The 72,089-nt window shown below is 32.1% G+C and overlaps 2 protein-coding genes and 1 pseudogene across 16 annotated transcripts; 1 reads left to right on the top strand and 2 right to left on the bottom strand.

The window, feature by feature from the left end:
* The first annotated feature begins 19,051 nt into the window (after positions 1 to 19,051).
* LOC110662809 (U-box domain-containing protein 40-like) lies at positions 19,052 to 21,105 on the top strand (annotated as a pseudogene).
* Positions 21,106 to 23,970: 2,865 nt separating this feature from the next.
* LOC110662810 (nucleolar complex-associated protein 2) lies at positions 23,971 to 30,864 on the bottom strand. Its single transcript, XM_021821925.2, has 11 exons — positions 30,682 to 30,864; positions 30,440 to 30,567; positions 29,837 to 29,908; positions 29,196 to 29,741; positions 27,970 to 28,272; positions 27,297 to 27,626; positions 26,160 to 26,366; positions 25,881 to 25,967; positions 25,157 to 25,251; positions 24,934 to 25,068; positions 23,971 to 24,481 (listed from the first exon to the last, which is right to left on the bottom strand). Exons 1-11 carry the CDS (start codon positions 30,698 to 30,700, stop codon positions 24,079 to 24,081), a joined length of 2,325 nt encoding a protein of 774 aa, XP_021677617.2. The 5' UTR covers positions 30,701 to 30,864; the 3' UTR covers positions 23,971 to 24,078.
* A 5,169-nt stretch (positions 30,865 to 36,033) lies between these two features.
* LOC110662811 (uncharacterized) lies at positions 36,034 to 44,501 on the bottom strand. 15 transcript variants are annotated; one of them, XR_009146155.1, is made up of 8 exons: positions 44,239 to 44,501; positions 43,177 to 43,232; positions 40,117 to 41,307; positions 39,893 to 39,992; positions 38,251 to 38,703; positions 38,032 to 38,155; positions 37,431 to 37,915; positions 36,034 to 36,714 (listed from the first exon to the last, which is right to left on the bottom strand). XR_009146155.1 is itself a non-coding variant. In XM_058141055.1 (4 exons), the coding sequence occupies exons 1-2, from the start codon at positions 39,593 to 39,595 to the stop codon at positions 38,687 to 38,689; spliced, it is 579 nt and encodes a 192-aa protein (XP_057997038.1). In that variant the 5' UTR covers positions 39,596 to 39,886; the 3' UTR covers positions 36,034 to 36,714; positions 38,032 to 38,130; positions 38,251 to 38,686. The 15 variants fall into 15 exon arrangements, 3 of the variants coding, with proteins under 3 accessions (XP_057997038.1, XP_057997037.1, XP_057997039.1); XR_009146153.1 differs by having other exon boundaries at positions 40,075 to 41,307; XR_009146152.1 differs by having other exon boundaries at positions 37,431 to 37,532; positions 37,616 to 37,915; positions 39,893 to 41,307.
* Positions 44,502 to 72,089: the final 27,588 nt, after the last annotated feature.

Below are 72,089 nucleotides of genomic sequence, written 5' to 3' on the forward strand. Positions count from 1 at the left end.
AGAGATTTGAGACGGGTTTGAAGCCCAGCATAAGGATGCAAGTTGTGGGATTTCGACACAGCAACTTCTCAGAACTTATGTCCCAAGCACTTGAACTGGAGAGAGTTGAAGCAGAAGCAACCCCAGTGAAGGAAAAAGCTGAGAAATCAGAAAAAGACAAGGGGGAAAAATCAGTTGAGCAGAGTTCTGGTGCTACCTCCGGAAAGAAAAAGAAGTTTAGTGGACCCAGCAGGGGTCGAGGTGGCAGATTTGGCAGAGGTAGATTTTACAGTCGAGACCCCTAGGTGCAGTCGGCGATCAGCGAGTTCACATTCGCCCCTGTGAGACTTGTGGCAAGATTCATGGGGGGGAATGCTATTGGGCCACTGGAGCCTGTTTTAACTGTGGAGGCAAGGGCCATATAGCTAAAGACTGTACTAGTGCTCCGAGATATGGTCCAGCTCCTACTACTGCTGAAGGATCTATTCAGAGTCCTGCTCCCAGAGGTTCACAGTCATTTGGCAGAGGAAGAGGCAGAGGTAGAGGCACTACTTCAGTGATCGAGGCACGATTGGTCAATCAGCACAAGGAAGTGCTTCAACCAGAATCTACGCAATGAAACAGCGAGAAGAGGCTGAGACTTCTGATGTGGTAGCTGGTACATTCTCTATCTCTGGTCAAGATGTATTTGTATTGTTTGATCCGGGTTCAACCCATTCATATGTTAGTGCTAGCATAGTCAGTTCACTTACTGTTTCATGTGTGCAAATGGGTTTTGAAGTGCTAGTAACTAGTCCGTTAGGACAAGAGGTCCGGGTCAACAAAATATATAGAGACTGTCCTTTGGTGATCCAAGGACATGTTTTCCTGTCAGACTTGATTGAAATGCCCTTCAGAGAATATGATATCTTCTTGGGCATGGATTGGTTAGCCAGGCATCACGCCATGATTGACTGTAGACTGAAGATAGTCACTTTTGGTCTCCCTCTGTACGGTGATGTGGTAATACACGGGGAGAGGCATTTACTGCCATCAAACATCATTTCGGCTGCATTAACGGAAGAATGATCGAGAAAGGGTGTGAAGCATACTTGGCACATGTGATAGACACCCAAGTGGGAGTCCAAAGACTAAGGGACATCCCTACTGTATGTGATTTTCCGGATGTATTTCCTAATGAATTACCAGGATTACCTCCAGAAAGAGAGGTGCAGTTTGAGATTGATGTTATGCCTGGTGTGGACCCAATCTCCATAACACCATATAGAATGGCACCAGCAGAATTGAAAGAGTTGAAAGTGCAATTGCAAGAATTGCTTGACAAGGGCTTCATCCGCCCTAGTGTGTCACCTTGGGGAGCGCCAGTGTTGTTTGTAAAGAAGAAAGATGGCACTCTCCGCTTGTGTATTGATTATCGGCAGTTGAATAAGGTGACAATAAAGAATAGATATCCATTACCCCGCATTGATGACTTGTTTGATCAGTTGAGGGGTGCAGCTGTGTTCTCCAAAATTGACCTGAGATCAGGTTATTATCAGCTGAAGGTACAAGAGCAAAGTATTCCTAAAACTGCCTTCAGAACCCGCTATGGCCATTATGAGTTCCTAGTTATGCCATTTGGGTTAACTAATGCTCCGGCTGCTTTTATGGATCTGATGAACACTATCTTCAGACCATACCTCGACCAGTTTGTTGTGGTATTCATTGATGATATATTGGTCTACTCGAGGAATGCAGAAGAGCATGATAGACATTTGCGGATTGTACTGCAGACTTTGAGGGAGAAACAGCTATATGCCAAATTGTCGAAGTGTGAATTTTGGCTGAAGGAAATATCTTTCTTGGGGCATGTAGTATCAGAAGAGGGCATCAAGGTAGATCCAAGTAAGATTGAAGCTGTCCTTAATTGGAGGCCACCCAGAAATGTCACAGAGATTCGCAGTTTTCTGGGTTTAGCTGGATACTACCGTAGATTTGTGAAGGGATTCTCCATGTTGGCATCTCCATTGACCAAGCTGCTTAGAAAAGATGTGAAATTTCATTGGACGGATAAATGCCAGCAGAGTTTTGATGAATTGAAGAGATGTTTGACTGAAGCTCCAGTCCTAACTTTACCCACACCGGGTAAAGAATATACAGTTTACAGCGATGCTTCTCACAACGGGTTAGGTTGTGTGTTGATGCAAGATCGAAATGTCATTGCCTATGCATCACGCCAGCTAAAACCGCATGAGAGGAATTATCCGACACATGATTTGGAGCTTGCAGCCATTGTGTTTGCTCTTAAGATCTGGAGACATTATTTGTATGGGGAGAAATGTTACATCTACACAGATCATAAGAGTTTGAAGTATTTGGGCACCCAGAAAGAGCTGAATTTGAGACAGAGGAGATGGTTAGAGTTGATAAAAGACTATGATTGTCTGATAGACTATCAGCCAGGGAAAGCTAATGTTGTGGCTGATGCCTTAAGTCGCAAGACTATGGCAAGTCTACGGGTTACTCCTTTGTCTTTGGTACATGAGTTAAGATCATTGCATGCCAGCTTAGGGATTAGTGATGATGGGCAGACAGCAGTTGCATGGCATGTACAGCCAGTGTTGATTGATCAGATTAGAATGGCTGCTCAGAATGATCAGAAGTATCAGAAATTGTTGGAAGAAGTCCAGCAGGGCAAGAAACTAGAATTCTCAATCAGAGATGATGGTCTACTGCTACACCAGGGCAGAATATGTGTTCCTAATGATGTTGAATTGAGGAAGATCATTTTGAAGGAAGCACATGAGTCTCCTTTTGCCATGCATCCTGGTGGCACAAAAATGTATAGAGGGCTAAAGGAGCATTACTGGTGGATGGGTATGAAAAGGAATGTGGCAGAGTTTATATCCAAATGCCTAACTTGTCAGCAAGTAAAGGCAGAGCATCAAGTACCACTGGGTTGTTACATCCACTACGATGCAGTGGAAATGGGAGAGAATAACGATGGATTTTGTGATGGGACTTCCGAGGACACAGAAGAGTCATGATGCAGTTTGGGTCATTGTTGACAGACTGACTAAATCTGCTCATTTTCTGCCAGTCCGGATGGACTATAGTTTGGAAAGATTGGCCAAGTTATACATCGATGAGATTGTAAGACTGCATGGAGTGCCAGTATCTATTGTATCAGACAGAGATCCTAGGTTCACTTCTAGATTCTGGGGTAGTCTTCAGAGAGCCCTAGGAACTAGATTGAACTTCAGTACTGCATTCCATCCACAGACGGATGGCCAGTCTGAGAGGGTAATTCAGATCTTGGAGGATATGCTACGGGCTTGTGTGATTGAGTTTGAGGGTAGTTGGGATACACACTTGCCTTTGATTGAGTTTGCTTATAACAACAGCTACCAATCAAGCATTGGAATGCCTCCATATGAAGCTTTGTATGGCAGGAAATGTAGAACCCCGTTGTGTTGGGATGACGTGGGTGAAAGAAAGATGATCGGACCCGAAATTATTCAACAAACTGAAGAGAAAATCCGGGTGATCAGAGATCGACTTAAAGCTGCATCAGATCGTCAGAAGTCCTACATTGATCTGAAGAGAAGGGATATTGAGTATGCAGTGGGTGAGAAAGTTTTCCTCAAGGTTTCTCCTTGGAAGAGGATTATGAGATTAGTAGAAAGGGAAACTAAGTCCTCGTTTTATCGGGCCATATGAGGTTCTGGAAAGAGTGGGTCCTTTGGCATATCGGTTGGCACTACCTCCAGAGTTGGAGAAGATACATAATGTCTTCCATGTGTCCATGTTGAGGAGGTACCGATCAAACCCATCTCATGTACTACCAGTAGAAGAAATTGAAGTGAATCCAGACCTCACATATGAAGAAGAACCCATAAAGATTCTGGCTTATGAGATGAAGCAGCTACGGAATAAGCAGATACCGTTGGTAAAAGTGCTGTGGAACCATCATTCGGGCCAAGAAGCTACTTGGGAACGAGAGGAGGACATGAGAAGAAAACACCCACAGCTATTCAGAGATTGATACCAGGTAAAATTTCGAGACGAAATTTATTTAAGGGGGGGAGAATTGTAACACCCCCGTTGTATAGCCTGGTATATTTCACTGTTCCGGTGATCGGTGTCGGTCCGGACAATTAATGGGATTAGGGCCACACTTAAGACAATTTGAGAAACCATAAACACAAATAATTAGTAATGTTTAATTAGTTAACTATAAATAAGAAAAACAGAACATAAGAGGTTAAACGAGCCGAGAGTCACAGCGATGAGTGACCTCCTCGGGAATGACTGCGAAGTCGTTTTAAACTCAAATTTCGAACCGTAAAAAGTGATGTTGCGGTCCTTAGGACCCTTATGAACACAGTGGAAAAGAGAAAATCACGAAAAAGAGCTGTTAAGTCAGTCAAATAATTAGGTCAGGGAACCAGAAGAAATATTGGATTATTTGCAAACCGGGATGAACCGGCGAGGGGTGATTTGGTCAATTGACCCCGAGAGTTGACTCGACCTAATCACAAATAAAATCGGAGAAAAGAAAATTTCGGAATCGAGAATTAAATTAAAGAACTAATAGAAAAAAATAAATAGAAAAAAAAAGAAAAGAAAGAAGTTAGAAAAGTCAAAGGTGATGTCATAAAAGAATTTATTTAAATGAATTATTAAATTGTGACTTTGTGGTCTTCCATAAGCAAAATAAAAAGAAAAGAAATTGGTTTTTTTTTCTTCTTCATTTCCGTCAACCTTCATCTCCTCTCTCATCTCTCTCTTTTTCTTAACTCTCCATCTCCACAAACTCCATTAAAGCTCAATTTTGAGCTTGTATATCATAAAATTTCACCATAGAAAAATTAGCCACCATAGTTAAAGCTTATCTAGGCAACTTGAGAAGAGGATTGAGCAAGAAAGAAAGAAGGAAAATTTGAAGAAAAGGAGGAAGAAAATTGCTCAAGGTTGGTATTACAAGCCTTAATTTTTCTTTGTTTAATTAGTGTTTATATGGCATTAAGAGCTTGTAAATAACCTTAAAATGAAAAAAAAAATGTGGGGAAGAACAAACTGAATTTTGGGGCAGCTTGAGAGGAGTATGGTTTGCATGAATATGATGCAATTGAATGAGTTTAGAAACCTTACTTAGTTAAATGATTAACATTAAAATCATTAGAAGTAGTTAAATGCAAGAGTTAGTGAGATTAGGGTTTCAATGCTAGGGTTTATGAACCAAAATTTGAAGAAATGCATAAATGACATGTTGGACCTATTGTGAAGTGAAATAATGGTCAATTATGACCAAATAACTTGTGTGGGAATGATAGGAATGAAAACTAAATTCGGAGGTAAATGGTCATGCTGCTGGCAGCATGACCAAACCCACTTTGAAGGACCAAAACTCAAATTTTACAAGTCCAATTGATATGCCACCAATTGGAGATGAAAGTAGACATAAAAGAGCACAATTTTCATTAAGAAACCATAGCCAAAAACTGACCAAAACTTGGTGAAACAATTGACCAAAGTGAGTTGATAGCAGGCTGCCACTGCACTAAACTGACCAAATGAACAGTAACTGTTCATTTGGTCATAACTCGAGCTATGTAGGTCAAATTGACCTGAAATTTTACCAACAATTAGATATGATATAGACCTAAAACTTTCATGAAGAACACCAACCCAAATTAGGCCATTAACTCATTCAAATCATTGAGCAAAGTTAAATTTACTGTACTGAGATTCTGCAGAATTTTCATTGAGCAGCAATGTATGGATGGCTATAACTCTCTCTAGAAAACTCGGATTTAGGCGATTCTTGAACCGATGGAAACCTAAGACATAGTAAAACATTTCATATGAAGAAAGTGAGACCAAATTATGAACTTAACTTGATCAAATTATTAACCAAAATTGGACCAAAAATCTGCCAGCACCAAAATCTCAGTATGAACAGTACACGTGAACAGTAAACTTATTTTGGCCATAACTTGAGCTACAAAACTCCGATTGAGGTGATCCAAAAATGAGAATACACTTAAGACAATAAGGAACATTTTCTATGAAGGAAGTTTTGTCAAATTCCAACAGTAGATCGACCAATGGAACAGTGCAACTTTGGAGAACCAAAACCGAAAATTGACAATTTTGCCAAAATGACCTAAGCTTTAAACAAATGACCAAAACCAACAAGTTTGGTGACCAAAATGTGGTATGTGGGTGAAGTTGGAGTTCCCATACCCATTAAGCCTTAGAAAGTCAATAATTTGACTTGAATAGTGCAGTGAATAGTAACCCGAAACACAAAATTTCGAGAACATCGAATTTAACACGTTAGAGCTAGGTAAATGTGAAGTTAAGTTTATTTTGGATTTATTTTAAGTTTTAGTACTGAAACATTGGAAAATTTCGTGTTTCAGTGGAAAAGAATACCGGGACAGAACCCGAGGAGTCGAGTCAAGGCCAACAGGCGACTCGTTTGAGGTTTGTGCACAACATATACTTTTATAATCATCTTTTGCATAATGTTTTGAATAATGTGAAATATTGGATTATAGCATTTTTATGATGTTTGATTTAAATTGTGAAAGTTATTGTGTATATATGAAATGACAATGTTTAGCAAATTGTTAAGATAAGTTTTGAAACCACAGTGTCATGACCATATATTTGAACACCTCACTAGCACGACTAGTGGGGGCAATTAGTTTCGAATTTTGATTCCTTCTCTGGAGAAGTGTTGAGGTGTGCCAGTAGAAGAGGATGTGAATGGATATCCATATATTTGAGCTAGCTAGCCTTGTGATATGATTTCTCTTTAGCCTCTGGCTATTGAGATTCTATTTGTTTCGAATGGCGTGATCTAACTGTGAGTTTTATGAAATGTGTTTTGATACTTTGAAATAAACTTGGTTTACATGTAAAATCTTACAATGCATGATTGTATTTAATTTTCATGTTTAGTCAAATTTTTGAATGAATGTGCTTTAAGTTTTGCATAAAGATTATTTTAGTATATTGTGCACCACTGAGTCCTAGTACTCAGCGATAGCTTTATTCTTGCCGCAGATACAGAGACTAGAGGAGCAGATCGATTTCTGATGTGTGTGAAGTCATCAGCTTGAAGTCTTCGGGTATAATTTATACCCTAACTGTAAATATTTCTTTTGATGTATATATTGCACATAAATGTATGGACATGTACATGGGTCTTGAGCAGCTTGTACAAAGTTTGTATAAAAGTTGTAATAAATTTTAATTTGGACTTTTTGAATGTAAATTTTAGTATGATGAATATATAAATTATTTATCTTGAATGGAATATGAATAAATGATATTGATGGACAGTATTTTGAGAATTTTTGAACTTGTGAATTTTGAGAAATTGGTTGAGATTGAGTATGAATTTGAAGCAGTGGTTAGAAAATTATTGGAAGTGCTTTTATTTCAGGTATTTGAAGAACTGGTTTCTCAAAATACAGAGGAAACTCTGTCAAAATTTTTATAAAATTTACATAAAAATAAAATGGGCCAAAAATATTAACTAGTTTTAATTTAACTAAATGTTTTAAGTACTTATTAGATAATGCTCACCACTTGTCAAAAATAAGAAAATTGTTTTAAAATCCCTTGTAGGGTACTTAATGAGTTATCGGTAGGTGAAGTTCGGTAGTTCATTAGGTATTCTACGGGATCATGTTATGCCTTACAGAGGGGTAAGGTGTGACATTCGGCTCCTCACAGGTGAGTGTTTATATCTCTGTTTCACTAAAAGTTCTTTATTTTACGCATTCCCTTTACTTTTATGTTTGTAATCTTCGCCAAGTTTATATGGTGTAATGAAGGTTATTCCCGAAGTTTACTTTCTTTGTCAACTGGTCCATTCTTTTTGTTAAGCTTTGCTACTTCTAAATGCGAAAGTCCTCATCTCAAGTAGCGTATAAGTAGTTCGGTAAAATGTAGGTAGTCGTGTCTTAAGTGCTTCTTTAAAATAGAAGGCCTGAATAATACGTCAAGAAAATAATAGAGTTGCATCACTAGGCTAACATAGAAGGTGATTCAGTATGATATCATAAAGCAGAATGAAACTAAATTTCAGGTAAATAAACAGAACGGATTATGTATAAAAAGGTACTGGTAAGGTAACATAGGAGATCGGTAAAATTTAGTCTGGCATCCTTTGTCTGGTCACAAGGTACCAACCAGTTAAAAGAAGCCTTATTCCGACCCTTGGCATCTTTGAATGCCGAAACTCTTAGTCTCAGGTTCTTATGATGCGTAGCTGTAATTAAACCTTGAGAGATCGGAAAAGTCCTTATCCGGTCCCCATTTAAATGTTTAATAGAGGTCGGAGGAGAGTTCTTACCCGATCCTCGCCCAAAACTTCCATAAATATTTAACAGAGGTCGGAGGAGAGTTCTTATCCGATCCTCGCCCAGAGTTTCCATAAATATTTAATAGAGGTCAGAGGAGAGTTCTTATCCGATCCTCAAACTTAAAAATTTTAATAAATATTTAATGGAGATCGGAGGAGAGTTCTTATCCGATTCTCAAGCTTAAAATTTTAACAAATATTTAAAGGAGATCGGAGAAGAGTTCTTATCCGATTCTCAAGCTTAAAAATTTTTAACAAATATTTATAAGAAGGTCCGAAGAGAGTTCTTATCCGATTCTCAAGCTTAAAAATTTTAACAAATATTTAAAGGAAATAGGAGGAGAGTTCTTATCCGATTCTCAAGTTTAAGAATTTTAATAAATATTTAAAAAAAAGGAGATCGGACGAGAGTTCTTATCCGACCCTCAAACTTAAAAATTTTAATAAATATTTAAAGGAGATTGGAGAAGAGTTCTTATCCGATTCCCAAATTAAATTTTAACAAATATGTAAAATGATTCTCCCTGGAATAAAGTTAATACACAACCGCAATTCACCAAGGTCATCTCATTTACTTATGTATCTGGGTAATCCGGATTAGTGAAAAATCAAACATTCCTTTCGGTCAAAAGGATTAACATTTCCATTCAAGCCCTCCTAACTATGAAGAACGTGAAATTAAATCTGCTTACCCTCGTTGAGGGACGAGGTGGGGTGTCTAACACCTTTCCCACCCGTTCATGGACCCTGAACCTAGAATCTCTGTTTTTGAAGTGGTTTTAGTGTAACTTACTTTCACAAATGGTTTTCTTTAATTTCCCTTAAAATTAAAGTGGCGACTCCTCACTTTTCCCACTTCGGTGAGTGTTCGTCCAGGCGACCGCAAAATACCTTGTGACACAACCAATTAATATCAAACAAATATGTGACTGAACCAAGAGGTGATACCTAAATAATTGAGTATTATGACTAACTCTTGTAGTGCCTTGCAATTTAAATTCAATCCATTTAAAAGCTGAACAGACAAGAAACGATATATAAGGAAACTCTATGGCATTTTATATTAGTTAAAAGTACGCCAACCCTTCTACTAACATAATGCATTAGGTTGTATGGATTGTCCCCGAATCCAAACCCGATTAACATTCTGTTCAAGCATACAAGTTAAAATCAAGTAATAAAATTAGAAATTTATTTCAAGCATACAAGTAGGCAAATCATTGGAAATTCACAACCACAAGTTTTGACATGGGTTATATTTATCTTTGATAATTGACACCCATTTGATGAAGTAGTGGAAATAAATAAAAAAAATGCATGTTTTCATTAATGAACAGTGTAATATAGCAACTGAACCAAAAAAAAAAAAAGAAAAGAATTGTCAACCTGTTATCATTAATTTTATTGTAAATACAATATGCCAAAAAGGGTTTTCATAACTCCTAAGCAATTAAGTTGAAGAATAAACAAAAGCTTTAAACTCATCAAAGCTAATAACTGTGAATGCAGTAGGCAAATTCGGCTCCATGAATACGGCATACCATATATAAATACTAAGCTGTGCATGGTTCTCATGTCTGAACCGAATCAAAAAACCATATTAAACTAAAGTTATTTTGATACCTTAGATTAATTTCAATTTTTTATTAAAAAATCGAATTGAAATTATTTCATAAAAAATCGGCATTACTTGGTGGTATTGTTATTTTGATGTCTTAATATGTTTTTAGCAATTCCTGTTATATTCGGCAATAACAAATTATTATGTTCTCATCCTCTTGAGGTTTAAATAGCCATTTCCCCCTTTTCTTAAAATGACCTTATGATAATAAAATAATATATTGAAACACAACCTTACTATGATATGGGGTTTAAGGGAGAGTTTTTTCCTTGAACCCTCTCTCAATGTTTATTTATAAAATGTGTAAACTTTTTTTTTTTTTTTTGTATCAATAGGTTCGCAGGAAAGGTCAAGGGAGAGTCCTTCCTTGGATTTTCTCTAATTTTATTTTTTAAAAATTGTAACGTGTCCTTTGGTCAAGGAAAAGTCTTTCTTTGGACCTATACCAATTTTTTAAATACAACATTCTTCTATACCTTTTATGTTTCTAGATTCAAAGGAGAATCCTTCTTTGAATTCTTAAAGCCCTTTTATTTAAACTAACCTTCATAGGTACAAAGGAGAGTACTTCTTTAAACCCTTCCCAATACTTTATTTTTATACTCTAATTTAAGGGAGAGTCCTTCCTTAAATTTGTTAATCTAAAATATCCCCTCGTTGTTTTGTTCATCTTTTCGTGTTCATCTTTTCGTAATTAATTTATATTTTTGCTTTCTACAAAAAAAAATACCTCTAATCAAATGTACAAATGGGATAATAATTAGTTTAGTAAAGTATGAAATGCTTATTTGCTTGAAGTCTTTTTAGAATTTAAAAATTAGTTAGAACCTTTTCTAGCTAGTAGAATGAAATACATGTATAGCTGTGCAGGTCAAAAAGGCATTTTATACAAGTTGTCTCAAAAACGGTCCTCTATAAATTTGTTAGTTATAAATATATCAATAATTTAAATTGAGCCAATATGGGCGAAGAATAACAGTCGATTATACTGATGATGGGACTTTAATTCATTGATCAAGAGTACTCATTAATGATTTAAATTCTCTAGGTTTTAATCAACATATTCCTTTTTGAATTGAAGTCTCAATTGGAGGGAGTGAAGATCGAAACCCATCTTAATTCAATTTATCGTTTCCTTTAATATGAACATCATGTTTTCATAAAATATTCACTTCACATATAACACCCTCTATCATTTGGACATTGATGATGAGATTAATAATGGGTAAGTTGAGAATCCTCATTACTCATTATAAATCTCTAGGAACCAAAATGATACCTCTTTAAAATTAGAGTCCTAGTTTTGGAGAGGTAGGAATTTGATAAAATAATAAATGGAGTCAAAATTCACTTTAGGGTCATTCCACTTACTTTTGTATTTGGTTTACTCTAATAGCGAGACGTTAAGTGTTCCTATGTTTATGCATACCATCCTTTATATAGCAAATACAAGGATCCAATATCATAATTTAAACTCTAATAAAATTATCGGCAATGAATTATAGAGATCACATTCTTAAATCTACCTACCCCTATTGAGAGACGATGTGAGATGCCTAACACCTTCCCCACACGTATACGGATCCCGAACCTTGAATCTCTAGACTGGAAGTGGAAAACATTCTTTTCTATTTTTTTTTAAATAATAATAATAATAATAAAGAGGTTTTCTTTAATTTTTCTAAAAAATTAAAGTGACGATTCCTCACTTTCCACTTCAATGAGAATTGTCTGTCGACCGCAAAACCCTTGCAACAAATGAAATGGATTGATTACAAATTCAGTTTTTCTGCGGAAGTTGGTATTGCAATTCCACAACCCAGAAAATGAAAACTGAAAAATAAAAAGATAACAAACAAATCCAAAAAATTACTGCAAACAAATGAGACCTCATGCATATGAGTCTTGCCCTTCAAAACCAAACAAACAGCTTCATATGTACAGAATGGCTCTTCATTGGTTGAGTTTTGGTGTAATCTGATTGAGCTGGTCATAAACTTGCAAATCTTAGTCAACTAATTAATATCAAACAAATATGCGACTGAACCAAGAGGTGATACCTAAATAATTGAGTATTATGACTAACTCTTGCAGTGCCTTGCAATTTAAATTCAATCCATTTAAGAGCTGAACAGACAAGAAACGATATATAAGGAAACTCTATGGCATTTTATATTAGGTAAAAGTACGCCAACCCTTCTACTAACAGAATGCATTAGGTTGTATGGATTGTCCCGAATTCAAACCCGATTAACATTCTGTTTCAAGCATACAAGTTAAAATCAAGTAATAAAATTAGAAATTTATTTCAAGCATACAAGTAGGCAAATCATTGGAAATTCACAACCACAAGTTTTGACATGGGTCATATTTATCTTTGATAATTGATACCCATTTGATGATGAAGTGGAAAAAAAAAAGCATGTTTTCATTAATGAACAGTGTAATACAGAAACTGAACCAAAAAAAAAAGAATTGTCAACCTGTTATCATTAATTTTATTGTAAATACAATATGCCAAAAAGGGTTTTCATAACTCCTAAGCAATTAAGTTGAAGAATAAACAAAAGCTTTAAACTCATCAAAGCTAATAACTGTGAATGCAGTAGGCAAATTCGGCTCCATGAATCCGGCATACCATATATAAATACTAAGCTGTGCATGGTTCTCATGTCTGAACCGAATGAAAAAATCATATCAAACTAAAGTTATTTTGATACTTTAGATTAATTTCGATTTTTTACTAAAAAATCGAATTGAAATTATTTCAAAATGAAATCAAACCTTACTAAGAATCGAATTTATATATATGTTTTTAAATGTATTGTATACTTTCAATATAATTATATATATTTATATGAATATATAATTATAAACTAAATACAATATAATATTGTATTTCATTTCTCTATATTTTCTTAATAATTTTAATTATAAATACTTTAAATTATCTTATAATTCTTAATTATAAATGTATTTTTATAATATGTATATTAATTCATAATTATATTTATATCTTATAGTTAAATATCACATAATTAACAAATAGTTAAAATATATATCATATGATATAATTATTATATTATATAATATATTTAATATTAAATTATGTACCTTATAGTTAAAGAATATATAATTTAGAAATAACTAAAAAATATATTATATAATATATTACTTATTAATAGCTCAATTTAAAACTTAAATGTTAATTCAAGTATGATTTTTTAAAGAAATAATTATATAAAATTATTTCAAAAATCGAGAAACGAATTAAATCGAAATCATATAAGACTGAAAATCATACCGAAGTAAAATCAAAACAATGAAAAATTAAACTGTAATAGTACTAAAAATTTGGTTCGATTCTAATTTCTATATAGACCCTAAACCGAATCGAAATCACACATTATCACCTAACTACTTGTGGGTCTAATCCTTATGTTGGCCTAGCCATAATTTTTTTTTTTAATAAGAAATTTGAGAGTAGAGACTCGAATCTAAATTTACTAAATGAGTGACATACTCTCACTCATTAGACCAAACTAAACTAGGTGGTGGCCATAACATCAGGCTATATTTCATATATATGAATTTTAAATAAGAAAGTGTTTAAATTTAATATTATATTGTAATTTCATGATTTTTTTATTTAAAATAAAAATTCAGATTTACATCAATTTTAAATACAAAGTTATGAAAATGAATGTCAATTAACTTTAATTCAATTCATATGGCAATATTTCTAAGGAATCCAATAATTCCCTTATCCATCACAAGCAAAATTTTGGGTAAAAGCAAATGTCATTAGTCTAATAGTTCAATAATTGAGTGGCTTAACTACCACTTATTCCAAAATTAATTGCATTTAAAGAAATAAGGACAATAAGTACTCCTTTTTTAAAAACTCAATTACAAAGAGAATAAAAGCAAATTACCATTCTATAATTTCAATTGAATTTCTTCATTTGGGAATCCAAATTTGATGAAAAGAGAACCAAAATTGTAGAGTATAAACACAAACTAGTTCATTGCTCCATTATGCTTAGCATATTCCCCTTTCTTTTTGACAACTTTGGAAAAGAAGAAATTGGAAGGTGAGAATGGTAAAACTTTCTCTATAGGGCTCTCTTTTCATGATTAGTTATTTGTTAACTTAATTTAGAAACTTTTTTAGAGCTAATTGAGAGTTGCTGAACACAAATAGACAACTAATTTATGAGATTTCATGCATTAAACTACTCATCACTTTTGCTTTTACCAAATTATATATATGCATTAAACTACTCATGATTGTAAATTAACAAACTACTCATCACTTTTGCTTTTTGTTAAAATTATATATATGAAGTTAATTATTTGGTAAATATAAGTTTACAATCTCTACATCTATTAATGAAGGGAGAGAATTTTTGGAGCCCATAAACACATTACATGGTATTGCTATAAATGATACTCCATCTGTTCCATCTCAATAATTTTTTAAAGTTTTTATATAATAATTAAGAAAATAATGGATTGCATTATTGAAATGTAGAAAGGTGTTAAGAAAGATAGATATATGGAGAATAATAATAAAATGTAAAATTAAAAAAAAATTAATATTTTCTTTATTTTTTAAAATAATAAAAACAGTGGAACAAAAAAGTCTTCTAAATCATCTATTATAATGGAGTAGAGGGAGTAATTCTAAAAGCCTATAATTATTTCAAGATTATTTATTTAAAATATAAAAATAAATTCACATTCCTCAATAGTGAATTTAATGAAACAAATAGTAAGATTTTTTTTATTGATTTATCATATAATCAAGACATAATCATATATTAATTTACTGTAGGCTTGCTTGTAAAGATTTCCTTTTGCGATCTTATACTTTTCTTTTTTTTAATTTCTTTTAATTTAATATATAAATTTCACATGATGATTGTATTTTAAATTTATAATGAATTAAATTTAGATAAAATTTTTTTTAATATGTTAGCATTAATTCAGTGTGCGTTTTAAAAACCTACACTGCCATCATGCAAAATCTTATTAAAAACCTCACTATTTTTAATGAGATTTAAAGATTAAAAACAAAATCAATCAGCTTTGAGATATTTTTAGGGCCATAAAATGTCCAATTTAACTATTAATAGGACCTAAATATAAAAATAAAATAAAATAAAATTATTAAATAATAATATGATTAAACAAAGCGAGAGAGGTAAGTGAGTTTGTGTTGGCCCGGCCCCGCCCCCCCGCCACGTTGGAAAATTAATCCACGAAATTATGATTCAATTCGCGCAATTTTATAAAATTAATTATTTTACTTATAAATTTTAAAAAATATATTAATTAATCAATATATTTTATTTTTATAAAACTATTTAATTTTTATTAATAATATTAATTAAATTATTATTTATTTTATTTATTTTAATAAAATTAATTAATTAATTTTTATATTTTAAAAAATACGTTAATTAATTCTATTGATTCTATTAAATAATTAATTTTATAATTATTTTTATATTTAAATTAGTATAATCTTTTCCTCTTACCCTTCCTTATATTTTCATATGTTTCTTCTCAGTATCTATAATTTTCTCTCACACTTTTTCTTTTTATTTTTAATAAAAAATAATATAATTTATGTATATAAAAAAATGATATCTAAAAAATTTAATAAAAAAAATTTGAACACTAAAATAATATAAATTTAGGTTTAATCTCCGTGCAATAAAATTTTTATATTTATAAAAAATAAATAATTAATTTTATTAAAATAATAAAAATAAATAATAATATTTTTTAAAATATAATAATTAATTAATTAAATTTTTTAAAATAAATAAAATTAAATAATAACTTAATTGATATCAATTAAAAAAAATAAATAATTTAAAAAAAATAAAATATATGAAATGAATTTTTAAATTAAATTATTAATTCCATTCCAACAGAGACTAAAATTATTAAACACAAACTAGTTCATTGCTCCATTATGCTTAGCATATTCCCCTTTCTTTTTGACAACTTTGGAAAAGAAGAAATTGGAAGGTGAGAATGGTAAAACTTTCTCTATAGGGCTCTCTTTTCATGATTAGTTATTTGTTAACTTAATTTAGAAACTTTTTTAGAGCTAATTGAGAGTTGCTGAACACAAATAGACAACTAATTTATGAGATTTCATGCATTAAACTAATAATAATTAAATATATGTTTCAATGTACTTTTTAAAGAAAATGGCATTATATTAATATTTTATATATTACAAGACAGTGACAAATTTAAAAATACTCTCATCTATGTCGAGACTAAAAATTATAATATTTTTATGAATAGGGTTAATTGAATATAAATATATCACTATACTAAGAGATAAGTAGTAAAATTTGAACTCAATACTTCTCAGGCTAAATGAATTTCGCTTACAATTTAAATTAATTATTTGATGATAAAATTATTTATGATATAAATGAAATAAATAAATTAAATGAAAACCCATGTGGTTTGAGAGAGATTAAAGGAATAAATGGCTTTTGATAAAGAGAAAGAAATGGAGATTTGTATATATATATATATATATGGAAAACAATTGAATTAATGTTGTTCAAATTAATATAGACTTAGCAATTAAGTATTGAATTATGACACACAGTGATGTTGTAGGTGGTAGTATATTATATAGTTGGTTCTCTCCATGCAAAGAAGTCAGAGGCTTTTGCTTTTGAAAACAAATAAAAATAACTTTATTTTAAGAGAAAGGGAAAGAGACCCATGTTTTTTCTTTCACCTTTATTAAAAGCATGTAGCACCTTGGAGTTGTCTGCAACACACAGCCAATGAAAAGCCACATTTGAATTTTTTAGCATACAAAAGCTGATAATGCCAATAAACCATCAATTATTGCATTTGCGTGCTTATATCATCTTATCTTTGTCTTCCTTTTGCAATTGCCAGACTAAGCCAACATACATGTACATGCTTCTTCGTTTTTCTTTGTAAATTAACAAACTACTCATCACTTTTGCTTTTTGTTAAAATTATATATATGAAGTTAATTATTTGGTAAGTTTAATTCTTTTGTATATGTATTAATATTATAAATATGCTATGCTTCTTCGTTTTTCTTTGTAAATTAACAAACTACTCATCACTTTTGCTTTTTGTTAAAATTATATATATGAAGTTAATTATTTGGTAAGTTTAATTCTTTTGTATATGTATTAATATTATAAATATGCTATGCTTCTTCGTTTTTCTTTGTAAATTAACAAACTACTCATCACTTTTGCTTTTTGTTAAAATTATATATATGAAGTTAATTATTTGGTAAGCTTAATTCTTTTGTATATGTATTAATATTATAAATATTTTTTTAAACATTTTAAGAATGCATTTCTCACTTTAATTTGATGATAAATATAAGTTTACAATCTCTACATCTATTAATGAAGGGAGAGAATTTTTGGAGCCCATAAACACATGACATGGTATTGCTATAAATGATACTCCATCTGTTCCATCTCAATAATTTTCTAAAGTTTTTATATAATAATTAAGAAAATAATGGATAGCATTATTGAAATGTAGAAAGGTGTTAAGACGAGATAGATATATGGAGAATAATAATAATAATAATAATAATAATAATAATAATAATAATAATAATAATAATAAAATGTAAAATTTAAAAAAAAATTATTAATATTTTCTTTATTTTTTAAAATAATAAATACAGTGAACAAAAAAGTCTTCTAAATCATCTATTATAAGAAATAGAGGGAGTAATTCTAAAAGCCCATAATTATTTCAAGATGATTTATTTAAAAATAAAAATTCACATTCCTCAATAGTGAATTTAACGAAGTGAGATTTTTCTTACTGATTTATCATATAATCAAGACGTAATCATATATTAATTTACTATAGACTTACTTGTAAAGTTTTCCTTTTGTGGATCTTATACTTCTCTTTTTTTTAATTTTTTTTAATTTAATATATAAATTTCATATGATTGTATTTTAAATTTATAATAGATTAAATTTAGATAAAAAAATTTTTAATACATTAGCATTAATTCAGTGCGTTTTAAAAACGTACACTGCCATCATGCAAAATCTTATTAAAAACCTCACTATTTTTAATGAGATTTAAAGATTAAAAACAAAATCAATCAGCTTTGAGATATTTTTAGGGCCATAAAATGTCAAATTTAAGTATTAATAGGACCTAAATATAAAAATTAAATTAAATTAAATTATTAAATAATAATATGATTAAACAAAGTGAGAGAGTTGCTCTCCAAACCCCCCCCCCCCCCCCCCCCCTCCCTTAGATTCTGTAGTGTTCAAAGCAGCCGATCAATGAAGCCACGTTGGAAAATTAATCCCCGAAATTATTATTCAATTCGTGCAATTTTATAAAATTAATTATTTTATTTTTATATTTTAAAAAATATATTAATTAATTAATATATTTTATTTTTATAAAACTATTTAGTCTTTTATTAATTTTTATTAATAATATTAATTAAATTATTATTTAATTTATTTATTTTAATAAAATTAATTAATTAATTTTTATATTTTAAAAAATATATTAATTAATTCTTTTGATTCTATTAACTAATTAATTTCAGAATTATTTTTATATTTAAACAACTATAATCTCCTCCTCTTTTTTTCTTTATTACTCTTCCTTACATTTTTCTACATACGTTTCTTCTTCTCTATCCACAATTTTTTCTCTCCTATTTTCTCTTTATTTTTCATTTTTTAATAAAAAATAATATAAATTATGTATATGAAAAAATGATATTTAAAAAATTTAATAAAAATGTTTGAACATTAAAACAATATAAATTTAAATTTAATCTCTACGTAATAAAATTTTTATATTTATAAAAAATAAATAATTAATTTCATCTAAATAATAAAAATAAAAGATAATAATTTTTAAAATATAATAATTAATTAATTTTTTTAAATATAATAATTAATTAAATAATAACTTAATTAATATTAATTAAAAAAATTAAATAATTAAAAAAAATAAAATATAAGAACTAAATGATGAATTTTTAAATTAAATTATTAATTCCATTCCAGCAAAGACTAAATAACAATTTTATCGATCTTCCGAAAGCGAGGGAATCAGATACCCCAGAAGCAACATCAAAGCATCGCATATGCTCTCCCAAACCCTAACAAACTCTCTTCCTCTTCCCTGGACTTGGTCTTCACTAATCTAAAGCAAACTATGCTTCCCGTTTTTGGCTCAAGCATCTGATTTTGAAGCCATGGATTCGCAACGTCTCTCGCATTATTTCTATGTTATATCCAATCTATAGTACTAAAGAAGAAGAAGAAAAGTCCCTGCCATGGAGTTTCAGGAAGCTCTTATGAGGCTGATCATACACAAGCCTGTAAAGAAAGGATTTTTTGTTGAAACCCACAAACAAAGTGAAAAGCAGAAATGGAAAGTCTTCTCCTTTCGCAGATTATCAAAGCAAGAAATCCCCAGAGAGTTTCTTTGTCCCATTTGTGAATATCTAATGAATGACCCTGTTATTGTCTCCTCCGGTCACTCCTTTGAGCGTTCTTGTGTCCAAGCCTGTAATTCCCTTGCTTTTATTCCCACTCTAATGGATGGTACCATTCCTGATTTCTCTACTGTTATTCCCAATCTTGCTCTCAAGTCTGCCATTCTCAACTGGTGCAACAAGAACTCTGTAAAGCCGCCACAAGCTCTTGATTTCTTCTCTGCAGAGAAGCTCGTCCGTGCAAAAATGGACGCCCAACAAGAAGAGAAGGGTTTGATTCAGAGGATTAAACAGTGCCCTTCAGTAAATTTCATGAATCAAGCAGCAATTGAATTGACGCTTCCTCCATCCCATTTGTCCTCCAGCTCTGAGGAATCAGTGGACACCACCGCTTCGACCCCTCCGCTGCAGTTCACGACTCGGCCTGGTTTCTGCCCATCTTCTTCTTCCTCCTCAGAAATGGAAACATTAAACCTCAACTCCAACCCGGAAGTAGAAGAGCTCATCACAAAACTCAAAAGCCCACAAGTTTTTGAGATTGAAGAAGCTGTCATTTCACTGAGAAAGATCACAAGAACCAAAGAAGATACAAGAGTGGAGCTCTGTACTCCTCGATTATTGTCAGTGCTGCGATCTTTGATCAATTCAAGATACACTAATATTCAAGTGAACTCAACTGCTTGTTTGGTTAATCTTTCTCTAGAGAAAGTGAACAAAGTTAAGATCGTAAGATCAGGGATTGTTCCTGCGCTGATCGATGTGTTGAAGGGAGGATTTCCAGAGGCCAAAGAGCATGCCTGTGGTTCAATCTTCAGTTTAGCCCTCGAAGACCATAACAAGACTGCAATTGGGGTTCTGGGTGCTTTGCCTCCACTCCTGCACTTGCTCCGATCCGAGAGTGAGTGGACTCGTCATGACTCAGCCTTGGCTTTATATCATCTCTCACTAGTTCAAAGCAATCGGACTAAGCTCATTAAACTCGGTGCCGTGCCAATTCTTTTGGGTTTGATCAAATCGGGTCACATGAGAAATCGGGTTTTGCTCATATTATGTAGCTTGGCTTCGTGTCTGGACGGGCAGGCCGCAATGCTGGATTCGGGTGGGGTGGACTGTTTGCTGGCTTTGTTGAGGGATAATGAGTTAGAATCTGAGTCAACTCGGGAAAGCTGTGTGTCTGTGTTGTTCGCACTGAGTCACTGTGGTTTGAGATTCACAGGGCTGGCGAAGGCGGCCGGAGCAGTAGAGGTATTCTCACAATTGGAGAATTCAGGAAGAGAACAAACCAAGGAAAAGGCAAGGAGATTGTTGGAAATGATGAAATCGAAAGAGGAAGAGGAGAAAGAACAGGTGAATTGGGAGGAACTGCTCGACTCAGGATAAACATCTAGAACTCGGAATCAACACAGTGGTGGGAAGGACGAGTCAATTGAAAACTCCTCCGAGTTATGAATGAACTGTTTTTTTTTTTTTTTTTAGGGTTTTGGTGGATATTTTCATTTTCATTTTCATCTTGGGTTTGTTACGAACACTTTTACTCTTTTTTAATTCTTAAAAGATATTTGTTGTAGTTATTGCTTTTTAAAAAAAAATAAAAATAAAAATAATTTATTTTAATATTATTTATGATTTAAAATAATATCTAACATGTATTTGAAAATAGAATTCAATTGAATCAAATATCTAAAAATACTTAATTCATTTACATTCTAATTGAAAGGAAACATTATGAGAATAATTTGAATATATTAGTCTACATTTTAAAATTACTTGGATGATATTATGTAATATTTTTTAATAATTAAATTTATTTTCTATTGTAATAACATAATTATAAAAGTTTTATTAATGGTAAAATTTTTAATTAATTATAATTTTATTTGAAGTGTTAATAAATAAATAAGTTAATTAATAAATTATTTTTTTATTATTTTTTTAAAGTTAAATGATAAAAAAAATTAAAATTTTTATGTCAATTATCAATGTTAGCTAAACTTTTTTAATTTTATTAATTTAAACATAAACTTTTCATATTGTTTTTAATTTTAGCAATAAATTTAATTAAAACAATTAAACTCAATCATTAAATAAATTATTCAAATCTTTTTATTCATATATTATCAATTTTAGTTAATTTATTTAATTTTATTAATTTATCTAATAATTTAAATATTTTCATTAATTTTAACAGACTTCTTATATTGATAAAAAAAATTATAATAATTAACATATCTAATATTGTTATCTTAATTTTATTTTATTTTTTCTCTCTTTCTATTATACTATTAATTCATACCGTTCTTATCATTTTGTTTTGAATTTAAAACCTAATAAATAAAAAAATTAAATGTTATACATAAAATATTAATAAATAATATAACTAAAATAAATCTAATTATAGCCTCCAAAGTAGTAAGTATATTTGATTTAGTAAAATAATATTTTTATTTAATTTATTTGTGAATAATTAATAAAATGATTGACTAATATTAATGATATTGTTAAATACTTGAATTATTTTTATCAATTAAATTATCTAATTAAGCTGATTACTAGATTTAAAATTAACGTGAAAATTTTGAACTAAATTAATAAAATTAAAAGATTTTGCTAAGATTGAAAAAACTTATAAAGATTTGGATTTTTTTAAATATTTAATTTTTTTTTTAAATTAGTTTGTATGTACTAATAAAATGATAAAAAAAAATACATATGAAATGAGATGATTTTTAAAGCATCATTATTAAAATTTTTATATTTTAAATATAAGTAATTTTTTAAAAAATATATTTTAAATTTTTATAAATAATTTTTTGTTGAATAATTATTTATATATGTGTATGTGTTAAGAAAATAATTAACCGAGCATAGTTTTATAATGTCTAAAATTATAAATTTATAAAATATATAGTAAAAAGGAATTTTAAATAATTATTATTTTTTTATAAAATAAAAATTTAATATTTGAAATTTAAATAATCAGTTTTTTAACACTCTTTTAAGTGACAAAATTTTATAAAATTTCAGCTTTAATATATATATATATATATATATATATTAGTTATTTTTAGCCATTATTTTATATATATTCACATCCACCTTTGACATGTTTATTTCTATTTCGCTATTAAAGTTGTAGCCACCTAAAATGAGCTTCCCAGAAGCTACTTGTACCACTGTGTTCATCATTTCAATTAAAACCTGGTTTCTTAAAAAATTACTGTTTAGCTCCCCTAAAAATCCAAAATTAAGAATTTATCTATAAATTTTACTGTTTTTAATTATTATTTCCGTCAAAATGAAGACAAATATCTCTATTTTGACTTCTATATAAATTTCAATCATATTTTTTTATATTATTAATTTTAATCTCTTAATATTTTATATTTTTATTTTAATTTTATCAAGATTTAATTTTTTTTATATATTTAATTTTGACCCTAAATTGTAAATTTTTTTATTGAAGCAAAGTAATTCTATTTTATTTTAAATAATATATATATTTTTTTTCAATTGGGACATAATGAGTTGAATAATAACTAATATATTATACCATAAGACTTTGAAGGTGAGATGATCAGCAACCATTTTTCTTTTTACTAATAATAATAATGTTTATTTCATCTTTAAGAAAGAATATTTTTAAATTGATGTACATTAATATAAATATCTCATTTTAGAATTTTCATAAAAGATTATTTTTCTTTCTTGTTTTGAAATTAATCACGTAATTTTAATTCTTTAAATATTAGATAATTTAATATTTCTTGACTATTGGATTTAATAAAAACGAACCAAAACCAAGAAGCCACTCAATTCGATTTTGATGCTCTTAACCCTAAAATCAAAATCAGACTATAACAAATAATATTGATAGAAATGAACAGTAAAATCCCTACTCCAAAATTCCTCAGCATAAGGTGTGGCCTAAGATGATATCAAGATTTATTATTTGCAAGGGCATTCATTCAAAAAATTTAATTAAGAGGGTAAGCGGGTTTATAAACTAATTTAAATTTATAAGAGTTACATGTTTAATTAAAATATTTATAAATAACTTATAAATAGTTAATGTATTTAATTAAAAATAGCTTATAACCACATTGATCATTAAAATGACTTAAAATCATATTAAATGAGATTTATTATGAAATTTTAAAAAATAGATAAGAATAAGTAAAATATTTGATTAAATTAATTTATAAGCACTAAAATAAAAAATCAAGACCCATAATTTTTTTTTTAATTTATAAATTTAACTTATAAATTAAAAAATTATTATAAACAAACAGGTAAGCATATTTTTAAAATTTTTAAACTAATTTAATCGGTTTATAAGCTTAGATAAATATTCTTTTTAAGTTGATTGTTATCACTATGTTTTTAAGATTTTGATGGGAATTTTAAATTTCTTTTATTAGTACAGAATATTTTGATACCATTGCATTCCTAAGTTCAGGATCTAAAATTACCAATATGATGTAATTTAAAATTCATATTTTATGGCAATTTATAGTGCTTAATATTAATGCCAAAACAAATCATATCCTCAATATTAATGATAAAAATCTTTTCAACTTTGCTAAACAATTAATTAGTTCTTTTCCTCTTCTTTGTCTGAGATTGTACATTCTTCTTTGACAAGATTCCAGAAGGTTTCGGCTTCTTGCTGTGCTGTTTAGGAGGCACTGGTTTTGCTTTATCACCTTTACCATCAGAAGAGGTATGGCATGCAGAATTTTTCTTCTTTGACTTCTTTGGACGAGATTTCTTCTTTGGAAAATTTTTAGAAGGTTTCCGCTGCTTACACTGCCGTTTAGGAGACGCCAATTTCTCATCATCATCTTCAGAAGAAGCAACGGAGTCATTCAGAGATCCATCTTCATCAGAACTAAGTACCAGGTCCTCCACAACATCTTCATCCAGAGTTGCTGCTTCTTGCTGCCTCCCTGTTCTCTTCTTCGTTTTCTTTTTCTCCTTAGAAGCCTTGATCCTATAAACCAAACAGGTAAAGTTATCTGGGTTGTCACAAGGGTACTAAAGACAAAATAGATCCATGAACAAGGGCGTTCCAAGTTTTGCAAGGATAGGGGGAAGGTCATGTATCATACATTTCTTGTTCCCTGCTTTATGCAAAGAGAATCTGCAACTCAAATTTTTGACCTCCAAGTCACAAAGGAGTAATCTTACTATTGCATCAAGGGTCACCCTCACATAATGACAAACACAATAATATTCTCAAGGAATTGAAAGTACAAGTCCGTATTAATAAACTCTAGATTCTAATGAATGTGTACATGTGTTCGTGTGGAAAGGGAGGGGGAGATGGAAGGAGAGCAGAGAGAGAGAGAGAGTCGAGATTATTATGGATGTATCATGCATGTGCCTATGCATGTGCAAAGACAATGGGGAGAAAGAGAGAAAGAAGGGAGGAGCGGACTGTACCTGGATTCACCTCCTGGTAACCAAGAGGAGCTAAAGATGGCTGCACCTTTCTCATTTTCAGCATCATCATCTTCATCTTCTATCATTTCGGACGCCTTATTCCCAAAGACAAAAGAGTGTTCACCTACAAGGACACTGAAATTTACACAAATGTCACATATTGGCTGTCTGAACAATGGGAAGATTACTATCATAAACAATTAGAAAGAAACTGATAATAAACCTGGATTCCTCCAATGACTCATATCGTTGTTGTGCTCTCTGTCGCAGAGTTGCAACATACCGTGACAGAGGGCTGGCCCCTGACTTTTTCTCGTCCTGTATCAAAACATAGGACTTGTTAATCAGCATTTTGAATTATCCAGGAGACCTAAAAAGAAGGCATGCAAATATCATTTTTCTGCTCATAGGACTTGATCAACAGCAATTTAAGTCATGATAAGCCCTTGTCCCAGAATAAAAGCAACTTAACATTACCCAGAAACCCCTACAGCCAACATCAGTAGGAACTAGGACGTTACCAGTTAATGACTTGAAAGAAATACATACAATAAAACATTAAAAGGTCCAGAACCACCTCCAACCCCCTTGTGATATGAAAAAAGAATATCCTCTAAATTGTTGGCAAAGTTGTAATTATCCAGCTTTTGGTCTCATTCTCCCGATTTGAAGCATATATAACTAAATATTCAGACAATTAATGTACAAATAATGGAACACCATTGTAAAAGGAATTTAAAAAAAAAAAAAAAAAAAAAAGAGGCCAGCCAAAGCATGATCTCTGTATACAACTCAATTCAAGTAAGCCTTAATCCTGAACTACTTGGGACAGTTATATGAATTCATCTCCCCCAATAAAGTTACACCCAGTTTAGGACTATAAAGTCTCTCCATATAACAGTCAGAAATTTAGCACAGGAAAGGGAAGGAAGCATGGATTTGCAGACCTCAAGAAAAGCTGTAGCTGCTGGATCATTTGGTAGAAAATTTATTGACATACGCTTTTCATTCGTAAACTTGGAATTAGCCTCAACCTGAGACATTGAAGAGCAAAAACTTTACTAGTGTGACCAACAAGATTAGCTAAATTCAAATGCATTTATTTATAAACAACACAGTCTAATGGAAGGAACAATGGACTACACTGCCACCTCCACGCTCTGATACACTTTGAGAAAAGGCTCACTCAGGTGTACCACAACTAATAACTGCTTTAAGGGATTTACCTGATGAATAAGCTCACGTATTTCTTTTCTGAACCTTTCAACTTTGGTACTTTTGTAAAAATTACGTAACCGCACAGATGGAACAAAAGACAGTTCAAAGAAAGCAACAGAATAGCTCCATTGAGCTAAATGTTCAGCAAGCTCTTCTATCACAGAAAATACGCATGCTTCCTGATATGCTCGTGTCTTTAGGGTAGGTTTGCTCACCTGAATTCAAATTTCTCCAAATTCATATAAAAAAATAAAATGAAACTGTAAAATTGAAGAAAAGGCAAACAAACCAAAGTTGTCCAAAAACTTTAATCCTCAATTTTAGCCTCAACTTTCAACTCTGTAAATTATAACCTGAAATTTGAGGTGTAATTGTTGATCCATCTTCAGTTTGATTAACCCTAACTTGAATAGGATTTGCATGCCACTATTCTCTATCTATTACCCTATATTATGTTCTATACTTTTTTATTCTCTAACCATAAAGAAGCAGAGAGCACACACTTCATTTTTATCATTAATAAGAAACTAAAACGCGCGGAGATGCATAATTTTGAGCTTTATTGATATTTATATTGCCTTTTGTTTAAGTTTTAAATATCAATCTACACAGAAAAATTGCAATCAGTTTTATTGGACAATTGAATGTGACATGTAAGACCATCATCATACACCTAAATGGAAGGTCTAACTAAAGACAGCTATAATTGATACTATCACCTAGACCTGTTCATGGAACTAACCCAGCTCAACAAGTATAAAATTAACAAGCTTGAATCAGGCCAACCCAACTTAGGCTTGTTAATTAGGCTTGCTAATACACACTGAGTCAGGCTTAGAAAAGCACTTTCCTCGGCCCTTTTGATCCAGCCCACCTGAATAATAATAATAATAATAATAAATTTTATATGATTTTATTAACTTGTGGCAGTCTAAGTAAAAAGGTTAGGGCCAATTTGTTGGGCTGATCCAGGCCTAGGCAATAAAATCTCAGCCTAGCCTGGCCCAAAAAATGAGCAGGTCTATCATCATCCAAAGTTCATACTATACTTAACAAAGTTGAAAGAAATGGCTAAATCAAACAAGTACTAAAGAGTTGGATTTTCTCAGCGATTTGGAGTAAAGAAAATAGTGAGTCAAATATACCTTCAGCATGGTACGCAAATCAATAGCTTTCCCAACACCTCCAGTAGGGCGCCTATTCAATTCTTTCATCTCCAGCATGTCCAAAAGCAGTGTAGAAACAGGTATGAAAGTACCAGCAGAAGCAGCAATCCGATTGAGCATTCTAACACACCTCAATCTAAGGGGGAAATATCGAGCAGTTGGAACTAGGCGAGCAACTCCGGAAATTATTTGGGTCAATGGATAAGCAAGAGGCCTAAAATCAGCTTCTGAACTATAGGCACAGATAGCTCCAGTCCAAAGCTCAAGGCAATTTATGAACTTCCATTCATAAACCTTGCGAAATGATTCCTATAGAAACAGTCAAGCAGACAAAAGGAACATGACAAATTTGGCCTTAAGTAACCAACTAGCAAATGTTCAAACTAAGGTACAAAGATAACATAGCTAGTTTGCAGCCTCATGGGAAAAGGCTTAAATCAAACTTTATAGAACCAATAGAAAAAACAGGGCAACAATTCAAAAACGATTTTGCATACAAAATATTTTTCAGGGAAAATCTTTAATTTGAAAAGAGCAGAATGAGAAATGCCTAGACTATTGCAATGTCACATTAATTAGATACATTAAATTCAGATCCATATGTACACATTGCATAATTAGCTCCTTCGTTAAAAAAGAAACAAGAAAATACCTTAGTTTTCATAGTAATAGCATCCCGCAAAATCATCGCCAATTGTCTGATGAAAACAAAGGCATGTTGATAAGCAGTTGGAAGATCCACCCCAAGAAGTTCTATGACACAATTCCCAAGAAACTGTATATGCTGTAGCTTAGCAGCATTTATGAACTGACAATTCAAAACATAAGCTTTGTATATGCCTTTGAAGCATTCATCTACACAGTCAGATCCAAGTCGAATACATAAATCTCTCAGAAAAAGAAAACAGACAACAGGGAGTGCACCTCCTCCTGTACCCCAAAAGTGAAGGACAACCTGAAATCAATCAGGAAAACAAATAATTTCTTGCTCACCAGGTGATGACCATATGCCTCTAGTATCATAGAAATGAAGAGCAATAACAGGTATCACAATGAACATCTGAATTGCATGAAAGAACTCAAAAAGAACAAGGCATATTCACCTAAAGTAAAAGAGTTAATATATAATCTTTTAATTACATATTGACACCTGAAAAAGAAATTACATCGTATATACTATATAGACAAAATCTATTCATCGTATATACTATTTCAGGCATGGGTTTGGTACATTAACTAGAGGACCGACTGGTGACAGACATAATCTGTATATGCCTTTTGAAAATTGAAGCCAAGTTATTCTTATAGATTGTTAGTAACTAAATCTGCCATCACTTTTAAGTTTTTTATAATTCATCTCTCTCACCATTGCAAATCTCAACTGAAAAATAATTTCATCCTTGCAACTCAAATATATCAATCACAAAGGAAATATTTTGAAATTATTCATTCTTACCAAGTAATAAAATGTATTCTAATAATTCAAGAATTTGATTACCAATAGAGGGAAAAATTAAAGTACTTAACTATGAAAAACCTATTAACCAAAAAGTTGCAAAGAACTCCACAATAACACGTTAGTTGGATGGACCATCTCACAAGGATTCACAAGTGGCATGTGGAGGGGCAAAGTGGGTTTCACTATCAAGAGTTTCAACATATGAAATGCAAGTACAAAATAAAAAGAAATTCCAATATTTAGGGGGATAGTAGCCACCCTCCAGCCCCTCCTTCCTGTCTGCCGCTAGGACAACCAAGGATCATGAACTCCAACAGAATGGCATCACATTCACAAGTAAAAGTAATAAAGACTAGTAATACAAAAACATCAAATAAAACTATAAACTTAAAGAAAACGGTGTCTAGAGCTTTGCATACCTTGGTATACTTCCGTAATAGATTTGGAAAAGCAGCCAAGAGTACAGCTGAATATTTGAGATGCCGTAATGTAAAAGATATCATGTCTGTGTCAGTCATTTGGTTTAAAACATGTAGAGCATTTCCCAAATACGACTTCACCAGGTGGTTATAGTTCTTCCATTTTCTTGTGATCATCAAATCATTTATAGTTTCTTTCTTACCACCAGAAGCAGGTAGCCCCAACAATTTACGAAGAATTCCATCCATTTCACCGAGTACAAATGACATTATCTTATTAAAGACACTGCTGGACATGATAGTAAACTTCATTGAAGAGTCATCCGCACCATCATCACCATAGTGGCATGCAATTCTAAAAGCTTTTATAAGAGAACGAAGAGCACCTATTTTTCCGTCTTCTCGAACTGAATTACACCAAGAGTCAACCATTGCACTAGTAATAACATTTTTAGATGGTTTCTCTTCCTTTTCAGCAATATCATGACCACTAATTTCCTCATCCACTTGCATTTTCGCCTCCTCTGCATCAGTATCAACATCTTCCTGCACAAATTGCAAAAGTGTGATTTGGCCATATAATTTAGCTTAATCCTCACTGATATCGAAGAATGAGATAATTGAAAGTACTCTGCAATCACCTCAATATCCTCATCATCAAATTGTAGAAGCTCCTCATCATGCTCTTGTAAGAATTGATAGAATTCAGGGTCCTGCAAAAAAAATTGTAAAAATGAACAAAAAAAAAATTAATAACTTTGTGATAATCACAATAGTGGCAAGGAATGCAAAACCTTATTAGTTATGAAGCAACTTCGCACTTGATGATCACAAGCATAATGATTGCTTGATATTTAAATTTTTTGTTTATCCAAATATAAAGATGTGTATGCTCATAAGGGTTATGAACAAACCCAAACTTGATTACTCTTGCAGCCAGCAAGCTAATATCTTAAATTTTCATTACATTTCCTAAATATTCATGGCATCATCCACAACAGAAGTGCCAAAATGGAAGTGATAAATACTTGAAAAAGATAAACAATCACAAATGTTTAATACAAAGATCCATTAGATAAAAGAAGATTTGACTCTTCACTCTGGATATCAAGAAAATCAACTATAAGCAACAAATTGTCCACACCCCATTAACAAAAAAAAAAAAAAAAGAAAAAAAAAAGAATAAAATAAAATAAAGCTATAAGAAATTATTCAAAATAGCAAAATAGAAAGAAAAACCAAACCTTTTCTTTAAGTTTTTGCAACTGATCTTTATGCTCCCCAGCTAATTTTTTCCGAGATTTTGAAATGCTTCTGTTTCCTTCTTCTTCTTCTTCCTCCTCTTCGCTTACATCATTGTCAAGGCCCTTAACTGAGAGTTAAAAACAAATGAGGGAAAAGCTCAAAAATGAATTCCATTCCGCGAAATCACGTAAAAAAAAATTAAATAAAAAAAAAAAAACTGCAATTCATTCAGAAGAAAAACCTGGGTATTCCACCTCCATGTTGAAAAATCGCTAGTGTCTTCCTCCTTGGATCAAATTTTGAAAATAGAGAAGAGCAGATTATATTTTAGGATAGGATATGAGTAAAAGGGGTAGTTCACTGCTCCTAAGACAGTACAGCAAAGACTCTAAACCCCATTTTTAGGGTTTTGACTTGGTATTCCTAAAAAAACAAAATGAAAAAGAAAAAGAAAAATGGGCTCTCTCAATCTTCTTAATTATGGGCCCATTGATTTGGGTCAAAATAGAAATTAGATTAGGATTAAACCCTAGTATGTAAAGTAGTATTTAGTCTAAATAAATTTCACAAAATTTTATAAAAATTATTTATAAATTTAAAATTTTAATAATTAATTTAAATAAAAATATATTTAAAATTTTTAATAATTAATTTTATAAAATTTAATATAATTAAATTAAGTTCTATAAAAATGAGTAGAATTTATAAATAAATTCTAAATTTAAAATTATATATATTTTAAATCATAAAATTATTCTCTTATTATATATTATTTTATTTTATTTTAAATATAAAATTATTTTATTTAAAATAAATTTTATATTTAATATAAAATATACTAAAAAAATTCATTTACAAATAAATTCTGTCGCAAAATTTATTTATAAATGAAATAAATTTTCTTATATAATTTAACTAAACATAGCATTGTTAAAAGATTATTTTTTTTAATTTTATTTAAAATAAATTATACTAATAAAATTAAAAAAAAAAATTAATAACTCGGGTCAATAGGCCATCTCATGCACCTAATCTTGATGGAGCCAAAAAAGTTTTCTTCAATGGGCCAATGTAATAATAGAACTACATGTTATTGTATGTAATAAATTAATGAATTTTTAAAATATATAAAATATTTTTAATAATCTTTAATAAATTCTCATCAAAATTAAATCAATTTTATATTTAAATATATATAATTCAAGCAACTATGTAATTTAATTTTCTGAAAAAAGCTATATCATTTATTTATAAAATTTTAATGTTAATATTTTAAATTATAAAATGTTTTATGTTCAAATTTTATTACATAGTATAAATAAGAAGAAAAATCTCTCAATTTGTAATCATTATTTTAATTAATTATATGTATATATATAAAAATCTATCATATTAGATTTTGATTAGTTGAGTACTCATAAAAATTTAACCATTTATCACACCTACCCGTTGATCCAATAACTAATTGACTTGGCCTAATTAGAATTTTATAATTTGAAAATTTTTTAAAATATCAAATATATTAATATTTTAATATTAAAATTTAAATTTATAATAGAATATTTTTTAGCTAGTATTCTTTTATTTATAATAATATAAAAAATTTATTAAAATAATATTTTTATTTTTTATTTTTAATATATAATTAATATTTCGCAAATATTAAGAAGATAATTATTTAATTATAACAAATATTTTATTTTATACATTAACTATAAATGTTAAGAATAAAAATTTTTAAATTTTAAATATTTTTAATATTTTCATGTAAATTTTAATAATATTATTAAGATATATATAAATATAATTTATTAAATGTTGAAATATTAATTTTAAAATAAAACTTAATTGATTAAAATTATTTTACTATATTAATAAATGTAATATTTAATAAATTTTTAATGAAATATTGGTTGAACCGTTGACCCACCGATTGAACCAATAACCTATTGACTCGGTTTCTTAACGTGGTCAATTTCCAGACCAAGTTTTAATAACTATGGATGAAAATTTATTTATGTGTGTTTGAAAACTCATTTTTTTATATTATCTTAAATTAAAGAATTTAATTTTAATAATTAAAAAAATCACCATTCTCCTTTTTAATTTAAGAAATTGAAAGATAAAAATAATATAATTATTTTATTAAAAACTAGATGCTAAATTTCATACATGCTTATTGAGTTACACGCATTAATTCTTAAATATTTTTATGCCACCATGCTCTCTCTCTCTCTCTTTATATATATATATATATATATATATATATATATATATATATATATATATATATATATATATATATATATGCATTATCCATACTCATATTCCCCTGATTTGAAATTAAAATTTTATAAAAATTTAATTTAATTAATTATTTTATTAATTCTCATATTTAAAATGAAAAAAATTAATTTTTAATTTAAAAAAAATTAGATATAATCATATCAGGATTCAATTAATTTTTTTTCCATAAATAATTTATTTTAAATAAATTATTTAAATTTCTATTATGTCATTTTTTTTTGGGTAAAACTTTATTGCATACAAGAACAATGCTACATGAGGACTAAAGAACCATTTTCACAGACAAAAGGTGATTGGCCTTCGTAAATTTTTTAATTAAAAAATTTTGAAATTATATTTAATATATAAATATTTCTATGATACAAAAAACCTATTTAGTGATAACTACAAATCAAATTAGTAACTATAAATCACTAGTAGTTAATTTAATTAATAAACATTTCCTTTATTCATGATTATTCTTAATTTAAAATTAAAATACCTAATTTTATTTATTTTTACTTTATTTTAAAATATAACTTACTAATTTTTAAAAATAATAATTCAGCAATTTTAATTATTATTTTTTAAGTGTAATAATTTAGAATCGCACTAAGTAATATAAAGGTGGCCACGGTTCAGAAACTACCAGTTACGGTTCTTGAACCGCCAGTTTAAGTTCAGAGAAATATTGAACCTAAACCAAACTGCTAAGGGACGGTTTGGCGGGCGATTCGTGAACCGCCAGTTCCAATATGAGCCCCAGTTTGAAACGATTTAATAAACGGTTTAGAGATGGGCGGTTTGGGGAGGTTCAAGGGCTGTTTAAAGCAGTTCGGGGGACGGTTTAGGGCGGTTTGATCAAAAAAATGGAAAAAAAATTAGTAAAATAAATATTTCAAATAAAATAAGAAAGGAAGAAAATGACATTATTTGTGTTTATAATAAAAATTAATAAGAAATGTGTAGACTTAATTTAAAAAATTATAAAAAAGAAAAGATATTAAATTAATTTTAGTTAAAAAAAAAAAGGAAGAAGGGTTTAAACTTAATTTTGTATAAATTAAGTTGCCTACGTATCCTCTTGGGGTTTAGAGGAATCAAAGCCCACGTAGTTCTCTTACCTTCTATTTAGAGTTAGATAACCCTCTTACCCTAATCGCTTCCACAACTATTTGATCCCATTGTTGTTGCATCGGTTCCTATATCATATAAATCTTTATTTCCTTCGCGTGTGATCTCTTATTTCCTTAAGGTTACCCTAATCTAATCATTCAAACACGTTTGAGCTTCTAATGATTCAAGGAGCATATTGGATCGTGTCTTATCTAATATTCTACCCCCTGCACTAAAAGCTTATTCACCTGCAACTATGGAGATTGGTGCTGCTAAAAATTGTTTAGCAATTAGTGCAAAGCTGAGTAAAGTATTTGTGTGTCGATATCACCAATCAAGTACTGGAAATTCTTTACCTGCATTACTATCACCAAACTCGGAAATAGTAGTTAAATAAATGTCAAATTCAGAATTATTACCAAGAGATCCTCTATGCCTTTTTTGCCTTTGCAATAAGGCACGATCACCCATGCTTATTCTGGAGGATGACTCATTCTGAACCTGACTAGAAGGCTGAGATTAAGAAACTAATTGTTAGCTAGAAGAACAAAATTCACTATATAAATCTAAAATTAATTTTCTAATTTCAACAATTATTGCATGAACGTCAAAATCAATCTCATCATCAAGATTTAAACATAAATAATAAAGATACAAATAATCATTTAAACCATCTAATTTATATCTAGGATCAAAAATATAAGCAACAAGATAAAGTGAAAGAATATTTTTGAAATAATTCAACCATTTTTTCTTCATATTAGAAATGCAATCTTTTAAATCAACATCATTTTCATAGTCTTGCAATGCACCAATAATATTAAGACATTCAATCATAAATAAATGAGATGTAGGATAATAAATATCACTCAATGTATATATAGCATTATTAAAAACTTTTAAAATATTCAAAAATTTTGTACAGGTGTCCCAATTTTGTGGATATAGTTGAACTTGTGACACATTATTTCTAATAAATATGCACAATAAATCTCTATATCTAAATGACTCGTTTAGCAATTTATATGATGAATTCCAATGAGTGGGAATATTTATTGAAAATCTTTTTAATCTTTTATTATTTATTTGATAAAATTTAGCCCATTCTTTCATAATTTGGGGATGTCCCATAAAAATGAAATTGCTTTTTCGATAGGAGAAATAAATTCGTTAAGGGTTCTTAAACTATTTTGTACACACAAATTTAAAAATGACATGCACACCTAATATAAAAAACTTTTCTCCCAAGATTGGGTTGGCAAATGTTTTTAAGGTCACTAATTGATACAGAATTTACAACAGTATTATCAAAACCAATTGAAAAAAATTTATAAACTAATCTATATTCTTCTAAAATATTTTTAATCATACTATAAATATTATCGACAGTATATCTCTCATCAAAAACACGAAATGCAATTATTCTTTTTCGTATGATGCAATTATTACTAATTCAATAACATGTCACTACAAGAAAACTGTCATTTAGCTAGGGAAAAATCCCTAGCTAATTTGCAAAAATTTCTAGCTAAAAATAATTTAACTAGGGAATTATCCCTAGCTAAAGTCCGTCTCTACATTGTTGGACGCTAAATTCTAGCTACGGAAGGCTGTCATCCCTAGCTACATTTATCTTGGAATTTAGCTAGGGATGTATTCCTTAGCTAATGTTAGCTAGGGATTTCCATAGCTATACTCCTAGCTAAATTTGCCAAAGCAATTCAGTTCTTTTTGAAATTACCTAGGAAATTCCCAAGCTAAGACCCCTAGCTAATTTTAGCTAGGGATTTCACTGTAGCTAAACTCCTAGGTAAATCTGTAAAGGATTCTAGGTTAAAATCCCTTGCTAATTTTAGCTAGGGATGTTCCTTGCTATATTCCTAGCTAAATTTGCAAGGAATTTAGTTTTTTTTTTTTTTTTTTAAATTAGCTAGGACATCCCTAGCTAACATCCCTAGCCAAATTTAATTTTAGCTAGGGATGGCCCTAGCTAAATTCCATCCCTAGCTAAAATTGGCTAGGCACAATCAATAGCTAATTTCCTAGCTTGCATATAAGAAAGTAGTAATTTGAATTTCCTGTATAATTTGAAATGCAATCAAATCGATAATTGAAAACATTCAAATTCCAATATATATATATATATATATATATATATATATATATATATATAAAATCAACCATTCAAATATCAACAAAATACTCATACACATACTTTGCAAAAAGTAATACTGTCTTCCAAAGACGAAAGCTAATGATAATAACATAGAGCCAAAACATATTTTACACTTCAAAAGCCATAGCATAAACTCTAAATATGTAGGGGTGGTTATGAGGAAGAACAAGAGCCATTTCCTGGTGGTTGTGGAAAGAGACCAAACATGCGGCTCATGACAGCATGGACTGCTACTTCTACTTCCTCACGAAAATGTGCCTGCATAAGCTCCATTCGCTGATCCATTCACTGATTTACCTGATCATCCACCCGCTGATCCACCACTTGATTAACTGCTTGCTCAAACTCAGGTGTTTAAATAACTTGTTGGGGAGAGACAGTTGAAGGAGTTGGAGCATTAGAGTGGACAGAACTAATATGGGTTAATTCTCCTAGAACTGAAGTCTCTAAGCCAAGTCCATACACTCTTCCTTTCTTTGCTCCACCAATTGCGTCAATCCAAGTATTCAACACTTGCTCCTTTGGGATATTCTGTAGCAAAGTCAAGATATTATTGTCTTCATTGCATTCTTGTGCCTCACTTTCCTCTGTTGCCCTGTTTAATCCCACATCTCTTTCCTGTACTTCAGAACCATCTTCATTTCTTGTGGTTGATGTCTCACCCACTATCTGCTAAATATTTCTTGTGAATGTATTCTGAAAAGAAAAAAAATTAATTAGCTATTATCAGACATCACAATATTTATCAACAAGAGATCTTATTTATGTTTCAATGAGGGTAGAGGAATAGAGATTTTGCATTGATAACATAAGAGTTAACTAATGAAATGTTGAGTGCAACTCAGTATTTCCAATTACATAGCAATGGATTTAAGTGTAATGTGTCAATAAGAGTCGACTAATGAAATATTGGTAGCATTTTTCCATGGAAATTGCCCAACTAAAATTGAAAAGTTCAACAAAGATCATATGCAGCATATAAATGCTTAAAATCCAACACATAAGTCTTGTTTATCTCAAAATGCAAGGAATTATCAATCGTAGCATATCATATGTAAGGAAGTATCATATGCATCATATCATATGCAGCATATCATATGCAAGGAATTATCACAAAATCACAAAATGCATAGCTAAAATTTAAAAATTCAACAAAGAACATATGCAACATATAAAATGCAAGGAATATCACAACATATCAAAGGATATGTTATTACTTGTGGAAACAAGCAAGTATTCTCTCAGGACAAAAAACAAACACCTAGAAAAAATAATCAAACCAAAGTAGATAAAAAAAAAAAAAACAAGACATAATTGTAAAAAGGTATGTAAAAGAATAACAAACCTATCTACTAAGACAAGGAACAAAAGCTAAAGTAAGAAAACTAATAAATAAGGAGATAAAAACTTACCCAGACTCTTTTTGACTTCCCACAAACCCACTTATCATCTTTTGTCCTGTGAGTCTTCAGGTATAATTCATCTTCCCTAACTACTTGATTAGTCGTCTCTCTCTATAATCATGAAACAGATAATCAATGTTAATTTAAGGAAAACTAAATTATGATAAGTATGTTTAAAACTTATAAACACCTACATATCTTCTTCTATATTCATCAAATGCAACTGATCCTCCAGTATGTAAGGATGGACCTTCTCCATTATTGCTCGACTTTCTATTCTTTGAGTTGATGGATGATATTTTCTTAAAATTTATTGTATTCCAATACTTCATTAAATCATCCCAATGATTTTGACTGATCCACTTTGGTATTTTCTTCGTTTTTTAAAATGCTTTTTTGGCCTTTCCTAAAGTGTCACTCAACCTTCCACTCCCCACACGCTCAAATGTATTCCGAATCATATCTTTATGCTCGTCTTTAATGGAATAATTTCTCTACAACAAGCACGAAGAAAAAAAAAACATGTTTGTTTAATTTATGTATGAAATTAAAACATAAACTTTCAATAAACAAGATTAGTTAGTTATATATTACAATTAAGTATTTAAACCTGAAAATGATTGAACCATTGGTCCTGAATATGAGCTGGAACCTTGCACCAACAAGGCCATGAGCCATGGAAGTTCTTTTTAAATGCTTCAGTGACATCCTGAACAGCATCATGTGGGTGAAACCTACAAAATGAATAAAAAGCACTTTCATGTGTTGAATAATCTCATGATTTATGTATACATTACTTAATTTTAAGCAACCAGTATGTATTACTTACGTATCACCATTTACAGTCAATGGTCTTATGCCACGAACAATGCATTATCTTGGCTGTGACTGAGTAACCTCATGAGTTGTAGGTGTTTGTTGTTGAGTACCAATAACTTGAGAAGTAGGTGCAGGCTGTTCAGCTCCACTCTCATGAGATGAAGGGGCTAATGGTCGATTATAACTACCATCTTGAGATGAACGAGCTAATGGTTGATTGGAACTACCATCTTGAGATGAAGAGGCTGATGGTTGATTAGAACTACCATCTTGAGGAGAAGGAGCTAATGGTTGATTAGAAGTACCATCTTGCATTAAAGGGGCTGATTGTTGAGGAATAACCACCTTAGAAGTGGATTGTGGATGTGGGGAGTCTCTTTTACATGTTGCATCTATGCCTCCTCGATTAGTGGAAAAACGTTTACGACCTTTACCTCTTGGCATAATTACTTAACCTGAAAATCTGGTAAGAATAGTAATCACAAGGAACTTAGATAAACAAGAAATATAGTAACCATTTACGCTAATTCCACTTTAAATGATGTTGCTTCATTTATAATTTTAGCAATTAACATATAAGGATTCCAAATTCATTTTTATTACTAATTTTCAGCAATACACATGTTTACTACACATAGAAGTAAAAAAATAAAAACCATGTGAAATCATAAGTTAGATTAAATAGAACAAAAGTTGAATTAAGATAAATTTCATATTCTCAATGTAAATTGTAAAGGCAACTACATAATGACAAGCACAAAGATATATTATAAAATATCTTATTATTCTTTACCCTCATCATCTTCACTATCATTGTACTCAATATTATCATCACTTTGTTCATCTTCTTCATCTCCAGAAGAATCAAAGTCAGATTCATCTAATTCTTCTTCATTTTCATGTCTATCAATTTCATCTGCTCCTTCATTTTCAGGAATTTCTTCCTCAATCTCATGTTCTTCCACTTTACCATTTTCATGGCATAGAGACTCAAGATCATCGGTGATAATTGGGACTGATGCAATATAACAATCATTTTCTTGGTAAGGCACATTTGGACAATCAATTCTACTTCTAGCTTTGACCTTACACACAGCCCACCAATCAACCCTTTCTTTCTTTTTACTAGGATATTCTAAAAAGTAGACTTGTTGTGATTGTGCCGCCAAAACAAAAGGTTCATAGGCGTAGCTCAAAAACCGTTTCTTATGATTAATATCAATTAGACCATATCGATTATGAACCTTCCACCCTCGATCCAAAGTTGGATCGAACCAATCACACTTGAATAACACCAGAGTAGTTCTTTTGTTTGTTGGATTGGGATACTCTAGTTGTATTACATCAACTAGCATTCCATAGTAGTCACTTTCATTTTCACTCTAACTTTTTCCTTTGATGCACACACCACTATTTATAGTTGATTTATTCGAGCCATGAGTGAGCGTGTGGAACCTATAGCCATTAGTAAAATACTGAGGCCATGTCTGCACCCATTTATATGGACCACAAACTAAATTTTTTAATTGCTCATCAACTGTGGTGTTTTCTGGATCAAAAACTTATCAATAAACCAAATCAACCAAACATATGCTTAGTAAAGTAGAAATTGTTTTTCTTCATTTTTTTTAATAGAGTTATAAGATACTCACATAAGCTTCAAACCACTTGGCAAATCTACTATTTGTCTCTTTATCAATCTGTTCAAGACTAATGTTCGGTGAATTTCTTCTCAATTCATCTTCAAAGATACTACAAAGCAATATAAATTATAATCAAATTTTAGCCACTCATACTATATATCTTAATGAAGTTGCCAAAATTAATAACTTACTGTACAAATGGTTGAACTTCTTCACAATTTAACAACACATACAAGCGTGCTGCATCCCACTCATCATCAGAAAAATATCTTTCTGTCATCTTTCCAGCCGGACGTCCTGGGTGCAGAAACATGGGCAAGCAACCATCAGGTGCATCAACTGCATCTCCATCATCATTTCGACTAACTTTGTTCAGCCTAGTTTGAACATGAGGCTGGAAATAATAGGAAGTGAATGTTGACGTTTCTTGAATGAGATAAGCTTCACATATTGATCCCTCTACACGAGCTTTATTTTTCACCTTCTTCTTGAGATCATGTAGCATCCTATATTAAGATAGTTTTAGTTAAAATCTTATAAAAGTAAATTAATTATTTTGTCAAATAGGATATTTTAGCAACTTATCGCTCAAATGGATATATCCACCGAAATTGAATTGGACCACCAGCTTTTGCTTCATATGGTAAATGTATCGACAAATGTTCCATGGAATCAAAGAAACCAGGCGGAAATATTTTCTCCAACTTGCATGTTGTCAACACAATGCTTTGTTCAAGCTTCTGTACGTCTTCTACTTGTAACACTGTTGAGCATAAACTCTTAAAAAATAAACTAATCTCAGTTAAGGCATTCCAAATTGGCTCAGATATCAAATCCAGAAATGCAGTTGGTAGCAACCTTTCTAAAAACACATGACAATCATGGCTCTTCATCCCTGACAATTTGCAATCTCCTAGGTCAACACATTTAGACAAATTGGAGGCATAACCATCTGGAAGCCTAAATTTTTTTACCCATTCACATGTCAATTTTCTTTGTTCCTTTGATAATGTGTAGGCTGCTTTTGGCTTTATAATTTTCCCATGGTGCTTCTTCAATTCAATAACTGGACGATTCAATAAGTTTGTATATCCCTTCGAGCTTTTAAATTGTCCTTTGTTTTACCCTTGACATCCATTACTGTGTTGAATATATTATCAAACACATTTTTCTCTATATGCATCACATCAAAATTGTCCGAATAAGATTTGAGCGCCAATACGGCAATTCCCAAAAGATGCATTGTTTTGTCCAATTATGTTGAACACCAAATCCCGGTAACTTATCCAATGCAAGATCATAAAAAATTTTTGGCAGGTCACATACTTCCCTCCAAACTTCTTCACTAGATAGCCTAGGAGGAGGAGTAGAGCGCTTAACCCTTCCTTTGAAAAATGATTTTCTATCCCTTCGAAATGAATGATCTATAGGTAAAAATTGACAATGACAATCAAAGAATGAAGTCTTTTTCCCATCTTTCAAGTAAAATACCTTGCTTTTTCCCATACAACAAGGGCATGACACAACACCATGCGTGCTCCATCCAGACAACATTCCATAAGCTGGGTAGTCATTAATAGTCCACATCAGTGCTGCTTGCATGCAATGTATAATGCCAGTAGTTTTGTTCAGAACAAATAAGTTCACATGCAATGCATATACATATTTGCTACTAAACAAGCAATTTACTGTTTAGTTTTGCTAGATAGTCCTAGCTAGTTTCTAGTTGAATTAAAGATCTTCTATTAACGAAAAAATGGAACAAAGGATGTAGATATTTTCTTTATGGGCAAATAAGATTTTTTAAGTAATTCTTGAAGTTATAAACATATTTTACTGTATAACTTATATCAGTTCCAAAATGCCTATATACATTTATGTTGTTTTAAATGCATTGATTTATTAACTAGGTCATGTAATACAATTATGTGGTAGTGCAATGCAGATTGCATATTGCAAAATCTGCAGAATCTGCATATGTAAATTGCAGCAGAATCTGCACATGCAGATTGCATATTACAGAATCTGCAGATTGCAGATTGCAGAATCTGCATATGCAGTTTGCAGATTCTATAATCTGTAATCCGCATATGCAGATTGCAGATTGCAGATTGCAGATTGCTTGCAGTTTGCATATTTTGTAATCTGTAATCTGCAGATTGCAGATTGCAGAATCTGCATATGCAGTTTGTAGATTCTATAATCTGTAATCCGCATATGCAGATTGCAGATTGCAGATTGCTTGCAGTTTGCATATTTTGTAATCTGTAATCTGCATATGCAGATTGCAGATTGCAGAAACAGTTTGCAGATTCTGTAATATGTAATCTGCATATACAAATTGCAGATTGTAGATTGCAGAAGCAATCTGCATGTGCAGATCTTGCATTCTGCAGTTTGTAATCTCTAGTTGCACCTAACTAATAGTTGCAGTTTGTAATATCTTGTTTGTAATCTCTAGTTGCACCTAACTAATAGTGGCATATATAATCCTTCAAATCACATTTCTAGACCCAAAAAAGATTAAAAAAATAAAAATGAAAGCAACATGGAGTATCAGGGTGATAGAACAATGCTACTGCTTTGGAATTTTGACCTTTAAATACTTCAGAATAGCTTTTGTTCCTCTATCTAAAATTGTCCTTCGGATGCTGTATAAAAAAAAAAAAAGAATTATAGTCAGGATGGTGACTCAAATTCTCAAGGAAGACATACTCAAGTTAGGATAGAGGAAGAAGAAAAAGTATTTTATTTCATTTTAGATGCTATTAGATTGTCATCTTTCTAGAGTAATATTATAGTTCTTCATCCAACCAGCATAAGAAAAAACATGTGCCACGGCTTGTTCCCATTCTGCTTTCAGATAGCTAATTTTTATTTGAATAAAAGGGTGCATGGGCACTCGTTGATGTTATTGAAGCCCTTACAAAAGTTCTATGGAAAAAAATATGAAAATGTAGCTAGCTAACTGTACTTATGTTCATAATCAATTACATAGTATACCTAGATAGGTCCTTAATCTTTTTCTCTCGAGATTCATTCAACAGTCCTTGCAAATTAAGAAGTTTACTGCCCAGGAAAAGTCCTTTTCCATGTATTGTCATGAAGAGATTTTACCTTGATTTTCACATTCATAGGAGTTTGAAATATGGCCAATGCCTGGTTATTTTAGAATGTTCAACTGCCAGGCTATCAAACTAGTAAACAACCTTCACTCATCCAACTTGTCTAGAAATCAACTCAATTAAAATTAAGCAGTAAACTAAACTAGTTCATGAAGTCTAGTATTATACCTTCTTAATGGATTCCCACCAAGTCTCAAGGCCTGTAGGCTTGGTTCAAGTAAACCCTGAGAAACCAAACAGAGTGAAAGAAATATTAACATCCCATACTAATTAAATCAAGTTCAACAAACTTAACGCAACAGATTAATGATCTACAATGGAAATTGTAATGTAAAAAGGCCAGACAAAAGGTTAAAAACCACAACCTTAGAGATACACAGTTTTGCTATTACCTATAGACCATAATAATAGCAACAGGTAGCCACTACAGGAAAAACATTCATGTAATTTTTTATGGTTCATAACAGCAGAATTAGGCAGCAGCAAAAGGCTTGATCCTTTTCAAATCATAGTTATTTTTCTTTTTTCTTTTCTTAAGCATCATAATTTATTTTGTCACAAGTCAACTTAAATTCACAACTCTTAATTAATCATACAACAGTTGATTATTAGGTGTGTGCGGTCCATCATTGCTAAAATATCTTATTAGCCGTCGTTTTGCAAACTGGAGAATTCATAATGTCTAACACTCTCTGTACTTGTGTTTTCACTAAAAAAAATTGTTGGAACCAAGAATGTAGATAATAAATTATCTTATAATCACTTATAAGCAAATTGATCTTTGCATAAATTCAAAACCCAGGTCCCCAAAATCCTCTACTGTTTGTTAAAAAAAAAACAAAAAGAAAAATTCAAGAATGGTAAGTTAGATTAAAACGGTAAGGCAAACAACAAGGGATGCGATGATTGCTTTAAAATGGTAAGGCAAACAGCAGGGGATGCCATGGACTAAATCTGTAACTCAACCCATAATTCAAAAATTAGAAAAAAAAATCTGATACTAGTCCACATGCAAAACACAATTATTTAAACCCCACAAATCAAATTCTAAATTTGTAAAATCTGTAAAATTTGAATCAGTCAGTTGTATTTGAATTCAGTAGGTATATTCACATAGAACAGAGCTTTACATGAAAACAAAACTAAAAAAATAAAACCCTAAAGATCTATCACATGCAAGATGAAAACCCAAAGATATGTTAACTAAAAATTGAAAACCCCAGTACTCACTAGTGCGAAGATCTGAAGAGCTGCTTCAGTGATGTAGGAAGGATAAGCATTGGCTATGTCAAGGGGCTAGCTATGCTTTCCTTTCACCTGTACTGCGACAAGATTGAGGGGTGAAGATTCTATGTAGAGGTGAGATGGGAAACTGACTCAGTGAGGGTTACCAAAGAGGGACGAGGTGAAGAGAACAAGGTGAGGGAAGGGACTGCCGACTGTGACTGTGCAGCTAAGGAAAAAAGAATAGTCTGCTGAAACTTAAAGTTGAGAAACATAGTATTAGTTAATTTTATTAATTTTATTAATAATTATAAAATTAATTATTAATCAAATTATAATTTATTATTATATTTTATTAATTTTATATTATTAATTTAATAATCACAGTTTTAATTTAATTTAATTATAATTAATAATCATAATTTTATTAATTTCAGTGATGTGTTTAACTTGAAACTGAATAATTATATAATCACAATTTAATTTAATTTAATTTAATTATTATTCATAATTATAATTTATTATTATATTTTATTAAATTTATATTATTAATTAAATTATATAATAAATATATTAATTTATTTATTAAATTATATTGAATTAATATGAGAGCAAATCACAATTTTATGTATCTTATTTTGGACTTTATCAACTTCTATTGTTTTCCACCCCTCCATTTGTTTATTTCTATTTGTTCTTTGCATCTCTCACACCTTTTTTTTTTTTGTTTTTATTTTTGTCACTCTCATCCTCAATTCCACTGGCTCTCTTGGCCACCCCTACTTGACATGTCTTACAAATATGATCCATGATCATACAATACTCTTGCAGCCTCTCTATCCTATGATTTTTATCTCTTATATAAAATTCAATTCAGTAAAATTTACAGCTTAATTTATATATTTTCAAAATTTACTTATTGATTAATTATATTTTAACAAATCAATAAATTAGTTACTATAAATAGAATTATTCTAAATTATTTGTTAATTTTAGTCAAATCACTTGATTTAAACATTATATTTTTTTTAAGAAAATTATACAATACTCCTTTTCAATATCTTTTTTTTTTCTTTTCAAATCAAAATATTTATAAATAAAATTACTAATTGAAATATATGAGTATCCTTTTATATTCTTAAAAGCCAAATAAAGTTAACCATGTATATTTTTGTCACGACCCAACCTATGGGCCGGACCGGCACTAGGACCTGGGCCAGCCTAAAGCCCCCGAGGCCCGTAGTAAGCCTAACTGTTCATTAATCCAACTCTAAGGCCCATTTGGGCCCAATTTCAAGAAACCAAATGGACAGAGTCCGGCCATAAAATGGACTTTCCAACGGGGAGTTTTCGACTCACCCGACCTGTAAACATAATAAATACTCAATTGGGGAGCTCAGCTCACCCTCCACATACTCATATCCTCATAAAAATAAATGGGAGCTCAGCTCCCTCATCCAATCCATCAAACATACATATCATTATATGTTTACAGGTCCAACATGATAATAATATTACAGACCATAATCAAATAAATACTTCTAACACATGCGAAAATTCTAGGAGTAAATAAAATTACACAAATATTGATAAACAACCTGCGAAGGAGAAAAGCAGGTTAACCAAAAATAAAATCCTCCTCAGACTGAAAAAATATTGAACAGGAGTGAGCGTTCGACTCAGAGAGTAAAATATCAATTTTAACCATAATCTCTATAACTATCTAAAACTAATGCACCCTGTAGAGTGAAATGCAACATCAACATCATTTTCACATCATAACATCAAAAAGGTAATTTGGAGCACTCACGCACCCTGTAGCATCAATCATAACATATGGGAGCTGATCCCTATACTGACTCTCTTAAATCCAACTTTGGTGCCGTGAAGAACTCAAGCGGGACTTTCGCTTAATAAACCAAATCGAGGGTCCCAAATAAGAACTCAAGCCGTGACTACCCCTCGAAGGATCGGGTCTCAGCGAAGAACTCAAGCCGTGACTACCCGTCCTATCCATAGTCCACACCACATCACACGCACGCCAACGCACGCACACTGCTCCAAATTACCACAACAACATCATGGCACTTTAATAGTTATCAATGCATCATAAATCGTGCCTAGAGTTTAACTACATAAATATATGCATATAAGTGATGCATGGGCATCGAACATATAATAATATCGAAATTACAATTAAAATTAATATTTTACTCACAGACTTGACGGTGGTCACTGAGGCAGCTGGGCGGAGGAAGAAGGCTGTCCCGGCTCACCTGACAATTTTATTACAATCATTTAATACAAATGACTCAATACAAATCAAGAAAAGACCCAATACGTCCTAAGTCATGCCGAAAATCCGGCAGAGTCTCCCCTATACCTAGGACCTACCCAACCTGTAAAAGGGCTCAAAACACACTTCTATATCCACAATCCATATATCCACAACTCAATCACATCACACAGCCCCTCCTGGGCCCATCAAATCAATCATCCATCACAATATGTAAAATTTCAATTTAGTCCTTATAATTGATCATTTTTGCAAAAACTGCTCAAATAAGCTCTAAAAATTATAAAACTCTGCCCTGCGGTCCTTAGAAATATTACTAAGCTATTGCAAAAAAAATCGTAATTTTCTAAGCTACCACGAATATTTTATGGATTTTTAATCCTATTTAAGCACTAGAAAATTATGAAAAAGCAAGGTTCGGGTTTACCTTTGCCGATTCCGACTTCGGGAACGTGCTCGGGATGCCTAACAATGGTGGGGTAGCCAAAATCTCGATCCAATTCAGAGACTTTTCCTAGTGGTAGTGCATGCGGCCGAGAAATTCACAGATCCGGACAACTGTCGAATTTTGGCGAATTGAGGATACCTACACGAAGCCCAATAATAATATATAAAAATCAGGGGTGTTACATTCTTCCCCCCTTACAGAAAATTCGTCCTCGAATTTTACACAAGGCAGAATAAAGTATATGATTACACATTGAACAGATAAGGGTACTTGCTACGCATGTCCCGTTCTGACTCCCAGGTGCACTCTTCCACTGACTGGCTCTTCCACAAAACCTTAACCATAGGGATCTGTTTTGATCTTAGCTGTCTCACTTGGTAGTCCACTATGGCTCTGAGTTGCTCCTCAAATGTCAAGTTCTCTTTTAGCTCTATCACATCCGGCTGTAGTACATGAGAAGGATCTGGAATGTATTTCCTGAGCATGGAGATGTGAAACACGGGATGAACGTGAGAAAGGTTGGGTGGTAGCTCCAACCGGTAGGCAACTGCTCCAACTCTATCCGTAACCTCAAAAGGTCCAATATACCGAGGTGCCAACTTGCCCTTCTTTCCAAATCTCATGACTCCCTTCATTAGAGAAACCTTCAGGAATACATAGTCGCCCATTGCAAACTCCACATCCCTCCGTCAAGTGGGTCAGATAACTCTTACGCCTCTTGAAAAGTTTTGGTCATTCCCGATTAAAGGAACTACCTCTCAAGTGTCTTGCACTAGGTCTACATCATGCACCTTCGCTTCCCCATTTCTGTCCAACACGAGGAGACCTACACTTTCTTCCATATAGTGCCTCATAGGGTGCCATCCTATCTTTGGAGTGATAATCGTTGTTGTAGGCAAACTCCACCAAAGCTAGCTGCTCATCCCATTGACCTCCAAAATCCAAAACACTCATGCGAAGCATGTCTTCGATGTTTGGATTGTCCTTCAATTTGTCGTGCATGCGAGGGTGGAAAGCCGTCTTGAAGTTCAGCTGTGTGCCAAGTGGCTCCTGCAACTTTCTCCAAAATCGAGAAGTGAATCTGGGGCCCTGTCGGATATTATGGGCGGAACTCCATGCAATCGACTATTTCTCGAATGTAGAGCCGGGCATCTTGTACCTGAGTATGTAGTCTTCTGGTAAGAAGTGAGCTGATTTGGTCAAGCGGTCTACAATTACCCATATCGAGTCATATCCTTGCGTGGTACGAGGCAACCTGACCACAAAATCCATAGAAATCATTTCCCACTTCCATTCGAATAGGAGCTCTTGCAACTTCACGACGGTCTCTGGTTTTCAAACTTCACCTTCTGACAAGTCAAGCACTTGGACACAAAGTCTGCTATGTCTCTCTTCATGCCATTCCACCAATAGCTATCTTTCACATCATGGTACATCTTGGTGGAACCTGGGTGGACATTGTACAGTGTATAGTGTGCCTCTCGCATGATTTCATCTCTGAGATTGTCCACATCGGGCACACATATCCTAGAACCTTGCACTAGGGCACCATCATTGGCAAATCCAAACTCACCACCTTCACCTTCTTTGTACTCTTTCTATGATCTTCATTAATTGTTGGTCTCTGATCGGGAAACTCTAACTCGTCTCCGCAAGTCCGCCTCACCAAGAATGAGCCAACAATACCCCCTCATCTGAAAGATCTAGGATTAAACCTTGATCCATCAACTCATGTACTTCCTGAATCAACGGTCTCTTCTCTGCTGAAATGTGCGCCAAACTGCCAGAAGATTTTCTGCTTAAAGCATCTGCTACTACATTGGCCTTCCCAGGGTGGTACTGGATGGTGCAATCATAGTCTTCCAGAAGCTCCATCCATCTCCTCTGTCTCAAGTTTAAATCCCTCTGTTGGAAGATGTACTTCAAACTCTTATGGTCGGTGTATATCTCGCACACTTCACCATACAGGTAGTGTCTCCAGATTTTTAGTGCAAAGACTACAGCCGCCATTTCCAAATCATGGGTGGGATAGTTCTGCTCATGCCTCTTCAGCTGCCTTGAAGCATAAGCCACTACTTTTCCATTCCGCATCAAAACACACCCTAGGCCAACTCTGGAGGCGTCACAGTACACGGTGTATCCTTCACCGCTCATAGGTAGTGTTAACACAGGAGCAGTGGTTAGACACTCCTTATCCTCGTCATTATAACTGACTCTATCGAGCTCTCTTCCTGTCCTTTGCATCTTATCCACTTCCCTTTTCCTATTTTTGGTATTGTTGGTATCTTTTCAACCTGCTGTACTTATTCCTTAATTTTAGTCATATCTCATCCTTACACCTTTTCCTTCAAAGACGTCTATCACATCATCAACTTTAACTTTCTTTTTATTTCTTAGTCTTATCTTGATTACTAGTTCCATTACTTCGAAAATTCTAACCTTACGGCTTACTCCTGCCAGCACATTCTTCACCTTTTGTAACACTTATAATTAACCATAGAAAATTCGTTTTTGTAACCCCTTTCCCAACTTAACTATCAGAACATTATCATTCCCTACCAGCCTTAGTAGGAAATTGCTCATCCTGGATGGATAGGAGCTCCAGAAACTATAAGTTCCATCTGAACTAACACGGCTGTGGGAAATGTATGTCATGCCTTAATTCTAAATAAGATACTTCACGTGTTTATTCTCTTTAATATAATCACATATACTGCCCACAACTTTCCAAACTTCAACCTCAAATTACCCATTAGCAATAATTTCATCTATTGAAACTCATCCACAATTAGTATTTCCTCTAGCTCATAGTTTAAAATGATTACAAGCCTTAGTAGCTAACTCAATTTAACTCTGTCATTACTCTGTTTGTCCTTTCATACTTAATACTAGGTATGCACTTCTTGTCATTCTCATATCAGAAATTATGTATGAATTTGTGCCTACCAAACTCTCAATAACTAGGTCTCCTTGACTCGGTTCATTTCTTATATAACCTTCTAGAACCAAAAGCACAAGCTAAATTTGAAAAGAAAGAAAATATCCTCCTATATTCAACTACACCCGATTGTCATATTATAACGTTTCACCTAAGTTTCTTGGTCTTTCTCTCCAAATTTCATCATCTCCTAGCACAATTATGCTCTACCTATAAGGTATCATCTGCATGAACCCTTTACCGTACCATTTTCCTTCTTGACATAATATTTTATAATTTATTAACTTTACTTATACTCGACCTATGATTCATATCTATCATCGTTTTTTTTTTATTGTGCCCTTAACTTTTGTTGATTCCTGAAAGATTTCTCTCACTAATAAATTCTTCTAACACTAATTCCACCCTTATCTAGGGTCATTAATTTGATCCTTGAACTTTCTAGTGATTTATAACCATCCGGACTTGTCACTTTCGCTCTACCCCTACTATTGTCCCGTCGTTATTGCTTCACTATGAAGTGATTCTGTTGATCACACTAAAAATGTTTGAATGACATTCATAATGAACTTCTAACTACCTTCTCACTATCTCAAAAGTCTAACCTAAAACAAATTAGTCATTATCTATAATTCTTTTCCTCTCATAATACCTATTTTATCCCATAGTGACTTTTATTCAACTTATCGCTTACTAACTTCTCTTTCTCTACCTATTTAGGTAGTCCGCAATACCATCGCACACCTTATAACATTTACTCATTATTATTGTATTCCATACCTCCATCACTTTTCTCACTAATGTGGTCCCATTTTGGGTTTTCCATCCTTGTCATTCTCCTTGCCAAGAATAACACTTAGCCTATCCTATATCTTAACTTTGTTCCTTTTATTATGCGCTCTTTAGGTTGTCCTTTCATTTATTTCCTTTGTCTTACCCAAAATAGAACTTGACTATTCTATCCCTGGTTCCATTCTTTTTCCTAACATAATAGCGATTTGCTAACTATATCTTTCAGAGTCTCTATCGCGTTATCATATGTCTGTGCTACTCAGATTTGGTCCTTTGACCACTCTAGCTAGTACTTCCACTAGCATTTAGATTATATTGCATCTGCAATCAATTGTCCAAACTTTCATTCTGCACTTTCTTTATCCATTGGCCTTCTGTGATTTATCTTCGCTAATTTATTACTCTTAACACTATTATAATTAGATTATACTATTGTTTTGAATAATTTGAAATTAGAAAGGAACTCAGCAAATTACAGTCATACTTTTATTGTATGATCTCTATTCTTATCCTTTAGCTTACATAATACCCTTACTACCTCGAGAACTAATTTTGCAGTAATTTTATTATTATTATTATTATTATTTTCCATGTTTACTCAACTAGCCAAAACTTAAGATTCCGGGCACACAAACCTGTCATCCAATTCAAAGGATTTACATCCATCATGATCTGATTATATATGATTCCTATAATGGAACTTGTATCCTCACCAGGATACCCGAGCCAACTACTATCTACCACACTCTACGGTCCATCGGGACACTATTCCATAAGTCATCATTATCGGTAATAACCTTGATCCATTCTGAAAAGATAGGACTATATCCTAACTTGCTGCAACAAAGGTACTACATCTACCACCTTGCCAGAACCATGTCAAGTTAATGACTCTTTTATCATATCATAGCTCTATAAATCATCAATTCATAGTTTCGACCTTCTCTAGGTAGTAGAGTTGTACTTTATTCCATACTGATACACACAAGGTATACTATTCTCACTCTATAAGTGTCACCTTTACTTTGCAACTAGTCCAAACCTGCGCTCGATGGCAACTCTTGATGTAACTCTAGCTCATGCCGGGGTAACTGAGTCACTGACTCTAGTTATCACCCAACTGTAACCTTTCAATATTCTAACTCTAGACTCTTAACCAAGAGTTCCCAACTCCTCTGCAAATACAGAACTCTGTTCTAGCATAACTGTACCAAAACAGAAGCCATCTCAAACACCCTCATTATGGAGCACCATGGGGATGCACGCAGCTCTACACAATAATCTCATGTCGCATCAGTAATCTGCGACTACAGAGCGGACATCGAGAATATTGTATAGTTACTACGATACGTCCCGATGGACTAGGTCTCCGATTTCTTATCTCTCATGAATCTTCTATTATCACAAACTTATTACATTGGGTCATCTACTGATGACTGCCGGCAGTGATATTCTCATCCTTATCTGGGGCAACTGTACTTTTAAGACTCACTTTTATGTACTCGTGCCTTACACGAAATGGGCACACCATTTAAACCCATACTGACAAAAATATAACATTTCTTGGAGTACGTATCCTCATGATAGACCTCACACGTCTACTAACTCTATTTCACATTTCTATGTACTCCACGAAAATCAAGACACTAACTGAGGTAATCTTATATTTCCCGAGGTATAACGTAGAATCTAGAAATAAAGAATTACAGAAAAGACGAAATGTAATCCTATACTCCGCATGTGACTCCTAGTAGACTCTTCCCAACACTTAGATGATTTTTCCTATGAACTGAGCCTAAGCTCGATACCACATTTGTCACGACCCAACCTATGGGCCGGACCCAAGACTAGGACACAGGCCAGCCTAAAGCCCCCGAGGCCCGTAGTAAGCCTAACTGTTCATTAACCCAACTCTAAGGCCCATTTGGGCCCAATTTCAAGAAACCAAACGGACAGAGTCCGGCCATAAAATGGACTTTCCAACGGGGAGTTTTCGACTCACCCGACCTGTAAACATAATAAATACTCAATTGGGGAGCTCAGCTCACCCTCCACATACTCATATCCTCATAAAAATAAATGGGAGCTCAGCTCCCTCATCCAATCCATCAAACATACATATCATTATATGTTTACAGGTCCAACATGATAATAATATTATAGACCATAATCAAATAAATACTTCTAACACATGCGAAAATTCTAGGAGTAAATAAAATTACACAAATATTGATAAACAACCTGCGAAGGAGAAAAGCAGGTTAACCAAAAATAAAATCCTCCTCAAGCCTGAAAAAAAATATATAACAGTAGTGAGCGTTCGACTCAGAGAGTAAAATATCAATTTTAACCATAATCTCTATAACTATCTAAAACTAATGCACCCTGTAGAGTGAAATGCAACATCAACATCATTTTCACATCATAACATCAAAAAGGTAATTTGGAGCACTCACGCACCCTGTAGCATCAATCATAACATATAGGAGCTGATCCCTATACTGACTCTCTTAAATCCAACACGGTGCGGTGAAGAACTCAAGCGGACTTTCGCTTAATAAACCAAATCGAGGGTCCCAGTGAAGAACTCAAGCCGTGACTACCCTCGAAGGATCAGGTCCTGAAGAACTCAAGCCGTGACTACCCGCCCTATCCATAGTCCACACCACATCACACGCACGCCAACGCACGACACCGCTGCTCCAAATTACCACAACAACATCATGGCACTTTAACAGTTATCAATGCATCATAAATCGTGCCTAGAGTTTAACTACATAAATATATGCATATATGTGATGCATGGGCATGTTGAACATATAATAATATCGAAATTACAATTAAAATTAATATTTTACTCACAGACTTGACGGTGGTCACCGGTCGGGCGGAGGAAGAAGGTCGGCTCACTGACAATTTTATTACAATCATTTAATACAAATGACTCAATACAAATCAAGAAAAGACCCAATACGTCCTAAGTCATGTCGAAAATCCCAGAGTCTCCCTATACATAGGACCTACCCAACCTGTAAAAGGGCTCAAAACACACTTCTATATCCACAATCCATATATCCACAACTCAATCACATCACACAGCCCCTCCTGGGCCCATCAAATCAATCATCCATCACAATATGTAAAATTTCAATTTAGTCCTTATAATTGATCTTTTTTGCAAAAACTGCTCAAATAAGCTCTAAAAATTATAAAACTCTGCCCCGCGGTCCTTAGAAATATTACTAAGCTATTGCAAAAAAAAATCGTAATTTTCTAAGCTACCACGAATATTTTATGGATTTTTAATCCTATTTAAGCACTAGAAAATTATGAAAAAGCAAGGTTCGGGTTTACCTTTGCCGATTCCGACTTGAAACGCGTTTCGGGATGCCTAACAATGGTGGGGTAGCCAAAATCTCGATCCAATTCGAGACTTTTCCTGAGTCGGTCTGTTCGCCGGAAATTCACAGATCCGGACAATTGTCGAATTTCCGCGAATTGAGGATACCTACACGAAGCCCAATAATAATATATAAAAAAATCAGGGGTGTTACAATTTTATATAAAATAACTATTAAATTTTGTTAATTTGCAAAACATTATCACCTTTGAGTAATATAATAATTCACCAAAAGAAAAAAGATCACATTTATAAATAAAAATAATTTATTTAATTTAATTCCTTCAAGATTTGTTCCTAATTTTTCATTACACTTTCTTCCAAAATTTTTATAAATTTACTCTCTAATTTCTAATATATCCATTTTATTGTATATTTAAAAAATTTTACACAAGTAGCTATAGATTAATCCCTAGCTATATATTTGCTATGGAATAGCAAAGGATTAAATCCCTAGCTAATTTAAAAAATTCCCGCAAAAAAATTTGGTGCGAATTTTCATTCCCACCAAAGAGTTAGCTATGGATTTAGCTGCGGACGTTTCCTAGCTAAATTTTAACTAGGGACTTTTCCTAGCTAATTCCTAGTTAATATGTGGCTAATTTTTCAATTCAAAAAAATAGCTACAAAATAGAAATTTCCTAGATAAATCTATAGCTAAAGTGTCATGTTAGCTAGGGATTTAATTTCCTTAGCTAAATTCTATAGCTAAATGACAATTTTCTTGTAGTGTGTTACACCCATATAAGAATGCATTTGCCAATGATCACTTCAAATATCACTGCAAATAGAAATTTGTGCACTCATATTTAAAAAAAATTCTTGTAATTCTTTTTTTCCTTTTCAAAATAAAGAAAAAATTGTGCTTTTTGAAGTATTTATAGGAGCGCGTTTTGCATTAGGATTTAAAGCATTTTGACAATAATTAATAAAACCAAATTTTTTACCAAAAGTAAATGATAAATGCTCAATACAAATCATTTTTGCTAATTTCTCTTTATTTTTCTGATCAGAATATTGAAATAAAGATTGAAATTTAGAATTTACATATCCAGGTATTTGAGTTTGAGACTAATCATACCCAATTTTAGTTGGATGTTTTTGCTCTAAATGCCTCTTGAATGTGCCATGTCCAACTCCCATTTTAAACTTGTAGACTTTGTCACAATAGTTGCAAATTATATCAAAACTATTTTTGAATCTTCATTTTTTTGTAAAGTGGACTTTGAAAATATCGGAAGTGGGTACTTTTTTTGCCTCATCTTTCTCGGCTTGTTGATATTGGCTTTCTTGAGTGTGGTAAAATATCTCTTGAACAACATCATCATCATCATCATCTCCAATTTACTCCATTATATTATCTAAATCAACTGCAATAGGCTCATTTGGATTTGGGTATGTTGATTCACCAACCTTACTCTTCCTCTTGCTACTTGATGAACTTTCAAATCCACTACTTGCCATTTTCTCAAAAAAAAAAAAAAATGGTATGATACTATGATGAAATTTGAAAATAAAAAAAAATAGTGTAGAAGATAAGAAAAAAAATAGAAGGTATTAGAAATTTGAAAAGAAAAGTGTAGAAGATAAAAAAAATAAAGATACTAGAAATTTGAAAATAAAAAAATAGTGTAGAATATTAAATAAAAAAAATAGAGATACTATAAATTTTTATGAGGATATAAAAAAAATAGAGTAATAGAGAAAATATTGAATTTTAATAATAATAATAATAATAATAATAATAATAATAGAGTTATTGAGTAAAATAATAGGGTATTAGATTTTTTTATGAGTGTATAAAAAAATAAAGCGTAGAAATTTAGAGAATATTGAGAATTAAAGAAAGACTTGAGAATAATTGTATAGAGAACTTGAGAGATTTGAGAGAATTTAAGAGTTATGTAAATGAATTAAGGTGGGTGAATTGGGGTATTTATAGAGTTTTTATAAATTTTTTAATTCTAAAATTATTCCTAAAAATTAACTACTTTTTTACTGTTATTGAGGACCAAAGATTAATTTTACAATTAAAATTAAAAAAAACAAATGTTGCAGTTAAAATTTTTAACGTTTGAAATAAAAAAAATAATGGTAAACTGTTTGAAAGACTTATAATTTATAAATAATTATTTTTTTTTTCAACTATTGAAATGACTTGTGAATGACCAATGGAATGGTCATTCAATTGGGTGTAGGAGGTAGTGGCAGACATTAATCAAACCACCGTTTCGATTTGGTTTCAAACCAGCTGTTTCAAATTGAATTAAATCGATAGTTCAAAGGTTTTACAATATTTTGAACTTGAATCAAATTATGGAGAGACGGTTTAGGTTCAATTTAATAATAAATTTGGTTTTAATCGGTTTTAGCCCAGATTTAACCGGTTTGATTCTGGTTCGATTCTGATTCCGAACCAGACCGTGGCCACCCCAAAAGCAATAGATGAAACGGCATAGTATTAAAATGAAGACAAGACTTTTTAATTTAAGGGAAAATGAGAATTTTATTTTCAATATATACATTGATTTAAAAATAATTTTTTTATTTACACTCAAGTTTATAATAATAATAATAATAATAATAATAATAATAATAATAATAATAATTAATCATATAATCAATTTTATTTAGGAGAAATATTTTATAGAGAAAATTTAAATATTTTAAGTTCTTTTATTTACAAAAATGAAAGAACAAAAACCTTCTGCTTCTACAATCTTTCTTCTTAAATTTTATTTTTTCTTGCTTTTTCTAATTGAAGTTATAAAATATATAAATTTTCTCTTACTTTTTTTTTTAAATTGAAGTTACACTATATACAAATTATTTCTTTATTTTTATTTTTTTTTCTCTCTTGTTTATTGCTATAATTTATATTTTATGTTTGTTTATTATTTGAATTTTCTTATTCTTCATAATACTTCATTTATAAATGTAGCTTGAATAGTGTTGTGAAATAGATTAACTTTCTTCATGCATAAATATGATATTATATTTTTGTTTATTTTGTTTTCATATATATTGTATTTTACAATTTTTTTAATGGCAGGAGGGAAGCATTATTAACATTAATGAAAAAATTATCTATATACACACTTTTTTCTTCATTTATTATTATTATTATTATTATTATTATTATTATTATTATTAGAAAATATGAAAATATTTTCTAATTGCAATGTTAAAATAATAATATATATTTATGTATTCATTATGAGTGCTTTAACATTTTAATAAGATCATCAAATTCTAAAAAATAACTTTTTAAAAAAAATAAAATAAAATCATTTTCCTTCAAAATAGATTGGTTTTCCTTTTTTACTAATAAAATATTTACCATTGATCTATTTTCTAGAATATTTCAAATGTTAGAAAATATAAAAAATATTTTTTAAGAAAATATTTTCATAAAAATAACAGAGTCTAAATATTAAATTTATTTAAAATATATATATATAGTTTGTTGGTGTACCAGTAAGTCAAAGATATATGGCTGGTAGGTCTAACAAAAGCAATAAATTAGCTAGCTTTAATTTTGACTGATATTGTACTAGCATGTTGAGTTCATTGCAGCTTATATCATCATCTCAAAGCTATTATGATTTCTTTTCTGTATAGACCAGAACAATTGAAATGCTGGGTTATGGTAGGTGAAGTAACTCAAACTCATAGTCACTCATAGATGGGTGATCCTTTTAATTTGCATGGCCATTTGTAGATTATTGGCCTGAAAATACAATCATTAGCTCACTACAGCCTTCATATATAAAAAATCAAATCAATAATTTATGTATCCATAACACAATTGGGTTTTGATGACAACATTAGATTTTGATGGTTGTGTTCTAATGTCTGCAATTCCCGTGCAGGATCTCACTTAGCTCATCATTTGGTCAAATCCCTATCTCAAACAATCAATATTACATGTCTGGCTTTTGAATTTGTGATGAGAGGGAATAGAATAGATCCAACAAACAATAACAACTAACCTTTAATAATTAGAGTTAATTATATGAATCTTTTTTTTTACTATTCAGCTCTCTTAAACATTAAGTTCGCTTCAATGTCTAAAACTCATAAATTTGTGATACTACTACCCTCAACATATCACACTTTCTTGTTGAAACATTTGACTCTCTGCATTGTATATGACCAGGAACAGACAAAGTTCAACCGAAGACTTGAATAATCTACCATCATTATCATTTATCAACTCCAACTACAAAAGTATGATTGCCCTTCACTTTCTTCACTATTATACTAGTAAATTTAGTTCTTCAACAAGTTAGCACCAATTCTGGCATTTTCACAGATATTGTTTCCTACGACAAATCTTAAACTAAACAAAAGAGGTTAGGGAATTAATATATCTGCAATGGATGCAAATACAGTCCCCTGCATCTGTGCTCAGAAGACAGACTGATAATGTCTACTACCAAATACTAAAAAGTAACTATGACAATTATCATAGCAATGCATTTTTTACTTTTCTGATCAACTGAACCAAAATTATCAACTCACAATTTAAAGCCCACAAGAAAATGAAAAACAGAAAGATGGAAACTAAAGACTCTCAAGTAAACAACTCAGACCCCCCACTGCTCAGTACAAGGAGATAAATTAAGATAGGATTTTGTAATAACCTGAAAATTTAAAATAAAAATTTTATATTTTTTTATATAGCATTTAAATATTATTTTAATATTATTTTGTTATTTTAATATATTTTATAAGATTATTATGAAGTTTTGGATTTAATCTTTTGGATTATTGAATTTAGATTATAGTTTTATGTTTTAACATTTTTTTTTTAAATTTATTATAATTACTAATATTATGATTAGTAATCATAGATAGGACTAGATAGTGAGAGTAAACAAATGTTTTGGGAAGATATGGATGATCTAATGCAAAGCATACCGAATGAAGAGAATATTTTCATCGGTGGAGATTTGAATGGACATGTAGGAAGTGATAGGCAATGTTACGAGAATGGTCATGGTGGTTTTGGTTTTGGCAGTCGAAATGAGGAGGAAAAAAGCATCATGAATTTTGCTATGGCATACGACCTAATACTAGCAAATACCTATTTTATAAAAAGAGAGTCGTATTTAATGACTTTCAAAAGTAGGCAACAGAGAAGCCAAATTGACTTCCTCTTAACCAGGAAGACAAATAGAGCTCTATGCAAAGATTGCAAGATCATTCCAGGAGAGGCTTTAACAAGTCAACATCGGTTAGTGGTCTTGGATGTCAAGTTTAGGAACAATTCAAGTAAGGTTGAAAGAAATAGTGTAGCTTGAACAAAGTGGTGGGAGTTCAAAGGAGTAAAGCAAGTGAAGTTCAAAAATGAGCTTCTCGAGTCCGAAGCATGGAAGCTGGATATGGAGGCTAATGGTATGTGGATATATATGGCATCAAAGATTAGAGAAGTAACTAGAAAAGTACTTGGAGAGTCTAGAGGACATGGACCAAACTCAAAAGAGAGATGGTGGTGGAATGAGGAAGTACAAAAGACAGTGAAGAGAAAGAGGGAATGGTATAAGAAATTACCTAAATGTGATAATAATGAGGCATATGAACAGTACAATATAGCAAAGAAAGAAACAAGAAAGGTAATTAGTTAAGCAAGAGCACAAGCCTTTGAAAAGTTACATAAGAAACTTAAAACTAAAGAAGGGAAGAAAGATATTTATAGATTAGCAAGGAGGAGAGAAAAGAAATGTCAAGATCTCAATTAGCATTAAGGATAAAGAAGGAAAAATGTTGGTGAAAGATGAGGACATTAAAAAAAGATGGAGAAATTATTTTAATGATCTCTTTAATAATAGTCAAAATGGTAATAGCATGAATATAGACTACAGAGCAATAGAAAAGAATGTGAATTATACTAGAAGGATTAGATCTTTAGAAGCAAAGGAAGCACTTATAAGAATAAAAATGGATAAAGGCTGTGGACCCGATGGAATACCAATTGAAGTGTGAAAGTGTTTGGGAGATATGGGAGTGGCATGGTTAACTAAATTGTTTAATAAGATTCTAAACTCAAAGAAAATGTCTGATGAATGGATGAGGAGTATTTTAGTACATATTTTTAAAAATAAGGGAGACATATAGAGTTGCTCAAACTATAGAGGAATTAAACTCATAAGCCATACTATAAAGTTGTGGGAGAGAGTTGTGGAATATCGACTACATCATAATACTTCTATCTCTCCCAATCAATTTGGCTTCATACTCGATCGTTCAACTATGGAAGCGATCTTTCTTATTAGAAGCTTGATGGAGAAATATAGAGATGTAAAGAAAGATCTATACATGGTTTTTATCGATTTAGAGAAGGCTTATGATAGTGTTCCAAGAGATGTCTTATGGAGAGTGTTAGAATAAAAGAGGGTATCTATTAAGTACAGAAAAGTGTTAAAAGATATCTATGAATGAGCAACTACTATTATGCGCATAGTGAAAGGGAACACAAAAGATTTTCCTATCTCAGTTGGATTACACCAAGGTTCAGCTATAAGCCCTTACCTTTTTATATTAGTTTTATATGAATTAATGAAATATATACAAGAGAGTATCCCTTGGTGCATGATGTTTGCGAATGATATAGTTCTGATAGATGAGATGCGAAAAGGGGTCAATAGAAAGCTAGAGCTTTGGAGAAGTACTCTAGAATCAAAGGGCTTTAAGTTAAGTAGAACGAAGATAGAATACATGCATTGCAAGTTTAGTAAAAGCCGAATTCGTGATAGGGAAGGAGTTAGTTTGGATGGAGTAGTACTATCCCAAAGTAATCACTCTAAATATCTCGGTTTAGTCCTTCAAGTAGATGGGGGATGTGAGAAGGATGTTAGTCATAGGATTAAAGTCGGACAGTTGAAGTAGAGACGTGCCACGGGAGTTTTATGGATTGCAAGATTCTCAATAAGTTGAAATTAATATTTTACCGTATAGCTATACGACCGGCCATGTTATAGGGTAGTGAGTGTTAGGCACTGAAGGAGTCATATGTGTCTAAGATAAGAGTTACAGAGATGAGAATGTTAAGGTAGATGAGTAGCCATACTAGACTAGATAAAGTTCGTAATGAGAATATTAGAGAAAAGGTATGAGGGGTGCCAATTGAGGATAAGTTAAGAGAAGAAAGATTGAGGTAGTTTATCATGTGAAGCGTACACATACGAAGGCTCCAGTTAGACAAGTAGAACACATTAGGTTAGAGAATAGAAAGAAAAGAAGGGGTAGACCTAAACTGACTTAGAAGAGAGTAGTACAACATGACCTAGAAGCATTACACATTTTCGAGGATTTAACCCAAAATCGTTTATAGTGAAAAAAGAGAATCCATATAGCCGACCCCAAATTTTTGGGATAAAGGCGTAGTTGAGTTGTTCTAATATTATGATTAATAATATTATTATGTTTAATTAATTTATTAAGTGAGAGTTTTTTTAAATATTAATAATAATTAAATATTATTTTAAATTGGGGTTTAATAAAATATTATATATTTTAAAAGTTAAAAATATTATATATATATATATATTAAAAAAATTGAAAAGTTGATGGAAATGACATTTGCTACAACTTGGGTAGCGTGAAATGCAGGAATAAAAAAAAAAAGAGAATTTTGAAACAGACCCATGCAATACCGCCTCCCCCCCCCCCCCACGCAACTCTCTCTTTCTCCCACTCCTCCTCTCCCTTTCTTTACTTTTTCTGCTGGCAAAGGACATCACTGTTGACGATGAAGATCGGTGAGTCTCCAGCACACTCCGGTGAGCCTCGACGATAGTAGGCAAGGCGACAAAGGGCAGCAATGGAGGCTGGTTTTAAAGAGAGAGAGAGAGGAGAGAGAAAATACAAATTGAAACTTTAGAGCGAGATTCTGGCCTTTTTCGGCCACTATTCAACCTGATTTTGGTGGCATTAGCTTCCCCTTGCTGTCAGCTTTCTTTTCTGACCAACAGAGCTTGATTTGGTGGTTGAAGGAGAGAGAACTAAGGAGATAGAAAATGGGTGGTAGTGAGCTTTCCAGCCACTTACTTTTCTAGCAATCGGATCGTCGGATTAAAAATCCGAGACTACCGATGGACTCTGGATGACAAAACCTTTGAGATGGGACTAACCCTACTCCGATCGAACACTATGTGAAAAAAGCTATCATCAGATAGTCTAGATCGCTTGGTGAGATTTTTAGAATTCTTCAATTTTCAAAAATTAAAAATAATTTTATGATAATTATTAATGATTTTTTTGCTTAATTTAGGTGCGATCGGATCAATGATAGCTCACCAGCACCGGGATCTGAGTTTTCAGCTAGATCTGACTGTCCGACGGCCCGTACCAGAACGTGGCTAATATCACAGTCGATCCTAGCACTTTTAGATGTTTCAGATGCGTTTCAAGTGTCAAATTTGGCAAAGGTAAACCCGAATTCAAAGTTACTCAATTTTTGCCTAATACCGGGTTTAGAATAAAATTTATAAAATATTCGTGGGTAATCAGAAAATTGTGATTCCTTTTGCAATAGCCTTATATTATTGTTAAGGACCACAAGGCTAGTTTATAGAATTTTTAAAGCTAGTTTGGATGGTTTTTGAAAAATATCAGTTTTAATCCTTATAATCAAATTGTCTAATTGTGAGAGTTTAGTTTGATTTGGTTTGGAGGGCCCAAGAGGGGCCATATGATGTTACTAATATGTAGGCTTGAGGCTTGTGATATTAGAAGTATTATTTGAATTACTTTGCAGGTTAGGTAGGTCCTAAGTACAAGAAAAACTCTGCTAAAATTTTGGCAAGATCTTATAAATTATTTTGATTTTATAGTTTAAATCAATTATTTAATTTTTTCAGCTTTTTTGATAGAAGTCAGTGTGTATGTTTAGGTGGTCAGTGCCGGTTATCTTCTCCTTCTAGCCAGACCAGCTATAGTCCAGTCGATCAATCTGTGAGTACATATTGATATTACTTATAATTTTAATATTATTATGCATTCAAAGCATGTTCATGCATCACTTTTATATATGTATATAGTTATTGGCTAAGCATGTCTTGTATTGCATTTGTATTTGATGACATTGCTGTGGTTATTGCTTTATGGCGATCTGGAGCCGCGTGTGTGAGTTGGTGTGCATGTGGTGTGTATATGGATATGGGTAGAACGGGTATACAAAGGTGTGTGAGTATAGATTTGATACACGAGTGTGTGAGTACTTTAGATTGCCTTTGCTGTGATTATGACTTGACTTGTTTGAATTGTATGAAGATGTTGCATTTCATTCTTAGAGATGCACTAGACTTAGATGGTTATAGAAATTGTATGTAAAATCAATATCTTACTCTATGAGTCGAACGCACACTCCTATTCACCTTATTTTTCTAGGCTACAGGAGGAGTTCTTTTTCAGAATAACCTACTTCCTTCCTCGCAGGTTTATTAGCAGTTATTTATGTTACATCTTACCCCTCCGTAAGATATGGCATGATCCCTTAGTATACCTAATAAATTACCAAACTTTGCTTACTGATAATCTATTAAATATACTACAAGGAATTTTGGCAAAACAAATCCATTTTTAAGATTTGCGCAGTGATAAAAATTTAATTTGGAGTGTTTTCAACTCAAAGTGTATGTCATAAAGTTTTGCAAAAAAGTTAAGCATTTTAAAAATTTTGAGGAAAATCCGCATGGTGATGGCTGAAATTATATGAAACAGTTCTTCAATACCTGTCGAAAAGCAGTTTACAAGAATATATCATGTCCAATTTGAACTCAATCTACTCAATTTATGTTGTTCCATTCTCAATAAATCTCAACATGCAGAAAATAATTCATTATTTGCAAGTCTCAAAAAGAAATTTAAAAATTTACAACCATTGAAGTAATAATATTAATATTACAAACTTTCCAAATGATTAACTCAAAAAAAATAATAATATTACAATAATTTATAATAACTTACAGTCCCAAAATAATATTATACTGATTAAAATCTCAAAATGTCTATTACAGAGCTTTTTATACAATTGCTCAACGTTTGTACAACATACAGATAGCTATAAATTACATCAAAAGAAATTACAAAGGGTACAGCTATGATATACCCACAGTTAAATCAATTACAATTCTATATCACTACTCTAAGTAACTCACGTTGTGGTCCTCTTCTTTTTTTTTATTTGCGACAGCATAAAAGGCTATCGCTAAGTATGGATACTCAGTGGTACACAACTAATAATTTAAAATTCAATATAAAGCATAAATTATCAAAACATATCAAATTATTTTTTTATGATTCAATAAGTAATCCAATATTTATCAATCAAAACAAATCATTTATTTTTAATCACAAATTATTTAAATCATCCTATTTTCATGAAATCATAATAATAAGTTACAATTATTGACAAAATGTTTATCAATAATCACCGTTTAAGGGTGTTGTCAACAATTCACACAGTTGGACCCATGACACAAAATTTTCAATCATTATCGTATTGTACGCCACGTCAAACCAAAGCAAACTCTCCTCAATAACCGAAGCTAAAGGGAGGCACCAAAGACTAGCTAGTATATATGAGTATTCATCCAATCTCTACCTCAACTAGTAAGCCAAAGGGGGAGAAACTCCACCCCAACAAGTGGAGGAGATATCTCACTAAACAAGATAATGAGACCACAAAGCATATTGCCATATCAACTGTGGTTTCAAAATGTATTTAAAACAATTTCTGCTCACAAAGCACATTTATAAGATCAACAAACATATTTAATTATTGTAAATTCATGCACGAGGTTGGCAACACATTAAATTCCCAATTTACAATCTTCAAAACCATAAAATAAATTCTTAAATGCATAGAAGAAACCATAATTAAATCATACAAAGTCACTTAACGAATTAAAGTTCTTGTACAAGAGAAAATATAAATGTCAAGTTCATGCAAAACCCATTATAAATTTAAAACATAAAAATTAGGCTAGTTGTGTACAAACCTCACTTGAATCTCTTTATTTGTCCTAAACATTCCCTTCCTTGGAAGTCTCTTTTCTAACTGAAACACATAATTAAAGTGTTTCAATATCCATCCAAATCACTTCTACTAATTAATTCAATAATTTAAAATTTGCATACTTACTTTTACTTATAATTTCTCCTAAGAGTGGAGTTCTTTGTATTTGACAATATTATGGTTACTATTCACATTACTATTTATTCAAAATATTGACTTTTCCATAAATAATAAATATAAAATTTCTAAACACATGGGTCTACCACATTTTGAATTTCAATTTTGTTGGCATTAGTTGCCAATTACAATTCAAGGCCTATTAAGAGTAATTTAAAAATTTCAGTTTTTGTCTCTTATGTTTACTGTTCTATTGGACTAATCTACAGTTAAAATTTGGCTAAACTTCAGCAAAGTTGTTCCTTAATGTGTCTAGTTTAATTTTCTTTTTGAATCACTCAATTTGGAGTTTTGTAGCTCAAATTATGGCATTTTTACCATAACTGGCCTGATTGGTCAAATTCTAGAATTCTAGGCAACTTTTGATTCTGGTAGATTTGGTAACCTAAATTTGGTTAGCAATTTGAATGTGTTATGGTTAAAATTTGGGTTTGTGTTCTTCACGAACGTTGTTCTACTAGGTCTTAGCTTTCCAATGGTTTAAAATCAGGTCATTTAGACCTCTCTACGCAAAGTTTTGACCATTTAAATATGTACTGTTCATTTGGTCAATTCTGCCCAGAAATAGGGCACCAATTCCCAATTCAACTTAATTTTAGATCAACTTATGGTCACTTTTTGGATAAAGTTTCTTCATAAAAAATGTAGCATTATGACCTTAATTTCATCTCCAATTAGCCTCACACTAATTGGAGCAGCACTGTAACACCCTAGGCAAATCCCACATCGACAAAACATGGGAGAGATGCTGGGTTTATAAGTTGGTGGTTCGTAACCCCTAGTGACGCGTTTTAAAACAGTGAGGGCTTCGGCCCAGAGTGGATAATATCACTAGTGGGCCGGGCCATTACATTTGTGGTATCAGAGCCGCTCCGCGTGCAACCTTGAGCGATGGTGGGGCAAACCTCGTGAGGGCCGAGTCCCATAAGGGGTGGATTGTAACACCTAGGCAAATCCACATCGGCAAAACACGGAGAGATCTTTGGGTTTATAAGTTGGTGGTTCGTAACCCCTAGTGACGCGTTTTAAAACCGTGAGGGCTTCAGCTCGGAGCGGACAATATCACTAGTGGGTCGGGCCATTACATTATCGGCAAAACACGGGAGAGATGCTGGGTTTATAAGTTGGTGGTTCATAACCCCTAGTGACGCGTTTTAAAACCGTAAGGGCTTCAGCCCGGAGCGGACAATATCACTAGTGGGTCGGGCCATTACATTTTTATCAAATGTAATGGCTCGACCCACTAGTGATATTGTCCTCTCCGGGCCGAACTCACGGTTTTAAAACGCGTCACTAGGGGTTACGAACCACCAACTTATAAACCCAGCATCTCTCCCGTGTTTTGCCGATGTGGGATTTGCCTAGGGTGTTACAATCCACCCCCCTTATGGGACTCAGCGTCCTCGCTGAGGTTTGCCCCATCAAATGTAATGGCCCGACCCACTAGTGATATTATCCGCTCTGGGCCGAAGCCCTCACGGTTTTAAAACGCGTCACTAGGGGTTACGAACCACCAACTTATAAACCCAACATCTCTCCCGTGTTTTGCCGATGTGGGATTTGCCTAGGGTGTTACAATCCACCCCCCTTATGGGACTCAGCGTCCTCGCTGAGGTTTGCCCCACCATCGCTCAAGGTTGCACGCGGAGCGGCTCTGATACCATAAATATAATGGCCCGGCCCACTAGTGATATTGTCCGCTCTGGGCCGAAGCCCTCACGGTTTTAAAACGCGTTAATAGGAGTTACGAACCACTAACTTATAAACCCAGCATCTCTCCCGTGTTTTGCCGATGTGGGATTTGCCTAGGGTGTTACAAGCACAATTCAACATATAACCTCTTAAATGAATGGGGGTCAGGCAGTCTAGAATTCAACAATTCCATATCCTCTACTCAACTCAATTCCAATCATCAATTCACAATTCAAAACACCCTAATTGACTAAAATTAGGCACCAAAACATCAATTGATCAACAATTCTAAAAATTCCCAAATTTCTACCAAAACCCTAGTCTCTAAGAATCCTAATTTTTCCAATTACCTAATTCATGCAATTTCAAGTGTACAATTTACATCTACTACATCAAACAAATTCAAATTCATGTTTAATTAGATTGAAATACTTCAAAACCCTAGAATTTCATGGCTGGCTGAAATTTCATCTCTCTTCAACATGCATGATTTTTCAATTTTTAAGTTAGTTTCTACTTGCTCACATCATTTCCATAAGTAATAATCACTTTAACATAGGAGAAAGAGACTTACCTATGTAGAGCTTTTCAATCTTCTTAAACTCTTCAATTTTCTTCTTTCTTTCTCCTTGAATCTTCACCTTGAAGCTTAATTTAAAGGTTTTAAATGATAATTTGGAAAAATCATGGGAGAAAAGGTGGGTTTATCAAGCTTTTATGGTGTGAAAATGATGGAAATTTTGAGAGAGAGGTGAGAGAGAGAAGACGGCAACTTTAAGTGAAGAAGACCACAATTTTTTTCTTTTAATTTTATCTTTTTATTTTTGTAATTATCCCCCAAATTTTCATAATTTAAAATTATATTTTTATTATGTCATGCATGATGTCATAAAGTTTTTAATTTTTGAATTTCTTTTCTTTTATTTTCTTTTCTTTCATTCACCTCTTCAATTTAAATCTATTTTTTTTATAATTTTAATTTCCTGCATTTTAATGGATATTTAGGCCAATAGTCACCTCTAAGGATGAATTGACCAAATTGCCCCTTGTCAGTCTGATCAATTTTTCTAGTAACACTGAGTTACTTCCTGAACTCTGATTCAATTATTTGAGCTTGTTCTTTATTCTTTTCTATGATTTTCACATTACTATTAACTTCGCAATTATCCCTAGGCCTGGGGTGTCATAGGGTTCCACACGAAATTAGGATAGTAACTGAGCTCGCAGTCACTTCCCGTTTCGGTTTCTCATCGCCGGGACCTCAGCTCATTTAACTAATTATGTTTTGTTTTTCTTCTTTCTTTTTTACCTTCATATAATTTCTATTAATTTTTATTTATAACTTTTCTAGATGATTTAAACATGGTTCTAAATATTATGACTGTTCAGATAGGCACTAGTCACCGAAACAGTAGAATGTATAGACTACTTATTATGGGGGAATTACAATTTATCTATATTATTATTTTCTAAACTTATAATTTAGAACTCCACATGTATTAGCAGTAGTAATAATCTTATCGGGTGCTACGTAAATTTAAGTTTTGTTGTTTTTAATAAATACAAAATTTTTATGATATTTAAATTGTTTACAAATGGTGATATCAGAGTTGAGTTAGGCTCCCCTAACTTTAGTATCTGATGGTTATCGAGTTAGTTTAGTCCGAATAAAATTATAATATTTTATTTGTGATTTTATTTGCATGTTGGGCCTTAAATTTTTGCCCTGATTATGGGTTTGGGAAATAGCAAGGCTTACTACAGGCCTCGGGGGCTTTATGCCGGCCCAGGTCTTAGTGCCGGTCCGACCTGTGGGATCAGGTCATGACAAAATTGGTATCAGAGCTTAGGCTCTAAGTTCATGGGAAAGAGCATAATTGGGAGTGTAAAAGGAGTCTTGTTATTAGGTCACATACGGAGTATAGGATCATGTTTCATTTTCTTCTGTAAATTCTTGTTTCTAGCTTCTGTGTTATTCTTTGGGCAGTGTAAGAGTGCTTTAATTTAATGTCTCAGCTTTCATGGAGTACACGATGATATGAATTAAAGCTAACAGATGTGTTGAGGTCTGTCATAGGGATGCGTACTCTAAGAAATGTTGTGTTTCTGTCAGTACTAAGCAAGGTGGCATGCCTATCTAGCACAAGGCATGAGTACTTAGAGCTGAGTTATGGTAGCATAGTTGCCCTAGATAGGGATGAGAACCACTACTAATAGTCATCAGTGGATAGCCCAGTAAGAGTAAATTTACGATATCAGTGGATTTGACAGAGATAAGAGATTGGGAAACCCAGTCTGTAAGGATGTACCATAGTAACTATGCAATCTTCTCGATGTTTGTGCTATAAGCTATAGATTATAGTATTAATATGGGATTATTGTGTAGAGCTATGTGCTTCCCTGTAGTGTTTTATGATGAGGGTGTTTGCAGATAACCTCTAGTTTGGTATGAAAATGCCAGAACAGAGTTCTATATCTATAGAAGAGTTAGGAAAACTGCTAGTTAGGGTTTAAGACCCTTGAGATAGAATATCAAAGGTCGCAGTTGGGTGATAACTAGAGTCAGCAACTTAGTTATCTTAACTTGAGCACAGAGTTATGAAGGAACAGAAACGTGAATTTTTAAGTTTATACCATTGAATTTAAAAATTTTCACCTAGGGTCACATGCATCATGCAAGATTTATTTTTATCTATTTGATTTCAATGATAAACAATATATTAAAACTCTTTTAATATGTTTTTGGATCTGTATTTGCCATTTAAGATTTTAAAATTAATCAGATTAATTTTAGAACCCTAGATTAAATCAAGAATGATTACACTAACCTCTTGATGCACTGCAGCGTGTCTGCTCCTTTGAGATTTGTCTTCAGGACACCAGATGTTGTCCCTCTAGTTTGTCCACACCAAGAACACCTATGGCAGCCCTTGAACAGCTTCTAAAGCTTTTTCTATTAATTAGAATTTCAAGTTCTGCCTTTTAAGAGATTAGAGATGTAAACAGGACACTAGAAACAATTTCTAGTGTTCTTAATTCAAGAGATTGATGGCTAATCTCTTTGAATTGATGAGAGATGAAGAAGAATAAATGGAGAGCCTCAAAATGGCGTGACAAAGGAGAGGAGTGGCTGCTGGTTGTTTTTCTTTTTCATAACAACACTTATATAGCTAGGTTAACACATTAAACCCTTGCCACATGTCACCCTTTGATTAGCTCTAGGTTTAAGTGACCCAATCACATTGTGCCAAGTGTCAAACCTATATTTAATCTTGATTTTAATCATCTTACATGATTAAAAAACATTTGATAAGCTTATATGTAATCCCATGTGTCACCATCTCATGGTGCCACGTGTCACACTGTGAAATGACCAAAATACCCCTGTGTCTTAATTTTGAGTTCTTAACCCAAAATAATTATTTTTTCTTCTTCTAATTTATATCAAATATAAATTAATTAATTAATCTCTATTAATTAATTTCTCATTAATTAAATTCATATTTAAACACTTTAAATATAAATTTAACTTATACTATACATCCAATAATCTAGATTTGGTTTCAAGTCATGCTAGGGACTTTGCAATTTAATTGCAAACTAAACCTATTTAATTAATCAATTAAACTCTTTAATTAATTAATTAAATCATATTTAATTAGGTGATAACTTGTGTATGTGTGTGACTTACTAGGCTCATCACTAATTGGCAATGAGACATGATATCAACTCTTAATATCATCAGAACTCTTTCTTACCATAAATGATTTCTCTAAATCATTTTATGAACCTCATAGACTATGGTTAACACCTAGCATAGCATGCCATGGCCACCCAATTAGTAATAATGTTTACCTTAAATGAACCTATAATCATATGTTACCATGCACTAGAATCTCTCTGTTACAAAATCCTAACTCAAGCTGGAGTCATGGTTTATGTCAAACTCCATTTGCTATGAATATTATGTTCTCTTTTAATTCCAGTTCTTGATTAAAAAGATTTTCACATCAGAAACACTTTTCTGAATAAATCTAACTGTCCTGGCCAGGAACTTGAAACATCAAGAACAATAAAATGAACATAGGATTTTCTCTATTTACTTAGAGGAACAGATTTCATCTTGATCAACACCTACCTCCATATATAACTAGTAGAAGCTAACAGATGCCCATATACCCATACACAGTACAAGTATGAAAGCAGTATCAAACTCAAACTACCTATATACAAGATAACTGTGCTATCTCAGGTCTAAAGATTATATGCACTGATATGATTTATGACAAAACATTGACAAGAGTAAACTCCATGTGCTTATCATAAGTATCACTGGTTTGGCCTGCTTATCATTTATAAGCGCCTATCATGTTTGTTATATGGCATGAGACTCACCATTCCATCTTATTTATATTTCATATAAATAACTTGGGAACAAATATGAATACAATCTTTCTAGATAAGTCATGTCCTTATTATGAAGTATCCTCGATTGTGAACTTTTTTATGATACTTTGTACTAGAAATATTGTCACTCATATTCTTAACAACTTAAGAATAATATTTTTAACAAAATATCAATGGACCTTTTCTATTACACATAAATATATTATGTAAACGGAAAAGTGGAAATGCCTTTTATTAATAAAAATATGTATAAGATACATACTAAATGATATGCTCTAGGGCATACTACTAACAATCTCCCACTAGCACTAGAGCCATTCATTACAATATCTTAGACCTATCTTCTCAAGATGTCGGTCTAATTGAGTCTGTGACATAGGCTTAGTGAATGGATTAGCTGGATTTTCAGCTGATGCTATTTTCTGCATGGCTACATCGCCTCGTCCAACTATTTCTCTGATAATGTGGTAGCGCCTTTTTATGTGTTTGGATTTCTGATGAGATCTTGGTTCCTTAGCCTGTATGAATGCTCCATTGTTGTCACAGTGTAGTGGAACTGCTGACTCAATGGAAGGAACTACTGTAAGTTCTATCACGAACTTCTTTATCCAAACAGCTTCTTTGCAGCATCTGATGCAGCAATATACTCAGCCTCTGTAGTGGAATCTGCAGTCGTGCTCTGTT

This window comes from Hevea brasiliensis, chromosome 18, assembly GCF_030052815.1.
Source record: "Hevea brasiliensis isolate MT/VB/25A 57/8 chromosome 18, ASM3005281v1, whole genome shotgun sequence".
Classification (NCBI taxonomy): Eukaryota; Viridiplantae; Streptophyta; class Magnoliopsida; order Malpighiales; family Euphorbiaceae; genus Hevea; species Hevea brasiliensis.

Excerpts from the sequence above, each read along its gene's own strand:
- LOC110662810 (XM_021821925.2), bottom strand. Across the intron at positions 29,909-30,439 it reads TGCAAAAACTTAAAGAAAAG|GACCCTGAATTCTATCAATT; the intron begins GTTTGGTTTTTC and ends TTTTTTTTGCAG. Across the intron at positions 25,968-26,159 it reads TACGTGAGCTTATTCATCAG|GTTGAGGCTAATTCCAAGTT; the intron begins GTAAATCCCTTA and ends TCAATGTCTCAG.
- LOC110662811 (XM_058141056.1), bottom strand. The coding sequence starts at position 39,595 with ATGCTAGTTGATGTAATACAACTAGAGTATCCCAATCCAACAAACAAA.